A 72,089-nucleotide genomic window follows, 5' to 3' on the forward strand; every position below is an offset into this window, starting at 1 on the left:
ATTTCCTATACTTGTCCTAAGCTAACATTGTTCTTGTAAGTGTTTAAAATTACAAACATGTAAAGGTATGTGTTCAGTCAGGCTGATAATTAACAGAGGTCCTCATAAAATGGGTTGATTTTTGTAACTTCAACCAAGGCACGAACTACACGAGTCTACAGAATTACTTCAACTATTGATGTGACTTCTAAAATGGCATTTTTCTGATATTTTTAATATGACTAGTGATTGTACTCTTTTGAAAGATGACTTTCATTTCTAAGATCGCTAGTGGATTTGAAACCTTGAGAGTCAGCAACGAGCACAATTTTTATTTCTAATTCCTAAAGCATAGAGGAAAACAGGCGCAGAGTGAGAATGCGTGTAATTGCCCTATTGTTGCTGTAACAAGTTATCATGAACTTAGTACCTCAGAAAAATGTCTTCTCTTACAGTTCCAGAGGTCGAAAGTCTAAAATCAAGGTGTTGGCTAGTCTTCCCTCCTTCTGGAGTCTTTAGGGGAGAATACATTTCCTTGATAATCTCAGCTTCTGAGTGAGACCACTTGCATTCCTTGGCTCCTTCCTCCAATCTTCAAAGTTAGCAGCTAAGCATCTTTTCGCTCTCTGACCTCCTCCTTCCCTCTTATAAGAACCCTGTGATTACATCAGGCTCACCTAAATAATACAGGATAATCTTAACATCCTCAGCTTAATCGCGTTTGGGAAAGCCCTATTGCCTGTGTACATTAACATCTTCCCACGTTCCTGAACTGGGACGTGGGTCATCTTTAAGGGGCTTTTCATCAGCCCACCACCATAAGTAATCACTTAAACTTATACTCTTGCCTGTCCACAAGCCCACTAGCCTTTTTGTAACAGTAAGTCAAAATGGTAAAGTCAACATGACATATATGTTGTCTTAGTGTCTTAATGTTAATAAGATTAATAATGTAAAAGATGGTGTAGTATGCCTGTTTACATATTTATATATGTCTTACTATCTGAACATCATAGCATAAAAATCAATAAGCAAAGAAACCTTAAATATGACAGAAAGGGAGGACTGATAAAGGAAAATCGTGATCTTGCACTATATATTTTCTTTCTGCATGAGGGAATGAAAAACTATTCCTGTCTGATGAAGACTCCATTTTGGTTTTTTTCCTTTTTATTCCCTTTTACCATACCTATATAGGTTGTCTTAAATGAAGCCATAAGGGTTCTTCACCAACATCTTGCTGGTTCTTACGTTAACTGTCCCTCTGTTTACTGAGGCGTCCAAGAGGACAACTTCCCCTTGCTCTGTGACCCGTCCATTCTCATGACTTTTTGATCGTGCTTTCCCCAAAACAAGGCCCCAAATTTAGACTCATAATAAAACTCTAAGGATGTCTTTGAAATTTAAAGTATCTTTGGGTTTTCCTGGCTAGCCATTGGGTAAACACAAAGATTTGCTTTTTTTACTTTCTAAAAAGAAAACACAATAAAATAATTAGATTTGGGGGCGCCTGGTGGTTCTCTCAGTTGAGCAACAGACTCTTGGTTTTGGCTAAGGGCATGATCTCGGGGTCGTGGGATAGGCCCCTGCATCAGGCTCTCTACTTCAACACGGAGTCTGCTTCTCTCCCTCTCTCTCTGCTGCTCCTCCTACCCCACGCTCTTTCTCTTTCAAATAAATAAATAAATACATTTAAAAAAATCTTTAAAAAATAATTAGATTTGTCTAGCATTCCTCAGATTCTAAGGAACTCAAAATTATTGTGAGAGCTTATTTTTATTCACCAAACTCTTTGAGTTTGTTATTTTTTCTCATGGAATTCTACGGAGTTCCCCTCTATTAAGGTTCTGTACTGAGAATGTCACTAGCTGTACTTAAGACATATTCATGGAAATGTGTTTGTTTCTGATAGGTCTACAATTATGTATAAGAATGATACCCTCCTGATTAATATTCAGTAACCAGTTTGGGGCACAATAGCACTAGTCTAATGTAAAAAATGTTTTGAAACTGTATAATATATGATTTTGTTGATGATAAATTATTATTTCACAGGAAACAATTAACAAGGCTTTTTTTTTTTTTTTTTCTTAACACTTTTGGGGAGATCAAAGAAAATGTCCTTATGCTTGTTGAACTCACTACACTATTTTCCATTAAACTTTAGGTATGTTTGGTTACAATGGCGCTTAGATGTCCGAGAAATTTACTTATAATATCCACTGAAGAGGGGAGTGATGCCCTTTGTGGCTTTATGTGTTTCTGCTAAGGTAATATTGCCACTCAAAGTGGGCCATGGGGAGAGTCTACCATTTTGGTAGAGTTGGTTGGGTTTGTACCCATACTGGGGTTTCACCAAAGGACCTGCCTGTGCAAGAGCAAATGTCCCGGTAGAAGGAGAGATATGGGCTCTGTCACCTTGTATGTGGATTCTCCCTTGTTCTGAGGTTCCTGATTAAAACACTGCATTAGAATTTGCTCCTAAAAATGGCAATCATACCAAAGGAAATTGTCCAGAAATTGTCTGCTGGTCAAGTTCAATGGTGAAAGCCTTATCCCTTGCTCACTTGCAATGATGTTGGACAATCAATTCACTTTGGGTTATTTACTGACCAAACAAGGCAGCTTTTGTGTACTGGCTAACCTTCCCCCCACCCCCGCCCTACATCCCATCCCTCCTCCCCCTGTGGCATTTGGATTAATGTTTCAGGATAAGTCAAGAGGTTCCTATATAAAATTCAAGAACAAGAGATTCCTTGTCCAAGGTGCGATGAACCGACCAATGGACTCTTTCCTCATGACTTGTCTGTATAAAGTCCTGATTAAAGGGCACTTTAATGTTAGTTGTGTTGTGCCTAATTGTAGCTGTTGTCAAGTATGTTGTTAACAAGGTCTTAAACGCTGTTGCGTGGCCATGCTCCTACTGTTGCATACGTCGGTTCATAAAGTAGTGAGCTCACTAACACCATGGAAATGACACTCAAACCATGATGGTGGTATGGACCTTAAAAAGTGAAATCTTGTCTATCTTATCTTTGGAGGAGGGACAACCAAGAGGAGGGGACTTTCCATTTAGAGCAGGATTTGCCTAGGCTTAAAACCCAATGCTTTGTGCCACCATTTAACTTTGGCTCCACATATTTAAATCTGATGAATTTTGAGGGACCCTTCTGTCTCAAACCCGTTGTGAACATAAATAGAGGCTTCTTGAAACATGACAACAGGACTTGCTTCCTGAAACATGGCAACAGACCTGTGCCTAACTCCATCATCTCTGGAGCACCAAAGTGTGTGTTGCTAAATCATACTCACCGCCAGGGGCAACCTGCTTCAGGAACTTACTGAGAACTACTCCTTGTATTTCACCCCTGCTATGTGCTCCCTTGACTGGCAAGATTGAACACTTAGTTTTGTAATTTACTTTTCTTTCTTTTTTTTTGTTAAGATTTTATTTATTTATTTGACAGAGAGAGAGATGTGAGAGCATGAACACAAGCAGGGGGAGTGGGAGAGGGAGAAGCAGGCTCCCCACTGAGCAGGGAGCCCGATGCAGGACTTGATTCCAGGACCCCGGGATCATGACCTGAGCTGAAGGCAGATGCTTAATGACTGAGCCACCCAGGCGACCCTATAATCTTCCTTTCTTTACCTCTAGTGTTTCTGTTTTGTTTTTGATACAAGAGCACCTATTGTTTCTGAATCTAAGACCTCAGTCTAGATGCGGATTCCCCTTCCTTATGAAAAATGAAATTAAAAAAAAAAATGGGGGAAGTTAACTTCTGGGTAGTTAAGGTTAAAATTCTCCCACACCTACATGTCTGGGTACCAGTAAGTGGAAAAGTCTCATCTTGGTTTATCCCGCTCTAACTCAACGGAAGTCAGATTCCCTTAGCTGTGTTACGAAATAATAAACAGACCTATGGGTTTTATTAAATGCCAACTCATTTTTTATGTCACATTTATGATTTTTGCCATGTTGATAGAGGATTTTTTTTCTTTAAATTGACTGATTTTTTTCTTAGCTTTCCTGACTTAAGAAAACAAGCTTTGCATTACTAGTGTAAATAGAGAGTAGTATCACAGCGTAAACCTTATTTAAATGTAAAAATAAAACCTGTGTATGTCTTGAATAAAGATTTGCCTTTGTAATACCAGTGGCAAGCAGATCACACTTGGTGGGAAACTGTTGTGATCTAATGGTCAAGGCCCCTGGAGGTCTTTAACCAGGTCAACCATCACAACACCATGGGTTCAAAAGTGAATTAAAAGCCGAGAGTCTCCAGCTGCCTGGCCCACTTCCTCGGTTGTCCTCAAGCCTCTTTTTCCACTAGCATTTCCCTTTTATACCTCCTCAGATTAAGACCTCTGGCTCGACCCTCTCTCCTTGCTCTGTGTCCCCTTTGGACCTGACCTTAGAATTTGGTTTCCCAGCTTTGATCTTTGATACCCGTTGTACTCACTAGAATAGGATTCTGCGGTTGCAAGCAACAGAAACCCAATTCTGGCTAAGTTAAACTAGAGAGACATTCAATGGAAGGAGTGGGGGAGCTTGCAGAACTGAATGAGAAATTGAAAAACTGAATTCTCTGAGGGGTAAGAACCAGGGATTCTCTAAATATCAAGGGCACAGCAATTAGTGGACGGTCTCTTTAGGAGACGCTGTCTTCATGCTTTGTCTCTTCCTCCCTTGTTTGTTTGTGGTCAGCATCAAGATGGGATCCATGCTTGGCTTATGGAGCATCGTGCCCGGCCCTTCTGGGGGGAAATAGGACAGAATTCCAGCCTCAGGGTTGAGTCACTTTGGGTGATTCTCTTCACTTCCGTTAGCCTCAGTTGCTTTATCTGTTAAATGACAGCTCACGGGGTTTGGAGGAAATAGTTATGAAAAGCAAAAGCCACTTCGATCCCTACGAGTGGAAATAAGCAAAGCCCTCGGAGCCACATGAGTCTGGGTTTAAATCTTGATTCAAATGTATACAACTATGTGTCTGTGAAATTTATTACATTTCTGTTTCCTCACCTGTAAAGTGGGGATAGTAACAGTATCTGCCTTATTGTAATTAACCTCATATCTGGCACACAGTAGATGAACAAATAATGTAAGCCACACCGAGAAGGAAGTAATAGATGTGATAATAACTTTGGAAGTTATGATCAATCATTCCTTCTTGAGTGTGGGCAGTGAAACCACACCTCCACCCTTCATTAAATAAGACAGTTATGAGAAATCTTTATCTTACAGTAAACTTTAGTATGAGACAGGAAGCCCTTCGTATGAATGGTGGTGCTGGATCTTGCCTCTGTGTAATCAACCAGGCTTTGCCTGCTCCAGGCTCCCGTCTCTTCTGGAGCCTGGAGTGTTCTTGGCACATCTTTTATAAAAGTCAGCCTTGCTTTCTTCCTGTTGCAAATTGCATGCACATTTCTGCTCCCTGGGACCGGCCTCCATTTCTCAACCAGCCTTCTCCAGCTTCCCCCTCTCCTCCTCCTAATGAGAATGAGTTGACTTATAATTAAGGTCATATTTTATCTGCTGGGAAAGGCAGTGGCTGGCATTGCTGGAGTGCTACAGCTCCACACAGCCTTCCCTTCAGTGGATTACCCTTGCGCTGAATGACCATCAGTTGTTGTTTTGGGCTAAAGATAGAAGAATGGTTTTGATGGCTTGAAATTAACAACTGGATTTATAGCTTGTAAATAGTTCTTGTGGTGAGATTTTCTTCTCTGTTCTAATCCCCTCTTCCCGTTCAGACCTCATTTATGAATCCCTTGCCAGGAGTATCCTTCTCAGAATGGAAAAGCAAGAGTTTTTCTAGCGAACAAGCTGCTTCTGCTGAGAAGTTCCTAAATGGCCTGTGTGGGTCTTTGATGTTCACCAATTTCACTCTTGGGGATGGAACAGCTCCATTGACCCATGGCAGCCCATGGGGGAAGCTGCCTGCGTCCCCCCCTAATATGTTAGCCACTCATCTCTCCCTTTTTCTTTTCCTGGCTCAGAGAGAAAAAAAAAAAAAAAAAAAAAAGCTTCTGACCACGCAAGTCAATCTAGGCAATTAGAGAGTTACAGAGAAGACTGGCTGACATCGCCTGTTTTCAAGTTACACTTGCTGCTCTGGCTCAGACTCCTCTGCAATGAGAAAGAAGCAGAAGTTGCTGGAGAGATCCCCTCTGGGGAAGGAAGTTTCCCATTAGAAGCAAAAGAGAGAACAATCCTTGTCCAAGCAGCCTTCCGGTTCATCGGTTCTGAGACTGGCGGATGGGCCGGGGCTCAGGAGCAAACTGGACCAGCTGGAAGGGAGGGACCCTGACTTCGCTTTGTCCGACTCACACAGCCGCTGTGCAGTTGGCGGAATGACTCACCCCCAAACTGGCGCCCCAGGGGTCGGGCATGGGAGACACTCAGGCTCGACTTGTCATTGGCAGGAACACAGAAGTCCTCCACTTTCTGCCCTTTCTGTCTCCCCCAATGTCAAACCGAAATGTTTTAGATTAACATCAGGGTTGTAAATGTGAACGGCATGTCAGCAAGCCCCCCGGACAACATTATTTAGTGTGCTAACGTCGAAAGTTTGTAGCGGCTGTGCATTGTACCGGCACCTTCTTCTGAGTGATACTGACATCACCGCGCTCCACTAGGTTAATTTTCCCATCGTGGACTGATTCATTGGGCAGAAACCACAAGTTCACATGCCAACGCAACGGACTGAACTTTGCGACCCCTCCGCCAACAAACTGAAAGTATATCATTGTGTTTCCATGCAAACAAGTCCTGGAAAGCCGTTTAGCTTTTGTTCAGTTCTATTTTTATTTTTCCTTTTCACGTCAACACGACATTTCACGACGCTAGACTACAATTTGCTCCTGCTGTAGCATTCTCACGTTGGGACGTGCGGGTTACAGCTGGTCCTTCTCGAGCTCCTCCATGTGTGTTGGCCTGCGTTGAGCACTTTCCAGATGAGATCTCGTTTAATTTTAGAGCAATTTGCTGGAGCAGGTGGCATGGTCCCCTCGGAGCCAAAGGAGAAATGGAAGTTGAGAGAGACTGCTCAACTCAGAGAAGAGCCCAAAAAATATCGTCTCTAAAAGGCAAATTCCAAGAGGTCATGTAAAGGCAGAGCAAATGTTCTTTCTGCTCTTCTTACCTATGCAAAGAGCCCCCTTCATTTCCTTTCTGAAAAAGTCTCTGAGCAGGTCATTCAGGAGAAAGGGCCCTGAGGCTCGAGATACCTTGAAGGAACAGAAGCCACGCTGACTCCTTGGGTCGGTCCTGCCCACGGCTGAGGCTCAGGCTGCAGCATCGCGGGCCTGCCACTTGCCCTTTGTCATCTTCCTTGAGTTCAAAAGGAAGAGACGGCCAAGGCTGCCCAGCACCGGGGAGCCATGAATGGGCTTAGACAAATGTGAACCCACCCACCAGGCCTTCCACTGATGTATTGAAGCCCAGCCCAAACCAAATGCTGCTCTTTGAAGCCTGCAAACTTTTCCTCATTACTCATCCCTTCTGATTTCCAGCCAACTTTCCACCATGGAAGGGCCTAAGGACCAGAAGAAAAGTGCCTTCTTATCCTCAGGGAGGAAGTATCCTGGAGAGTTGTAAAAAGGCCACTCAGGAGATCCCCCTGCTGGCTTTTCAGATCCACCAGCTTGAATCCTTAGGGAAACATCCAAAAATTCTAGGCTCTCCTCCAAATGGAAACTGAATCCCCAATCTTTGCAACCGTGTCCACATGCATTTCAGACCGCTTGCTGTGATTTGGTTGTACTGTGGTGTGAAGTGTTGGACTGATGGCCCATCATAATACTTTGGTAAAATATGAGATTTCATGCTTTCAGATTACTGTTTCCACATAGCTTCTACCTCCCAGATGCCCGCGTCTTTCGGCAAGTCTTTGTAAAAACTGTTCCGCAGAATCAGCAACATTAGAGCAGTGGTTCAACTGCCTGCATCAATTAAGTACCTCTATGTCCAAAACCCAATTCGAAAATGACTTTATTTATTTGTTTGCTTGTTTATTTTTTATTATGTTATGTTAGTCACCATACAGTTCATCATCAGTTTGAAAATGACTTTAAAAACAAAGAAGAGCTAACTATTGGCTTGGGAATTTGAAAGGTCCAGAAGTTGCTGGCAGCAGGTGAGGCTTGATCCAGGTGCTCCACAGAGTATCATCAGCACTCCTTTAGCTATATTACTTGTCTCTGTCTTTCAAGATGTCAGCTTCATCTTTAAGTCCCACACAGTGCTCTATAGGAGTCGCAGGCTCCTTCCCTGTTTCAGCTTCTGAAGTAGGAGGGGAGTTTCATACTAAGCTATCTGGGAGAAGAAGAGTTTCTCTTGGTAGTTCCTGTGGAAGAGAGAGAGCCTCACATTCTGAAAGTCCATAGCCGATATCTCCTCTCACCTCATCTGTGTTGATTGTGTTTTGTAATCATCATCAAATAGATTCCTATGGTCAGGAAGAGGACATATATTTGCTGACTTAGGGCACTGAGGAACATTCTTGGTATGAGACCAATCCCAGTCAGGTCTTATGGCCGAGGAGATGTGGGGTATAGATCGTCAAGGGAAATTTGGGGTACCATGTCCAGGGAGAAAAGAAAGAGATGAGTCTGCGAAGGCAAATGACAAGTGTACAGAAAGTGATTCCTCATGCTGCCATTGTCTGGACTGGAAAGCAGAGAAGGGAAGAAAATTGCCCAAGGTGGTCAAAGCCATTCAGTGGCCTCCCATTGCTCAGGGGACACACAGACCAAAAGCTACAAAGAGGACCCAGTGTGATCTGCCCCTCCAGCCATCCTCTGAAGCCCCCCCTCACCTGCTCAGTGCTCCAGACTCCTGGACCTTCTCAGTTTCTTGGCTTTGCTCACCTCCTGCCTGCTGTCAGCCTTTCCTGTGTCTGTTTCTTCTGTCTTCCCCTCTCTCCCTCATTAACTCCTGCTCATGTCTCCCCCCAAGACCATGTCCTTGAGGTCTCCCAAGTGTTCTTAGCTTCCCCAACCCTGTCCCATTTCGTATGCTTCCCCCTAGATGACCCCATTCATTCGTTCCTTCTAGCAAATGTTAAGCGAGCGCTTCCTGTGTGTCAGGCCCCATTCATGTACAAGAAAGGCATGGTGGAGCTGAGCGGCTAGGCCCCAGACTGTGTGGCTCCAGCAGGAAGGAGGGCTTATGGGGGTAGCTCCCATCACAGACACCAGAGTGCGCCAACCAGAATAATTTGTGGAAGATTACAGTTGAGGTTCAACCCTCCACTAGGGATTCTGGGAACCGTTACCAGACCTAGAAGCCACTGTGTTCTGGGCTGGTATAAAAAAGTGCATGAGCCCGAGGTCAGAACTTGTGTCCAGCTGGGGAATTACGCCCGGGTTTCCTCTTGTCCCATCCTCGGCACCCAGAACTAGTCTTATTCCCTAAGCCCTCGGCCCTTCCTGGCTCCTGAATTCCTTCCTCTTCACCTAGACCATGGCGCCAGCGGAAGCCTCCTCAGCTCTCCTGGGAAACTGGAAATGTTTCATGAGCTCCTGGAGGGCAGGGGCTCCTGTCTGTCTCTGAGCTCCCAGCACTCTGTGAGGGAGTCTGAGTTCAGAGCTACACCCCCCCCCCCCCAAAACACTGGTTCAGTGAATAAATGGTTTCTGTGCTTCTGCCTTCTCTCCCAGCCGGGCCCCTCTCCACACTGACTTGGGGCACCCTTGTCCTCCCTGACAGGGCCACCTGGAGAAGGAGGTGCTGAGATCTCTTTTATAGCAGAGGAAAGTCAGGCTCCAGGAGCTGAGGCCTGAGGTCACAGATGCAAGGGACACACCATGGAAAAGCCGGGACACGAGTGGGGTGGTCTGGTGCCACGGTCTGCCTCTTGTTCCTACACACTCTGACCTAGAGCAGAGGGCCTTAATCTGGGCCCGGAGCTCCATGGTCGAGCATCAGGAAGCCAGGGAGCACTCCGGATTCCATGCAAAATGTGGGTATGTGTGCACACGTCTGCAGAAGAGAGATCCCAGCTTTCATCAGATTTTCAAAGCTATCCGGAACCAAAAACCATTAAGAGTAACTGGCCTGGGGATATTTTCTTTCTTTCTTTTTCTTTTGACTGACACAAATGCTGACACACCACTGCCCCACACCAAATCGTCTTAATAGTGGGTTTCCCGCGGAGCAGGGGCCCCTCTCTTCCTGGGGCACCACCCGGCCGACCGCCCTTGGCATCCACGGCCAGTCCAAACAGCATCGGCTGCCTCTGTCACATTCCTGAAGAATCTGAATATTAGAAGGAATTGAGGATACAATGAAGTAAATTTCCAGACAAGATAAATACAGACAGTAATATAATCCTTACGTAAAGAATAAGGCTACTGTTGGAATCTCCATGCTAAAAAAATTTACTGAATTACAGGGGCACGCCCAGTTGGAATTCTGGTTTTCACAGTCTCTTTGCTTGTCAAACTTAATATCAAGGAAAATAAGCTAATTTGATTTGGCAAAGGCTCACGCAATATGGAATTGATATCTGTGGCAGCGACCTTTGATGTTTTGTATAAACAGTGTTTTCCCTGCTGTGGAAGCGGGAGTTGAATAATAAACAGCGTCTTCCCTTCTCCACTCCCCTCCTCCCCCCCGCCCCCACTGTCACCAGTACCAAAAAAAAAAAAAAAAAAGTAAGAAAATAAATCTTTTCTGCTGCGCACAAAACTCATGGAGGCAGCTTGTATTGGCTCATTTCTCGACCTTGGCAGTGGTATTTTGGGCCAGAAATTCTTCAAGGGATGAGGGAGCTGTCTTGTGCATTGAAGGAAGTTTAGTGGGATCCCTGTCCCCTCCCTGGTAGATGCCGGTGGCACCCCTACCCTGCTCCAGGTGTGACAACCAGAGATGTCTCCTGACGTTGCCTATTTTTCCCTAGCGGCAGGATCCTCCTAAGTGAGAACCGTTGCTATAACGGTAGGAAAGATGGTGCGAGGAAATTTTTTTTCCTCGGTTTTAGGCATTCGTTGTCTTATGAAGGCCTTCTGCCTTGAGGCTTGGTTTCATGGACCTAAAGTTCTGCAGGTGTCCCGGGGGGAGAGTCTTCGGTGTGTCACTCCTTGCAACCCACTTTGTTCCTGGGGGCTTCAGGCCTGCCTGCCACACTTCTGCCCGGAAAGGGGCCGCTCTCAGTCGTTTCTGACTGTTTAGGCACCTGGTACTTCTGACCTTAGGGTCGTCCCACCACCTCAACTGATTTCCAAAGCTCAGGAATTGTGTGGTCCCTGGATGCCCCTGGATGCTCCCTTCCCTACATCCCATGGCCCTTGGAGAAGTCTCATGGTTAAGAGTGTTTCCCTGGAGTCAGGCAGGTTCAAGTCGATGATGTTCTGGTATGGGCTCACACCAGCTTGTGAAAGTGGATTGTTACATCTTCAGGAATGCTGTGACCCATTTGCAGTCACCTTTGTAGATCACTGTGACCCAGGATGAGAGTATATACACCACGGAAATGGGCAAAGGCCACACATCAGAGCTCTCCCACCCCCTCCCCTGCACCTCCAGCCATTAAAGAGTTTACTAGGACACCACTATCGAGTCCCGGCTTGGAAGTAGGAGAGCAGTTAGCGCTCACTACTCGCCCAGTATCTATTTCCCTTGTTTCTTGCTTGAGGAATTCCAGCTTTGTTTAGCCTGGCAATAAGTCCATTTATATAACTGCATTTCCTGCCTCACTTGCAGTTAGGGGTGCTCAAGTGACATGGCGTTGGCCAAGGGCATGTGGATAAAGTTTACCTGTTAGGCTTCCTGGAAAACTCCTCCAAAGGGGTCGGACTCACTGCCTGCGACTTTTCTTTTTCGTCCTTTCCCCCCTCCTTGTTTAGATCATAGATGCAGGATGGGTGTGGAGCTGAGGTCTTGCAATTGCTAAGTGACAGGTAAGGAAGGAGAAAGGTCATGCATGGAGCTGAAAGACAGAAGGTGCGTGGCCCTTGATAGCACAGCCTGGGACTCCCTGCCCCAGGCTGCGGGTTGGTGGCCTTCAGTAATATGCCCTTGAATGTAAGCTCTAACTAGGATCCTGGGCAAGGCAACTTAACCTTTATTAGCTCTAGTTTCCTTATCTATAACAGAAATAAGGAAAACCTAACCCAGGGGATTGGTCCGAGGGTTGAATAAGATAATGCATGTAAAGGCCCGCCATCGCCCTGGCGCGTGGAAAGCATGGAGTGAGTGCAAGCTGCAGGGTCCTTATCTCCAGGGCTGCCTGCGTCGCCCTGGCAGTAAGCATGTGTTTGGGTCTTTATCTCTTCAAGCACAAGGGCCATGTCTCATTCACTCTCCATCCTCGCTTTGCACGTCGTGGGTCCTTAATCATGAATCGAGTTCCGCTGATGCAAAAGGGTAGGGGAGAGATAGGAGTTCTTCTCAAACAAAGGATAATTAATTTATCTTATATTGCTTGAGTATAACCCATATCTCAAGCCTGCCCTTTGGCACCAATGGAACTCAATTCATGCTTATTGAACACAGTGTTATATTATGAACGTGATGAACAGCGCAAAAATGAATGGAACATTTCTGTCTCCACCCGACTCTAAGGAACTCGTATTCACGTCAGGAATGGGAGGAGAGGACCCTGCCTGGCTGTGATGTAGGGAAGACAAGGGTTCTTCCCTTGTGAGGGTTCTTCCACAAGGATGAGTAAGAGTGCTGCGGGTGGACAATGGAAGGGATGGGAGGTAAAGAGAAGGCTTCAGGGGAGGCATTTGATGCTTTGGGAAATGGTGGGTTGAGGTGTCCATTAAGGAGACACCAGGAGTCTCAAAGATCATCACAGATGAGGGCCATGCAGGGAGAATCCCAGTTCCGTCCCAGGAATGGGGCCAGGTAGAAGGTTGGAGAGTCATGCTGAAGGCATCTCCTAGAGGTTCTGACTGCCAGGCTGAGGCATTTATCTCTCACTCCATGGGGAGTCACTGAAGGTTTAAGAGATCTGTGTGATGTCAGAATTGGGATTTAGACAGCTTAATCCAGCAGTCATGTGGAGATCAATTAGGAAAGGGAATGAGGAGGTAGGAAACTAGTGAGTGGCTATTAAACAGACGAATCAGACATAGACTGTCCTAAAGCCTTGTGCGTGTCCCTGGGAAGGAGGGAGAAAACTTACCAGACAAGCACTGCGTGCCAGGACACTGAGCCAAGGGCTTTCCCTGATTATCTCATTTAACCCTGGGAAGAACCCTGAGAGTGGGAAACATCCTTATAACTCAGAAAGCAGCCAGGTTACTCCACCTCTTCTGTTCTGAGTAACTTTGAGGCCTAGGGAACAAACAAACAGGAGCTTCAGTTTCCCCATTTGTAAAAAGGGCTCCCAAAGTATTACTTATCTCGCATAGGAATTGGAAAACATAAATAAAATAATGCATTTATTTAATGTAGAATCCCTCTGCTTGGTCCTTGGAGGTCAAGGTCAGCTCTTAAGATAACGATGTTCTCAGGGGAAATCCAAAGCCATTTCTTTTCTTTTCTTTTCTTTCTTTCTTTCTTTCTTTTTTTTTTTTTAAATATTTTATCCATTTATTTGACACAGAGAGAGAGAGAGAGAGAGAACGCAAGTAGGCAGAGAGGCAGGCAGAAAGGGGGTGGAGGGAAACAGGCTCCCCGCTGAGCAGAGAGCCCGATGCGGGGCTCTATCCCAGGACCCCGGGATCATGACCCAAGCCGAAGGCAGAGGCCCAACCCACTGAGCCATCCCGGCGCCCCTCCAAAGCCATTTCTAAAAGTTTTATGAGTCTGTAGGGCACTTAGAATCTCACGATCGCCTCCTGTAAGCTAGTGTTACTTTTTCCTGAGTATAACTTTTAAAATGACCTCCCCTGCCTCTGAAGCTCGGAAAGTATTGCCCATGCTCTACCACCTCCAGCAGCTTCTGTGTTCGAGAACCGTCCCCCAGGTCGGAGCAAGGACACACTCAGCCAGGCAAAGGGACCGAGTGCACCCTTCTTTACTCTGCTCTTCTTCTCCCCACTCTTAACCTGACGTGGAGCGTGACTGTGGGAGTGAGAAAAGCAGCAGCCCGTTCATTTCATCGGTTGCATCCTGGAGAAAGACACATATTTCTAATTCTATAGTTCTCTTTTCATCTCCATTAGCCATTGTAACTACTTAATTTGCTTAAGTTCCTGTGAGCTTCCTATTGATAATTGATAGATTGCCCCTTCCTTTCCCATTTCCTCTATTAGTTATCCCAGGAAGTTCATTTGTGCTTTGCATGTAACCCAATAGGCCCGAGAGTGCCTGGCTTGTTTGTAGGCCTGCGTAAGTTAATACTATCCAGAAGCGCAGGGGGGAGGCCAGCGGGCCTTCGGACCAGAAAGCTATCTGGTTGCACCCCAGCGGGACCCTCTGCATTGAGACACCCTATAGCAGAAGCACAGGGACTTCCCGTTGCTCTGATGGGCTGTGAGTGGCCCCCGAGGGAGATCGCAGATGCCAAGCCTGGCCCCTCCCTTTAGGCCACACCCCTAACCCCTTACCAGGAGGCGCTATTTCAAGGTAGGGATGGGCATGTCTTACTGAGCATGTCCTGCGTCCTACGTAAAAGCTCTCATTTCTCAGACTTCTCCAGTTAGTCCTGGGTCTGTCTTTCTTTCTTTCTTTCTTTCTTTCTTTCTTTCTTTCTTTCTTTCTTTCTTTCTTTCTTTCTTTCTTTCACTTCTCCTTTCTGGGCTTTTTCAGACAAGAAGCGTTCACTGTAAAGAAGTATCTCTCTCGATGGGATTTTGATTTGAGGTTCGATCAGTACCAGGAAGCTGCAGGTGATTATTACAGACCCTTTTTATTTGTCTTGCTGTTTAAGACAACTGATGTACTGAAAATCTGGAGATTGAGTTTGGAGGGAAAAATCTGGGAGAATTTTGATGATTTAGCATCAGATTTTAAATTTTTGGCATCTGTTGAGAAATCGGGAAAGAACTGGTTCATGTTCCTACAGGGAAAACAGGGAATCAGCTGAGAAGGGAAGGCTCACATCTCCTGGGGTTCGCTCTCCCACTGGCCTCAGCCTCCAGAAATGGGCAGACAATGGCCTCGTACCTGAAAGAAGTCACACGTGCATTTGACCTTCTGGTTCCCTGTAGGTGAGTGGGATTTAGACCCCTGATCTATACAACACAAATCACTCTTCCAGGGAGTTTTGGGTTTGGTGGGACAATTGTCAGATTTCTACTTGAGTTGATTTCATTCCATGGTGATATAGTGATAGTCCCTAATCCCTAGCCCAACAGAAAGGAAATTCCTGGCCTTCTCATCTCTTCACTTGATGGACTTACGAGGAGCCACTTTCCATCAAGCCCTTTCCTAAAGTATGGGAATCTGAGAATGAGTTACTTTTCACCTGCCTCCCTGCCATGGGAGGTGAGTGAGGTGAAGACAGGACAGGATGAGAGCTTGGCTGTAAGGGACCGTTGCTAAACCTTAGCATCTAGCGTCGTACCTGGCTCATCAAAGAGTAAATGAGTGAGTGGCACGGTCTCTGTCCTGAAGCAGCTCACCAGCTGGAAACACATCATTGCAATGCCCTGCAGTAAGGACTAGGGAAAGGGGGAGAACAAGAGACTGTAGCAATGACAGGAAGGAGTTCTAGGTGGGGGGAAAGGTCAGCAGAGGCTTTGAGGAGGAAGCAGGGGTATATGAGCCAGGACTTGAAGGCTGAGTGTGGCTGGTCAGCCACAAACAAGGAGACAGGTGTTGAGAAGTGGAGGGAACAGTATGTGCGGATAGGAGAGCAAGATATTCAGGCAGCTGAGACATGGCGGGGAGGCCCTTCACTGGACTGCAGGTTCCATCTTCTTTTCCCTGTATCCCTGGAATCTAGAATGGAGTACACATTGAGTCAATGTCTGCTAAATCAGCATATGAAGGAATAATGCTCTAGCCATGGCTTAGACAAGGAGTCGAGTCAAGCCCAAATGTCTTTGCCCACCAAGACGAATGATGGGGAGAAAGGGACAGATCCAAGGGTGGTTTGAAATTTGTAGCGATAGCAAAGATGGGTGGGTTGGGTGAGCATGTGTAGACAGGCTCTTGCTTTAGCCTATCCTGAGGGATAATAGACTGATATAGACTGACATAGACTCTGTCACGAGGATCCCAGAGGATCCCAAACCCACCCTCTGGGATCTCCCAAGTGAATACCAGAACCAGCCCACCTCCTCGGGCATTCTTCACTGGGCCATGGATTCTGGGCCATTTGTATTCAGAAGTGACCTCAGACTTTCCCTGATTCGAGCCTACCTGCCCAACTTCAGATGCTGGCGGCCAAGGGGGTCAATTCGTATCCACCATGTTATTCTTTCCCACCTCTGGGGGATGATTTTATGAAATCTGCTCTGTGCTGGAGGCCGAGGGGTGGGAAAAAGAGGGACAAGAAACACCTTTTTCCCTATTGGAATCCCTCAATACATCTCTTTTACTCAGTGAGTTCTCTGGGACAGGCATTGTCCCCAAGTGTTTTCCATGCCTTAGCACATTTATCGCAACTCTGGAAGGCGAGTGCGAGGCTGATGGGCCTGCTGTACTGTACCCTATGAACCAGCCCTACGAGTGCCCATGGGCCTAGGTCGCTTCTGAGGCCATGACGGGGGCAGAGAGAAGAGGCACTTGCAGAGAAGTGACCTTCCCTATCTCCCTTTATCATAAACCTGCCCCTCCCTGAGAAACTCTGTCTTGGGTGGGTGCCTCAGCTGCAGACCCTGAGGGGGGTGGGGGTTTTCTGCGGTGGGCGATTGATGGAGGGAGTGTTCCCTCCTGAAACCTGGAAGGGGCAAGGGCAGCGGGATAGGGCAGGGGAAGATGGGTAAAGGGGTGGTTCCTGCAGCATTCTGGCTGTGTTCAGATCCCAGGAGGAGCTCTGGAGTGAGAGTGATACCAGAGAGGTTATCCTGCCCAAAGGCGAGGGGTCAGGACTGTAAGGCTCCCTCATGGCTGCCAGGGCATACAGGACTGCGGAGCTAGCTGGGGGTGGTGAGTCTCCGAGGCAGCTCTGATTAGCCCTGGGTGTAGCAGTAGGCAAGGGCTTCAGAGTGAGGGGACCAGCCTCTGCCGCACGCGTTTATAGTCAACAGGAGGCAGATAGTGGGAAACTTACATGCCTGTGGCCTGCAGATAGAACCATCTCTGAATTCCAACTCCCCCCGCCCCACACACCAAGGTGACCTCAGGCAAGCCACTTCCCCTCGCAGAGCCTTCATTTCCACTGCTCTGAAATGGGCATAATACTAGGGTTTTTTCTTCTTTTCTTTTCTTCTTCTTCTTCTTTTTTTTTAAATATCACATTTTATCTTCCAGAATTGCTATCAGGATTTAACAAGACAATACAAGTGAAGGGGCTTAGCACAAAGCCTGGCCCTGAGTGGGGCCTCACATCGGCCATTATTAATTATAGTTCTCACTGCTGCTTCTTCTGTTCCCACGGGCCCAGAGCTGGGAAGGCTTCTGTGCAAATGAGGCTCCGATCTTTTGCTGAAGGTTTGCTTAGTCCTTGAAAGCATAAAAGGACGTTTCCTCACAGGGTAACCCTAAGACATATATACGTGTATGTATAGTGTGTATTCTTTTTTTATTTAAAGATTTTACTTATTTATTTCACAGAGAGAGATCACAAATAGGCAGAGGCAGGCAGAGAGAGAGGAGGAAGCAGGCTCCCTGCTGAGCAGAGCACCCGATGTGGGGCTCGATCCCAGGACCCTGAGACCATGACCTGAGCCAAAGGCAGAGACATAACCCCCTGAGCCACCCAGGCGCCCCAGCGTGTATATTTTTAAGAGGAGCCTAGTAACAAACCTAACTGGCATTTGGCAGGTCGGGGCTCATCCTTAGGGTCTGGAGGCTCTTGAGAGCTATTTGGAAGGGAATGAGTTCGAAGAGTCTTCGCCAAGGAAGTGTGTCAACAGTCAACACCTTCTTTTCCATGTGAACATCGTGCAAATACACAGCCATAAATAGCCTGCAAATTACGCCACGGCCAGTTGCCAGAGCAATGTTAGGATAAGCCTCCTTCCTAAAATTTTTAGCGAGCTTTTGAAATGAGATGTGAAAGTCATTATTATTAAATTAAAATTTATTAACTTAAAAAAAAAAGGAAAGGAAAGGCTCATTCTAGAAAGATCAATTCCCTTTCATCTTTGTGGGTTATTCTTCCAAATGGCACATCTGTCTCCATTCTACAAATCAACCCAGGATCCAGAAGTGGGTCAAAATCAGAATTTTCTAAGTAACCCTTGTGGAGCCCTGCTGCATGAGAGAGAGTTTATTAAGTCCACTGTCTGGCTTAACTTCTTGGATCCATGTTTTCATAGGGATTATTTACCCCAGAAACCAACACAGTTCCCTTGGTGTGCATTGCTCCCCACCAGTGATTACTGGCCTTCAGACTCAACATCAGGAGAAGCTGGTGGGTTACCTTACTGCTGCCCAAAGAAGCAATACTGAAGGCTAAAAAGGTGTGTTACCTTTGCTGTTTTCTGTTGCATTCTTTCCAATTGCAGAAGAGAGAGAGAGAGAAAAAAAGAGGGAGAAGGAGAGAGTTTCTAAAAAATGTGAATGAAAAAATAGAAATTGCAAATGAATGCCAATTAACCTATGGTGGCAGAAAGCAGATCAGGGATTGTGTGTAGCTGGGGGAAAGGGAAGGGATGGATTATAAAGGAACATGAGGAAATTTGTGGGGAGGTGGATATGATCATTATCATGATATTGGTGGTTTCACAGGTGTGTACACCTGTCAAAACTTGTCAAATTGTAGTCTTTAAATATGTGTCATTTATTAGCTGTCGGTTTTGCTTCAATAAAGTTGTAAAACAAAATAAATTACTTTGTTTTTTAATAATACCTTTTTAAAAGGAAATGGCTTCAATGTTCCCAGCTTGAAATGTAAGGGTATGAAATAGGTCTTTAGTTGAGAAAAAAAGGCAGCTAGGCATTATGGTTAAAACCTATGTGTCTCTGACAGTAACCAAGATGCCCTTGACCAGGTGTGTGGATGAATGAGCTAAGGTGTACCCAGGCCCTGAGTCCCATTCAGGCCTAAAAAGAAGTGAGCTGTCAGGCCATGAAAAGGCATGGAGGAGACTTCAATGCAGATTACTAAGTGAAGGAAATCGATCTGAAAAGGCTGCATCCTGTATGATTCTGCTATGCTATAGAACATTCTGGAAAAGGCAACACTACAAAGGCCGCAGGAAGATCAGGGGGTGGGATGAACAGGTGCAGCACAGAGGAATAGGAGGGCAGTGAAAACACTCTGTGTGATTCTGTAAGGCTGGAGACATGTCATTATGCATTTGTCAGAACCCATAAAATGTACAACACCAAGAGTGAGCCCAAGGTAGAGTGTGGACTTCGGGTGATAATGAGGTGTTACTGCAGGTTCATTGATTGTGACAAACGTACCATGCTGGGGGAGGGGACTGTGTTCCTGCGAAGGCTGCAGGTGTGTGGGAACGCCCTGCACTTTCCTCTCAGTTTTGCTGGGAACCTAAAACTGCTCTAAAAAATAAAGTCTTACAACAAAGCAACCAGACAAAAAAAGTCCTTATGTGTCTCAATCTTTCTGGAGCCAGGGGTTCTTGTCTGTCTATGCAGCCCTCGGCCATGGGTATGTGGGAAAGCTAGGAATTGTCCAACTCAGCCTGAAGTTGAGGGGAAACATATTGGAGCGCTCCCCAAACCTCTTCAGCTCTCACTAGGTGGCTGGTCAGAGGAAGTGGGTGCAAACATTGAGTAGCTCAGTGTGGACAGATGTCCCGGCCAAACACAGGGTCTGAGGTGTCCTCAAGAATCCTGTCTTCTCTCTGCTATCATTGGTGGCACCATTCCTGCAACCTGGCCCATGTCCCCCTCTCTAACTTGTTGCTACAAACACAGGAGACACACACATACACACATGCTGATATATACACACAACTGTGAGTTTTTATGAGAAGTGAAATCTGGCTATTCTCCATCCAACCATCCATTCATTTATCCAAGAACTCTTTGCTGAGCACCTATTTCAGGTAAAGGGCAAGGAACTGGGTAGATGATCCAAACAGACTCAGTGCCTGCCCCCAGGAACCTTACATTTTAAGTGGGAGAGACACAGTATTCAAATAACCAAAAGTGTAAGGTGAAACTACAGCTGGGGTAAGTGCTATAAAGCCGAAATAAAGGGCTGTAAGAACAAATAAGAGGGAGATTTGGTTTATTCATAGAGACAGGAAAGGAAGACTTCCCTGGAGAAATGACAAGTTAGGTAATTTGAAAGCAGTATAGGAAGTAACCAGATAAAGAAGGCCAGCAGAAGTATTTCAGAAATAAAGAATGGTATGTGCAAAGGCCCTGTGGTTGGAGGAAGCATAGTAGGATCAAAGACGTGATCAAGGACATTTGTGGCTGGAACTCAAAGGACAAGAGGAAGAGAAGCCAGTGAGGTGACTAGAGGCTAGAGGGCACGTGATTTTATAGGCCATGGCAAGAAAATGTCCACTATCGATTTCCCCAGAAAAACACACCCAAGCCCCCCAACAAAACAAAAACACCTTAATCAAACAAAGCTGAGTGTATTAGAACTACTACAATAAAGGAGAACACAACCTTGATAGAGTTTTAGTAACGTCCCAGAAAGAGGAAGTCAGGGGAATCTATTTACAAACTTTTAGGGCCCGGGCTTGATGATTTTAAAGCTGGTTTTACCAGGCAGAGAATTAGTTGGGATTAGGCAAAGTTTATGACATAGGCTTGACGGGGGCTTGGATGTGTGAACACAGTGAAGACAGGGTCTGAAAGGGAGGCTTCCTGTTACCGTTAATCTTCACACCCAAGCCATCCCAATTGGCTCAGAGACTCGCTGTCTAGTAGGTGGTGTTTTTTTTAGAACACACGGCTGAGTTATCTTTGCTTATTCTCAGTTTTGCTTAAAAATGGACAGAAAAGTAACCCTGGATTTGGGATGAACACAGGAACAGGGAATGACGTTGCTCTCAGTTCTGAGCTTTGGCTTTACCCTAGGTGTAATAGGAAACTGTGAATGGTTTTGACAGTCCCTCTGACCCAGGCCACTGGCTCTTTGTGGCACTCAGGTCCCTTCTGTGCACTGGGACCGCAGGAGAAGATGCCACAGGAGGCTGTGGCCCATGTTGAGGTGCTCATCTGCGCATGCCCCTGCGGTTGCCAGGAGGCGCTGCTGAGCAAAGCCACCCTGCGTTCTCTCCTGGCTCTGCCGCTGACCGTTTTTGAACCTCTGCCCATTCTCCAACCCCTAAGCAGCTTCCTGATCTCCAAAACGAGGATAAGAACAGTATGGACTTTATAAGGATAGTTCTGGGGAGTAAACGAGACGTGCATGTACATTCTTAGCCCCGCCTGGCTTGTGACAAGTGCTCAAGTGTTAACTAGCTGTCACTTTCACATTTGACTACAGAGCTGAGGGCTCCTGGAGCCCCTATGCTAATTCCATGACTGTCTGAGGACCTAATCTGCTGATGGGTCTCGTCATCTGGCTGAGTATGATTCTGCTCTTCACTCTTGGTTCCTTTTTTTTTTTTTTTTTTTTTAGGATTTTATTTATTTTGAGAGAGAGAGCATGAGCGGAAGGGAGAGGGAGAAGAAGCAGACTCCGCTATTACACCTATTACACCTAAGCTATCCCAGCTGGCTCACAGACTCACTGTCTAGTAGGAGGTTCTCCTCCTGTTACTGAGCAGGGAGCCGGATGTGGGACTTGATCCAGGATCCTAGAATAATAACCTGAGCTGAAAGCAGATGCTTAACTGATTGAGCCACCCAGGTGCCTGTCTTCAGTCTCTGTTCTTGTGTTTGACCCAGAGCATTGCTTTCCGATTCCCACATCTAAGATCTTGACTACCTTTTCATTCTTTCCAGTGGTGGGTCTTAACTGTCCGCTTGTGCCAATCTTTCCTCTAGGTCAAGGCTGCAAGCAACCTGAGGGCAGGGAAGCTGTTCCCGGTGCTTCCTTTCTTCACCCAGTAAGAAGAGCGCAAGGGCTCAGTTCGTTCTAGTGACTTGTACTGAGACCTACTCTGGCCAGGGCTGGGTGCTGTGGACGCAGGAATAGGGCAGATACAGATCTCTTGTGGCGGGCCCTGGGATTGGAGGGAAAGAGCCCAGGTAAAGTCCTTTGGGGGCACTTATTGTGAATGGGTGTATAAGGGTACAGACTAGAGAGGGATTGATTCTAGCCTTGGCCATTAAAGAAAACTCCAAGAAGCTGATGTTTGTACAGGGTTGATCAAAACATGCTTATGCATTATTCTTTTAATAAGCAAAACATGCAAATAGACAAAAAGTGAAACAGTTCCAAAATAGTTTAGAATGAAAATCAGTCTTCCCCCTTACCCTCCAGTATCCCACTCGGAGGCCCCTACCTTTTTCAGGCCCCTACCTGCACATATAAGCTCAGATCTTGCATTTGTAAACTTATCCCACAACATCTTATACACTGTTTTATTTAGTTATGTAGCTTGAGGATCATGCTATACCAGGTATGTGTTGATCTCCTTTATTGTTATTATAATAATTACTTACACATAATCAGCCCCCTATTAATGGACAGAAGACTGTTTCTTTTCCTTTCTTTCTCTCTCCCTCTTCCTTCCTTCCTTCTTTCCTTTGCCCCCCCTCATCCTTTCATCCTCCTGCTTGATCACTTCCTTTCTCTTTCCTTTCTTTTCTCCCTTCTTTCCCCTCTCTTCCCCTCCCCTCCCTTCCCCTTCCCTTTCCTTTCCGTTGAACTGGAATCAGCCTGAGACAATATGTCTGTTTTTAGCCACTATGCTGAGCTCTCAGACACTTTGGATGTCCAATTAGCCAGTGCACCCTGAGCACTAGGAAAGCTGAGTTTTACTGTATTACTAACAAGGCCACAATATTCTTTCATCCTATTAAACCAGCAATGCCTCATCCTCTAATTTGAAATCCCTTAATGTCTGGGCAGCACAGCCCCATGAGTCAGAGGGCTGGCTCCCCTGCTGTGTTCATGGACAGGAACAGGCCCTTGGGACCCATGCAGTAACGTGCCCTCTAACTCTATGCCTGGCCAGGCCCTTTTCCAGGCACCAGGACGTATGAAGGGAGGCAACTTGGATAGAGTTTAGAAAGAAGCATCCCCTGTGACCATAGGGAGGTAATCAAAGGAGACATTGGGATTAGGAACCTGCTAATTCACCCTCCCACCCAATGACGCCAGGGGGAAAATAGGCCCAGGAGGGTTAAATAAGATAGTTGTCTAAGGTGACCCAGTGAGCTGGTGGAGAGCTGGGCTGAAATCAGTGTTCTTGACCTAAGCCATTGGGTGAAAAGAAGAGCCAAGAAGAAAACAGTGGAAGCCTCCATTGACCACTCAGACTTTATAAGCTCACCTCCAGCCAAACACCAAGATGGCCTCCAAAGCATTCCCTTCAGGAGCTAACAGTCATCATACCAAACCCTCCGTGCTCCATTTGCATCTGTTGGCCTGCACGACCTGACTTAGCAGCCACATTTTTAAGACCAGGCAGATGGGGTTCAAAGCAAAGAACATTTGCAAGCTAGGGAGTGATTGAGGTTAGACTCTAATCTTGACCAGATGACCTCCTATAGGTCAGCGATGCTTCACTCTCTCGTGTTCTGGACGGATGGTAGCATATACATACAACACTAGGTGCCATTACCAGTGTCTTCTTCATTTGGGGACTTCCCAGTTCTCACTGGACATCAGCTCTGAAACAGAGGCCTTTCTGTTGCCAGGTTCCAGGTGGGAGAAACTTCCTGCATTCTAACACCTGTAATCTGAAGCTGTAATCTCTTTGAGTCAAGGGGTTAAGAGGGAAGGTTCTGGAAGGAGGCTGCCTAGGTCCCACCTCCAGCTCCATTGCTTATTTACCAGCTCTGTGAGCTTAGGTCAGCCTCGGTTTCCTTCTCTATAAAATGGTGGCAATAGTAATAAAAAGTGGAAGCTGTTAGCTCTCTACCTATGTAGCTCTGTGTAGTTCAGGAGTCGGCAGGCCTTTTCGGTAAAGGACCCAATAGTCAATTTTCTTAGCTGTGTAGCTTCTATTGTTGTCACCATGCAGTTCTACAGTTGTAGGGAGAGGCAGCCATAAACGATGTGTTAACAAATGGATGTGGCTGAGCTCCAGTATGATTTCCATTCATTCATTCATTCCTTATTCATTCACTCATTGTTATAATAGTTTCAAGTGTTCAATAAAGTGGTTCAACACTTCGATACGAGACTCGGTGCTCATCACAACAAGTCCCCTCCTTAAGCCCCATCCCCTGTGTCAACCCATCTTTCCACCTACCTCCCCTCTGGTAACCATCTGTATGTTCTCTATGGTTAAAAGTCAGTTTCTTGGTTTCTCTCTCTCTTTCTTTTTTTCCCTTTGTTGGTTTGTTTTGTTTCTTAAATTCCATATATGAGTGAAATTGTATGGTATTTGTCTTTCTCTGATTGGCTTACTTTGCTTTAACATAGTATGCTGTAGCTCCATGCATGTTGTTGCAAATGGCAAGATTTCATTCTTTTTTATGGCTGAGTGATACTCCAGTGTGTGTATGCATGCGTGCGGGTGTGTGTTTACATCTTCTCTATCCATTCATCTGTTGATGGATATTTTCCCAGTATGATTGTATTTGCAGAAATAGGTGGCATGCCATAGTTTGCCTCCCCTGCTATACTTAGCCCTCTATCTGCCAGACTTTTTTATTTTTTAAAGGTTTTGTTTATTTATTTGACAGAGAGAGAGAGAGAGACAGTGAGAGAGGCAACACAAGTAGGGGGAGTGGGAGAGGGAGAAGCAGGCTTCCCACTGAGCGGGGAGCCCGATGTGAGGCTCGGTCCCAGGACCCTGGGATCATGACATGAGCCGAAGGCAGACACTTAACGACTGAGCCACCCAGACGCCCGCCCCTACATATCTGCAAGACTTAGCTTCAATATATTCCTCATATTTTGCCTGAAACACATCTCAACACTGAGGTCCTTATACTAATGGTTCTTACACTGTGGTGGGGGACAAGAGATGAAGAAAGGGAGTCCACTAAGAACCTGTAAACGCTTTCCTAAAGAAAACACAAATGTAGGTGCAATTTTGAACCCAGTTGTAGGGGATTGTGTAGACCCTGAATCCCTTCATCCTTAAGAACTCCAGGAATGCATCTTACTCTTCCAGAAACTGCAGAGCTGGTTATCATGAGAACATCAGTCTGAGAACATCAGTGCCTGAAGAAAATTTGGTGGTGTGCCAACGTGTTAGTTATTGTAGAGTTTCATCTCAGTACAAAGCTCTGTAGCTAATGAGTGTATGTCCCATCTCCCCTGGTGGCTAACTGAACCCATGTGACCTTGGCCTGACCATTGGGATAAGACTAGAAGTGATAGGTACCATGTCCAGGCCAAGTCTCTTAAAACTAGGTATGTGCTGTTCTGGCTTCTTTCTCCTTCTCAATGACTAAAGGGTGGCAGGAATGGGACAGTCACCTTGAACTCAAAGATAGAAACCATACACTGGGACCACCTGGGTGGCACAGTTGGTTAAGCATCTCATTCTTGATTTCAGCCCAGGTCATGATCTCAGGGTTGGGAACCGGCGTCAAGTTCTGCGCTCAGACCAGAGTCTGTTTAAGACTCCCTTTCCCTCTTCCCCCATTCCACTCCCCACCCCCCAACTAAAAATTAATAAATAAATCTTTTTTAAAAAAGGAAAGGAAAAAAGAACCCACACATTGAGAAGATGAAAAAGCCATCCTACGGTCTGAACCACCTACCTCTGGGCTGTTACGTAAGAGAGAAATAAGCTTCAGTCTTATTTAAGTTACTGTATTTCTGGATCTCTTCCCTATAGCAGCGGAACCTGTAGAGAGTATGAGCTATATAATTTTCAGGGCCCAGCGCAAGATGAAAATGTGGGATCCTGGTTCAGAAATTGGTAGGAATTTCAAGACAAGGACAGCAGAGTCTGAAGCTCAGTGCAGGCCCCTTTTAAGCCTGGTGATCTGTGCCACAGCTCAGGGCACACGCCCATGAAGCTGACCCCGCCTGGGCCCCAGTATGGGTGGGAACTCAACTGGATCACTTTGGGTGGTTGGAAGGAGCCATGATTCTGATCACTTTGTGACACATCACATGCACCATGGTCAGGAAGGAATCATGGTAAGCTCCCCGAGACCCTCCTCCACGACCTAGCAATTACCCTCTCTTCCAAGCCATGCTAGCTTCTATTTTCATTGCATTTTGAAAACTGGGAAACCGAGATCCTACTGATGGGTGATGCCCCTGGGATTCAAGTCCCAGCAGTTTCCCTTAGGAGTTCAGAGGCCTAATTGCCACCTTACACATGACCCTCGATGAGCTCCACACTTGTCAGCCCTGCCTGCCCATCTCCCATTTTCCGACACCTGGGATGTGTGGGACTTCAAGGGCAGGTTCTGGAGGGAGCCCTCTTAGGTCCCACCTCGGGCTCCATTACCTACTTACTAGCTGTGTGAGCTTGGACAAACCCCAATGTCCTCCTCTGTAAAATGACAAGAATAATAAAGGTCCTGCCTCTTTGATTTGCTGTGATAATAACATAAGATAATGCTGGCAAAGGACTTAATATGTAGTGTGTCCTTTCTCTCCCATTACGGATATAAAACACACGAAAAGCTAGGTTTCTCAAAGTCCTACCAACATATCTGCCTCTGCCCTGCTCTCCCAAACCCTTTCTGTTCTGGTCCTGGTCCTGGAATCTTTGTTTTTAACCCCCTTCTCTTCTCTTGCCGCAGTGTTGAAGTAAGCAGGTGTTTGTTTTTGTTTTGTTTTGAAATCAGGGCAAAATGGTTATGTTTAACTGAGTCTAATTTATTAAAATAATTGTCTTAATGAATACTAATTATTAAATGTTCATTTAGCTATGCGCTTCTCTTTGCTGGTACATGTACTTGATATTAGTCATTATGAAACAAGACATGCAGCAAACTGTGTAATTGCAGACAAAGCATTTAAGACACAAACCAATAAAAATCAAAGGTAGGAGAAAAATGCTTTGAAGGGAGCTGGGGACTAGTCAGGACTTCCTGTGTCCTGCCAAGAACCTGGGGCAGAAGGTGGGGGTAGGGTGGGGTGTTGGGTGATCGCCCTGAGAGCGCCTGCCAGGCCTCTCTAGCCAGATAGAGAGGAAATGAAACGCTGTTTATATAGATGGAAAGGAGTCCCCAGGTCACATCTTTGACCAGGTCTAGGGAGACACTCAGGACGATGGAACCCTTCTGCTCAGGGAGAACGCCTGGCAAGTGCAGGTGGAGGGAGGGGCGTCGTGGGAAGTCGGGTGTGGGCGGGGTTCTTGCCTTCTCCACCCTACCACTATGCCGGCTGACTGTCACTAGTTGAATTGCATCCCCTCGTCAAACCTATATGTTTAAGCCCTCACCCCCAAAACCTCAAAATGTGACCTTATTTAGAGATGGGAGTTTTTTGGAGGAAATAAAACTAAAATGAAAACTTTGGTGGGAGGGGACCCTAACACCATACAACTATTGTCCTTACGAAAAGGACCACAGACTAGGTGACTTAGACAGCAGAAATGGACTGCCTCACAGTCTGGAGGCCAGAAGTCCAAGGTCCAGATGTTGGCAGGATTGGTTCCTTTGGAGGCTGTGCGGGAGGGTCTGGTCCATGGGTCTCTCCTGGCTGCAGGTGGTGTTCTGGCAACCTCTGGCACTCCTTGGCTCCTAGAAGCACCACCTTGATCTCTACCTCCGCCTTCACATGACGTCCTCCCTGTGGGCATGTCTGTGCTCACATTTCCCCTTTGTATAAAGATGCCGATCATGTGTGGATTAGAAACCGCCTTAAAGTCTTCATTTTAACTTGATTACTTCTGTAAAGACCTTTGCGTCACATAAGGTCACATTCTGAGGTCCTGGGGGGTTAGGATTTCAACATATGAATTTTTTTGACAGGGACACAGTTCAACACATAACAGTGACCTTGGGCAGGTGTCTTCCGGCCTCCGAGCTCTCTTTACCCAACTGCAAAGTAAGAGGTGATGAAATAACCCCCAAAGGCTTTTCAGCCCTAAAGTCCTCAGTAGGCCAGGCAAATCTCAGCCCCTAGATCCAGGCTGATCCCCAAAGTTGCAGAAACGGATGCAGATTCCCAATTTATAGTCAGGCACGTGAGGCTGGAAACTGATTTTGAAAGAGAATTACAGGCAGGTCATACTTCGCCAGGGGGATCTCTATCGTTGGTTTGGGGAGGCCCCAAAAGACAACTCCCCCAATCTCCATGGCCGAGCACTCTGCTGAGTTGGGCACAGAGGACCCCAACGCAGACTCGGTTCCTGGGGCCCAATCAGCAGGCTGACCTGAGGCTGTGCTAGAGCCCCTGGGATGTGGAATTAGGTCACCCTCCCTTTCCACTTAGGTCATCAAAAAGCTATGGGATAGGCAATAGCTTTAATCACCTGTGCTCAGCTACACCCAGTCCATGCCAGAGGCCACTGGGGGAAAGGTCTCCTATCTCACAGTCCTCTGACGCATCCAGGGCCTGGGCCGATTCCCGTATTGCCCGGGTCACAAGCCGATTTTATCTCCGGCTCTCCAAATGCTGGCCATTACAGTGGGAGAGAGGGTTCCAGAACCACTACTGCTGACTAGGACAAATTTGCACACCAAAGTCCCACCTGCACTTGAAAAATGAATCCTTTCCAATGGTTAAAGATGCTGTTTTGTGTAAACCTGGTCTGTAGGGTGTGCAAATAACCTGAGGGTATATATTCAAGTCTTAGATATTCTGGATGTTTCCTTTTGAAGATGGGTAGTGTGGAGTTGGGGATGAAGGGCAGAGAGAGGAGGGGATAGAGGCTGTGACTGTGTCAGGTCACCTGACTCAGCCAGGACAGCTTGTTGGTCAAAACCCTCCCTGACAGTTTCTGCCCAAACCCACAGGCACTGCCTCTCTATCCTGCCTCGCCTCTGCCCACATACCAGCGGCGCTTGCTGTAGGGTGACCAGCTGTCCCAGTTGCAGCCCTGAACATCCCTAATCCTGGAGAATGCTCTCAGTCTTAGCAAAGCGGGGCAGTCAGTCACCCTGCCCCCTACGAGTGCCCTCCCCAGCCTCTCCCCGCACCCAGTGAAAACACCTGCAGCTTTTGAAACAGCCTGATTCCCTACCTGAATACCTCCTTGGCCTTTAAGATGATGCTTCACTCCTTCTGCAAAACTGTCATCCAGCACCTTCTCTTCCCAGGTCACCAGGGCTTCACTCTGAGGAGTCTACGCTGCCTGGGCTCATTCCACTTTGTCCTGTTCATCCTGCCTCCCTGTAAGTGTCTCTTCCTTGCCTTGTCTGTCTTACTCACCAGATTGAAAGTCCCTCCAGGGCAGGGGTTTGGAGAAGACTGGATGCCAAAGATTGCCAACTGTAGGAAGGAATAAAGGTGGAGCTGGCCATCAGAATTAAAGGGTACAAAGTTCCGTAGTCAGTAACATTGAAGTAACTTTGTACGGTGACAGATGGTGACCACACTTACCTTGGTGAGCACTGCGTAATATACAGAATTGTCGAATCACTATGTTGTACACCTGAGACTCATATAATATTCTGTGTCAAATGTAGTTCAATTAAAAGAAAAAAAAAAGGAAAGGAAAGGCTGCTCCCCCTTGAAGTTGTCTGCTTTGTCACCTTCCCATGTGTGGACAGGGCAGGTGCTGACGCAACCAGCTGTAGTATTGTCCTGAAATAAACAAAGTATTAAACAATAAATAAGCAACAGTCAGTCTCCTCTACTTCTTATTCTCATGTCTATTTCTTAGACACAACTACCTTTAACCAATTTCTTGTGCATCCTTCTAGAGATAGGTCATAGAAAGGCAAATAGAACTTCAAACACACATCTGCTGGACGCACACAAACAAGAACATAATGTATACATTCTTTTCCGCCCGACTTTTTTTTTCTTTGTTGAACATATACCCTGGCTGTTGTTGAGTATCAGTACATACAGCTCTGCACATTGATTTCTAATGACTCTCATTTGCTAAGAAGCACCTACCAGGAAAGTCCAGAGCCAGTCACCTTCCCCTTGTCAGTCCTGATCATAGTTTTAATGAATTAAAATTTTTGCTTTGACTTTTAATTAGGTACTTAAAGCCTGGATTCCACACTAGACTAGTAGACTGTATTTCAGAAGCATCTAGAAGTTTTTTTAAAATGCAAATTGCTGGACAATCTGAAGAGTTTCTGATTAAGTAGCTCAGGGGTGGAGGTGGGGCTTGTGAATTTGCATTTCTAACAAGTTCTCAGGTAATGTGGACGCTGCTGGTCCAGGAGCCCCACTTTGAGAACCATGAGTTCTGAAAGGGAAGCCCTGGGGATGTTTTATTCACTAAATTATTCCCAGTGCTTGGCTCAAAATAACAAGCGGTAAATAAATATTTGTTGAATTAAAAATAAGTGAAAGAATGCTAGCACCCCAACTGGGACACTGTGTATGCATCGGTTTGGGGCGGAGCCTAAGCTGTCTGGCTGAAGAAAATTTGAAAAAGCTGCCGAGCACATTAGAGTTGGAATCTCCTGCTCAGCTGGTCAGACAGGTTGGCTCACCCAGCCCTCTCCCCAACCCCCAGGATCTAACCTTTGATGCTACCAACTCTCCACACTGATCCCAATCCTGATGACTGGGCTTAGAGATGGCAGGAGTTTCCAACAAGATCCTTTCTTCCCTTGTCTTGGTGAGCAAACCGGGGAGGCTGAGAGACAAAGTGGCTTGCCTGGTTTCACATGGCGTTTCTGGTGATGACAGAGCGCAGGCTTGCCCAGTCAGCCAGAGGAATTGGCAGGACTGAGGCATTCCACACCACAGATAAAGCCAGAAGGACAGGTTTTCTTTAAGGAAATCTTTTAGTTTTTCATGAAATTTCATACAGATTCATTAATTGTGAAGGAAGGAAGGAAGGAGAGAGAGAAAGAAAGAAAAAGGAAAGTAGGAAGGAAGGAAGGAAGAAAATTGATTTATTGTGTAGCTACATGTCAGAGACTGTTCTAGGTATTGGGGATTCAGTGATGAACACAATGAAGGTCCTGCCTTCGTAGAACTTCCATTTCAGGAAGGGGTGCAGACGACAAATAGAAATAAGTAAATAATTTTAGACAGCTATGACTGAATGCAAAGAAGAAAGAAAAACAGAGAGTCCAAAGTCAGAGGGGACACATACGGACTATTACCAATTGGTGCTGGGCAGAGCTGAAGGGTTTTCACTCTGGCGAGTAGCTCTGCTGGCTTCTTGGAAAGTTCCTAAGTGGAGATGCTTCAAAACATAGAGTCTGACTATCAGGACAGAAATCAACAAGGCAAGGCGATGAGGGAGGAGCTTCTGCGACAGAAATCAACAAGGCAAGGCGATGAGGGAGGAGCTTCTGCGACAGAAATCAACAAGGCAAGGCGATGAGGGAGGAGCTTCTGCGACAGAAATCAACAAGGCAAGGCAATGAGGGAGGAGCTTCTGCTTCACCAGGTATCTTTTCCTCTGTGTTAATACAAAGAGCAGCGCCTCCGGAGCCAGAGAATGCTGGGTTTAAGTCCTTTCTCTGTCACTTTTCAGCTGCATGACCTGGAGATAGTCTTTTCACTTTTGAAAGCTCAGTTTTTCCATCTGTAAAATGGGAAACAGTGGCAAAAACTACTGCTTGGAGCCAGAGGAGGAGATCCAAATAGTGACAGTCTGGTTAAATGATTAGACTTGCCTGAGCCTCAGAAAATTTATTATTCATTTGTTCATTCATTCAAAACAATTTAAAAATCAATCTATTTTTTTGAGCCTCAGCAAATTCTTTCATTTGTTTATTTAAAGAAGAAAAAAAAATCTTTAAAACAGGCATGATAATTGAAATTTCACTGGAGTGTTGTAAAGGTTATGGAAATCTATATGTGGGAATTTCATTTAAAAGCTATGCATTCAGGGGCGCCTGGGTGGCTCAGTCAGTCGGTTAAGTGGTGGCCTTCTGCTCAGATCATGATCTCAGGGTCCTGGGATCCAGTCCTGGGATCCAGCCCTGTGTTGGCCTCCCTGCTCAGCAGGGAGTCTGCTTCTCCCTCTACCCCTCCTCTGCTCCTCTTCCCCCTCCTTTTCTCCTCCTCCCCCTCTTCCTCCCTATGCTCAAGCTATCTCTCAAATAAATAAAACCTTTAAATAAAATAAAAAATAAAAGCTATGTATTCATAAAGTAGCTGTTCCTGTATTATATATTCTTTTTATATTTAATTTTTTTTTACATTTTTAATTGTGGTAAAACACACATAACGTAAAATTTGCCATCTCAACCGTTTTTAGGGGTACGATTTAATATCAAGTACATCCACACTGTTGTGCAACCAGTCACCAGAACTCTTCCATCTTGCAGAACTAGAACCATACCCATTAAACCCAGCCCCACCTCTCCCAGCCCCTGGTAACCACCATTCAACTTTCTGTTTTTGAAGTTCACTAGTTTATCTACCTCCTACGAATGGAATCCTACAGTATTTGTCTTTACAAGAAAGCCTTATTTCACTCACCATAATGTCCTCAAGGTCCCTCTGTGTTGTAGCATGGGTCAGATTTCTTTTCTTTTTAGATTGAATAAGATTCCATATTTTGTTTGTCCATTCATCCATTGATGGACACTTCGGTTGCTTCCATCTTTTGGCTGTTGTGAATAATGCTACTATAAATACGTATACAAATATCTCTTTGAGTACCTACTTTCAATTCTTTGGAGCATATACCCATATAGGGAATTGCTGGATCCTATGTTAATTCTATTTTTAATTTTTTGAGGAACTGTCTTATTGTTTCCCATAGCAGCTATGCTATTCAACATTCCCTTCAACAGAGCACAAGGCTTCTAATTCCTCCACTTCTTGCCAACAACACTGGTCCTTTTCTTTTTTTTTTAAATAGCAGCCATCCTAAAGGGTGTGAAGTGGTATCTCATTAAGGTTTTTATTTCTATTTCCCTAATGACTAGTGATGTTGAGTATCTTTTCCTGTGTTTACTGGTCATTTATCATCTTTAGAGAAATGTCTATTCAAATTTCTTGCTCATTGTTTACTTGAGTATCTTGTTCTTTGTTGTTGAATTGTAGGAGTTCTTTATATATTCTGGATATTAACCCCTCATCAGATATGTGATTTGCAAATACTTTATCTCATTTTACTTTGCTGATTGTGTCCTTTGAGGCACAAAAGTTTTTAATTTAATCTGATGCAGTCCAATTTATCTATTTTTACTTTTGTCACCTGTGCTTTGGGTGTCATGTCCAAAAAAATTATCCCCAAATATAATGGCATGAAGCCTTCCCTCTATGTTTTCTTCTAGGAGTGTTATAGTTTTAGGTCTTATGTGTAGGTCTTTCCCCCACTTATTTGAGAGTGAGCAAGAGAAAGAGATAGAGAGCACGAACAGGATGAGGGGCAGAGGGAGAAGCATACTCCTCGCTGAACAGGGAGCCTGATGTGGGACTCGATCCCAGTACTCCAGGATCATGACCCGAGCTGAAGGCAGACACCCAACCAACTGAGCCACCCAGGGGCCTCCAACTTCATTATTTTGCATGTGGGTATCCAGTTTTCCCAGCACCCTTCATTGAAAAGACTGGCCTTTCCCCATTGAATGGTCTTGGCATCCTTGTCAAAATCATTTAGCCATATAAGCAAGGTTTGTTTCTGGACTGGCTATTCTATATGTATGTTTTTTGTTTTTTTTAATAAAGATTTTTATTTATTTATCAGGGAGAGAGTGAGCACAGGCAGACAGAATGGCAGGCAGAGGCAGAGGAAGAAGCAGGCTCCCTGCTGAGCAAGAAGCCCGATGTAGGACTCGATCCCAGGACGCTGGGATCATGACCTGAGCCGAAGGCAGCTGCTTAACCAACTGAGCCACCCAGGCGTCCCTCTATATGTATGTTTTATGCCTGTACCACACTGTTTTGATGACTGTAGTTTTGTAATACATTTTGTAGTCAGAAAGTGTAACTTTCAAGTCTGTTCCTCCTTTTTTCAAGATTGTTTGGGCTATTTAGGTTTCCTTGACATTACATATGAATTTTAGGATGGGTTTTTCTATTTCTGCAAAGAAAGTCATTGGGATTTTGATAAGAATTTCATAGAATCTGTGCGTCACTCTGGATAGTATTGACATATTAATGACATTAAGTCTTCCAACTTGTGAACATGGAACGCCTTTCGATTTATTTTTGTTATCTTTAATTTCTTTCAGCAATGTTTTCAGCATACAGGTCTTTCACTTCTTTGTTAAGTTTATTCCTAAGTATTTTATTCATTTTGATGCTATGTTTTCTTAATTTCCTTTTTTGGATTGTTCATTATTAGTCAATGTGAACATAACTGATTCCTCTGTTTGATTTTGTATTCTGCAACTTTGCTGAATTCACATATTAGCTTTAACAGGTTTTGTGGTGTGTGTGTGTGTGTGTGTGTGTGTAGTTTTTAGGGTTTTCTATGTATTGTATCATGTCATCTGTAAAAAGAGAGAAATGATTTTTCTTTTCCTTTTCCAATTTGAGTATCTTTTTTCTTTTTTCCTTTTTTTTTTTTTTTTTTTTTCACCTGGCTGTTATGGCTAGGTCTTCCTGTACTATGTTGAATAGAAATGGCGAAAGTCGGCAACCATGTCTAGAACCTGATCTTAGAGGAAACACTTCTGGTCTTTCACTATTATGTGTCATGTTGCCTGGGGGGTTTTCATCTATGGTCTTTATTATGTTGTGATAACTTTATTCATAGCTTGCTGAATTTCTTTTTCTTTCTTTCTTTCTTTTCTCTTTTTTTTTTTTTTTAACAAAAGAGTATAGAATTCTATTAAATGATTTTTTTTGGTGTCAGTTGAGATGATCCTGTGGGGGTTTTTCCTCATCATTTTGTTAATATGATGTATTATATTAATTCATTTGTATGTGTGCATGTGTGTGTATGTGTGTGTTGAACCATCCTTGCATTCCTGGAATAAATCCCACTTGGTCAGGGTGTGTAATCCTTTTGATGTGTTATTGAATTGTTTGCTAGTATTTTGGTGAGGATTCTTGCATCAGTGTAGCTTTCTTTTCTTGTAGTGTCTTTGTCTTTGGTATCGGGACAATACTGGCTTTATTGAATGACTTTGAAAGTGTTCCCTCCCCTTCAATTTTTTGGAGAGTTTGAGGAGGATTTATATTAATTCTTCTTTAAAGGTTTGGTAGAATTCACCAGTAAAGCCATCTGGGCTTTTCTGTATTGGGAGGTTTTTGATGACAGATTTAATGTATGGACATCCTTTCACTTTTGCCTTATTCTCTTTGTTAGAAGCAAGTCACTAGGCTCAGACCACCTTTTAAGGGAAGGAATGGCCAGGAGAGGACAATTATCTGGGCCATCTCAGCCCTCCTCTGTAAAATGAAGCTATTCCCAAACAAATGGTTAAAGCAGATGCTCAGAGCACCTCAGCACTGTGTTTGGTGGCACAGAATTGCTTGGTGATTTGCACTCCCATTTGACTGACTGCAAGATGCAACCTACATTTCTGATAAGTGGGACTTTTGCATCATTGTATAGGATTCATACTTTGGCAAACATTTCCATTTCCCTCAAATCAATGAAATTTCAAAGGAATTTCAGGATACCCTGTGTTTATATTCTCAGCCTCAAGCAATTAACAAGATAAACATCTTGGTCATGGTTTCGTGATCGTAATTTTATACCAGTTGTCATCCTTGATCCCTTAAATCACAGATACAATGGGCTTTTTTTTTTCTTTCTCATGGTGTTTGTCCAAATACTGTATTATCTGTCTCAAGTGTTTCTCTTTTGCAGCTTGGTAAGCTAAGGTTAGAGATTATATCTTTTTTTTTTTCCTCTTCTGTTTTCCTAGCAGTGCTGGGTACAAAACAGGCTCCCAGTTTGAGATTTGTTACATGAGAAAAATGTACGAAAGTATGAGGGAATTCATAGTGCCATTCTGCAGATAGCCTTGAAGGTTCTGATGCAGTCTGCATGCCCATTGCTTGACGTCATGGGTTGAAGGAGAGAATGGCAGTTTAGCATCTCCTGTCAACCTGTTGTAGCCACTGGAGAAAATGGAAAGATCATCTGTAATCTGTTTAAAGGAGCCATACACTGGAGATGTTATCTCTGTAGTGTCCTTATCAAAGGGACTCCTTAAGTCACTTTAGTATAATAAAAAGTAAGTCATTTGCAATTAGACTCTCCCAGGAGCCTATTCTGAGACAGGGATCTGAGTTCAAGTAGCTTATTGGGAAAAGGACCCAAGGAAACATGATTGGAGGATCAGAGGAGGGAGCCAGGAAGGGACAGATTCCAGTAGAGGTCACATTGATGGGCAGAGGACTGGACTGGGCACCTGAGCACAGCCTCACAGTGGAGCTCTGTGAAATTGTGTCAAATGTGATTCAGAGCTGCCCCCTTCTCATGAGCAGCATGGGAGATGGGATACTTATTTATACCAATTCCCCCTCTCATTGTTTGGGGTTGCACTTCTGCCTGCGTGTAAGCAGATCAACACGATTCTACAGCCAGAGAATCCTCAGGGAAGGGTCACCAGTGCTTGCAGGAGAAGCCAAGAGAATGCTGAGTGCTGAGGGGATTGACATTGGCAGTGCCTGGTGCAAGGATTCAAAATTAGATTTACACACTTGGATGTGAGACCTGATTTTGTCCTTTACTAACAAAGCAAGTAACTCCAAATTTCCCAGTCCTCCGTGTGCCCCTCTGGGAAGTCCTCTCTCTTTTTCTCCCCAAAACACTAGGATTTCGTTCCTCCTTGAAGACGTATGACTTGGGATTGTCCACAACATTCCTTCTCAGGGTGAAGTTTCTAGAGTTTCTGTGTAGGCAGGCTTCCTTCCATTTTTCTGTTCCTGTTTCACACCAGTCATCGAAGCAGAGCTTCTGGGATCAGGTTGCTCTTTGCAGCTGATCTGTGCATGTCTAACCACAAGTATGATTCACATTATGCCCTAACGTGGTGTTTATATCATTTGATGCTTTGATTACTTTGTTCAAAGTGATCTCATTTGTTTATGAGCATTCCTTAAATCCCCAGTTCCCTTAAAGTCCCTGCTCTCCTGTCCCTTGGGAAACTCATCCTGCAGACAGAGTTGTGTCTGCTCCTTCAATAACCCAGGCAGGCCAAGACAGTCTCCCGCGCTTGGTGTCATTCCTAGCATAACCAGGATAAGAGAAAGAAACAAGGCCAAGGCAAGGAAGCTTTGGCCCAGTGTTGGTAGTGGTTGCTGACACAGATTTACCTGTTAAACGATGTTGCTCCCTTACAACATTTGTCTTCCCTCCCTGCTGTTACTTCTCCAAGCAAGTCTTCATCTCTACGCTTCTAGGACCAGATCACTGCCTTCTAAGTCTTCTATGGCATGTGAATAAGTGGATGGGAGAAAAGCGCATCCATAGTGACTTAAGTATGAGGAAGGCGGGAATCAGCAAAGTAAAAAGGTGTCTTTGCTGCTGGACTCCTCAGAGTCTTGAATGTGCTAGCGTATCCTATGATTCTTGGTGAGGAAAGGTGAACAGCATTTCCAAAGCAAATGTGACCACAGAACACTGCAGTCAGCTAGAGAAATGCTCTGCAGAACTAAGCGCCGGAAATGCTTTCCTGGATCATGCCTTTGCCAGGGAGCTAAAAAAACAAAAAACAAAAAACAAAAAAACCCTGATAATTCAGAAGGCTTCAGCAGTTTGCAAGGACTCAGTGGCTGCACCAGGCTTCTGACATGGCTATTGCAAACCCCTCGACTCTCGGTTACTAAGCATCTGCTGGATGCTGGGTGCTTTACCATTGGTAAACAGCTTTGCGGCGGAAGATGGAAGTGAAGGCGTGAAGGCATGTAGAGAGTCAGGAAAGGGTGGGGAGACTCTGGGGGGCATCTTCACGGAAGCTGGGCAGGACTCACACCCCAAACTGATCCTCAGCACTAGGACTGACTACATAATTGGAAAACCCTGTGCAAAATAAAAAATGAGGGTGTCCTTGCTCAAAAATGACTAAGAATTTCAAGATGCTAATAGAGCATTAGATCTGGGGTCCTTCTAAGTTTGCACAGGTCACAGCCTTGTGAAGTCAGCCTGCACAGAAGGTACCTGTGCCAGAAGCAGCAGCCCTGGCCCCTCATGGAACCAGTCAGCTTGTGCCTCCCGTCCCCTTCTCCTCTTCCCCGCCACCACAAGGCACATCTCAGAGAGACAGGCTTTCTCCCACTCTGCCTCAGCAGGGAGCTCTTTCTACCTGCTCTTAATGAATCCGTGGCTGATTAAGCAAGGTGCCTGGAGATGACTCAGATGCAGCCTGAAACAGGAGCGAGACCCTGGAGGTTCAAATCCTGGCTTTGTGCCCCGTGCCTCTCCACCACACGGAGCAATTTCACGTTCCCTTTCTGTGTCTTAGAACCCTGCTTTAGAGAGAGGGGTCGAAAATGGTGCCTGCCCTGGGGGAAACGATAGTGTCGAGCCAAGGAAGGTCATTCTAGACTTTCCAAACCCTTGGCAAAGGTGGCCGCTTCTGCCCAATTGTAAGGTTTGCATTTCCTCTTGGAGGCTCCCGGTCACTGCTCTCATTATTTACTTACCCGTTCATTCAGGAGTATTTGCAGGGTGGGTAGGAGCGGACCAGGCAAAGAGGAAGGAGAAAGGCACTCCAGGAGGGTAATACCTTGTGCAATCCCGTAGGGCTGGAGGAGGGTGGCCCACAGAGGTGAGGACCTGCTATCCCCCCCAAGACAGCAACACTACCCGCCTCCCCGCCCCCGCAACGCACCCTACCTTGCTGCCTCCTGCGCATGCGCGGAGAAACCAGACTCTCCAAGAGGATGGAAGCTCGTGGTAAACAAGGGTTGTTAGGTTGTCGGTGGATTTTAATCTTCCTCCTATCCCCACCTCACAGAAGCCCGAAAAACTGACGGTTGGCCACCCCCCAACTCCAGGAGACCGTCCACCGGGTGCTGTCAAGCATCTCCAGCAATTAGGCTCAGCGTGACAGTTGTTTCTGAGAGGAACAGCCCAGTGAATGGAGTTAATCTCCCTGATTTAAATCCATTAGTGCCTGTGATATACTGGTTCAGTCATTAAAAGCCACTTCACCTCACCCGGTCATGCCCATAGGGTCACAGGCTGACTCACAGTTAATAGTTGGGGAAGGCTTTAATGGAGGGGAGGCTTTGAAGAAGAGCAGGGTGTGTTCCAAAGCTTGAAGGTTTAATGCATTTTTAATTAAATGTGCTTTAATAGGATTCAGCACCCACTATCATGTCACTACAGACAGATTCATTATATTTGTTCAGTTAATTACGCGTGTGTTATTACCCAAGTGTAAACTTTGGTGACCTGGAAAGAAGCTTGACTTCGAGGGACACCCAAGAAGGGACACCCAAGCAAGTCTGCTGGTGACTTTCAGGATTAGATGAAATCGTTCCCCACCCTCCAGTCCCCCTCTTTGCTCCTGTGCACCCACACCCAGACCCACCCATGCGGGCACTGGTGTACTCCCTCCGGCAGACAGCCAGGAGCATGTGTGGACATTCTCTCTGTTTCTCCTCTTTCAAAGAGAAATGGATGTATGAGATATTAAAGCCAGGAAAAAAGCTTCACACGGGGTGCTGAATATTTTTGAGCCCGAGGGTTCCTCTTCCACAAAGTGACAGTGACAGCAGTACTAATGATAAGGATAGCTCCCAACTCCACTGTAGGTTACGAGGACGTGATGCCCTTTGAAAAATGCCAGGAGCCCCGCACATGTAACCAACCCCACGAAAAGGTGCCCTGTCAGGGCTCTATTCTATCAGCTCAGGGCCCTGGATCCTTGCTGTCCCCCGAGTGTGGGCATGCTGACGGGACCTGGTTGGCTCACATAGCGGGCATACTCAGGTGAGCACCCAGCTCTGGCTTCCTGAGAACCTACTGTTACTAGGCACAGCTCATGGTCTCTCATCCACGAATGCTTCTCTACCAGGTAAGTATCTACTTGTAGTTAGGAAACCGAGGCTTACCTAATGGATTTATTGAATACCATTTATTTGATTCTTATCGTGGGCCAGGCATGGCCCCTCCCAGGGGTTGGGGACAGATACGAAAAGGAAACAGATGCCGCTCTTGCCCTGGTGCACCTTTCTGCTCAGAAAGTTTTGGAGAGCTCGCAAGAAAGTGCTGCCATTCCTGGGCCTTTGGTTTGCTCTCGGGTCCAATAATAGTGTAGCCAATCAGGAACCTCCCAGTGCAGTGGATTGGGTGTCCCTGAACATAATGTTGGTTCCAAGTTTGGGGCATGGTGGAGGTGATGGGGGGCACTTGGGAATGGGGTTCCATGTATGGATGCATAGTGAGGAGACCCTCAGGGATGTCCAGGATAAACCTCTCAGCCCCTCATGCACTTACCTCTCCTGGGAGAATCTTATTCAAGTGCAGATGCTGATTCTGTAGGGTTGGAGATGGGGGGTGTGATTTCATTTTGTGTATCACCTTGGCTAGGCCACAGTACTCAGTTCTGTGGTAAAACACCAGGGCCCATATCCTCGAGGACGTATTGGCTGTGGGATTCACGTTGAAAAAAGTTGTGGACTTTGAAAAAAGCAGATTATTCTCCATGATGTGGGTGGGTCTCATACAGTTCACAGAAGCCTTGAGAAAAAAGACTGATGTCCCCTGGGGAAGAAGGATTTCTGCCCCCTGAGATAGATGCTGCAATGTCAAATCTTTCCTGGGTCTGCGGTCTAACAACCTGCCCTGCGGACTTGGGACTTGCCAGCCCTTACTATTACAGGACCTGATTTCTTAAAATATTTCTTTCTCTCTCTCCCTGTCGTATCTGTATCTATTCCTATCTGTAACATATTTGAATTTCAAGAATATATTTTTATCTTACTTTGTAATTTTAAAAATAGACAGGACACAGGTAAGCTAATTTTATTTTAAAAAATTATTTATTTATTTGCCAGAGAAAGAGGGGTAACACAAGCAAAGAGAGCAGTAGGCAGAAGGAGAAGCAGACTCTCCACTGAGCAGGGAGCCCAATGTGGGACTCGATCCCAGGACCCCAGGATCATGACCTGAGCTAAAGACAGACGCTTAACTGACTGAGCCACCCAGGCATCCCAGGTAATTTTAATAAGATAGTTTATTTAACAGAAATTATCCTACATGGTATTATTTAACATGTCATTGGTAAAAACTTCTATGAAGGAGGTAGAGAGGTATACATGTAGCTATATGTGAACATACATGAACAACATGTGCACAGATATTTTGTGTGTATAAGGTACAGATCTCTTGAATATGCATTTAACTGTCTGTTTCTCTGGAGAACCCTGATTGACACAGGGAATGGGAGAGTCTGCATTTTTTATAAGCTCCCAAGAGTTGCCAGTCCTACTGGTCTGGGGACCAGACTCTGCCTCAGGTCATAGACAAAGACGATGTCTACATATGGAAACCCCATCCTATGAAAACTCTGGGCAAATCTCAGCATTGCCCCCAAAGACCTTCAGAGGCCAGTTTTGGCTGGAGCTATTCTACTCCATTCTCTTCAGCAGCTCATTTCTGCCTGACCATCTAAATGCAACCATTTGTCCAAGCTGGTGAGCTCCTGGAGTCTCCAAGAACATGCCCTGGCTGCTTTCACCACCCGAGGTTGGTCTGCACTTGCATAAACACGGCTTTTCCCACATACTGTCGTCTCAATGAGAGACAGCAGTCCCCAGTGCCAAACAGCTGGATAGAAGCTGAAACGGGAAGAAATCAGACTTGGAGCCCAAGTTTCCCAGCAGCCCAGATGTCTAGCATCCCACAGACACCATCCCAGGCCCCAGCTGCCTCTTGCTTCCCTGACACCTCTTGAATGCCAGTGCAGGCTGGCGTCAGTGGGAGAGCTAGACAAAAATAATGAGATAATTCGCAGCCCTTGCAAATTGCAATAGGGGGAAACCATTGGTTTGCAATGTGCTTTGTGGCCATGGCCGTGGCCGGCAGCAGGAGGCAGGGCAGCCAACCCAAATGAAAAAGGAGACTGGTGGGGCAGAGGAGAGGATCTCATCAGCAAACTGTTTTCCTCTTCCTCTCCAGCTGTCTGGCTGTGTGAAGGCTGCAGCCGCCAGGATCAGGGGGAAAGGAGTGCCCCCCCCTCCCCCAGCCCACCCAGCCCTGGCACAGGCTGGAGGGACCTGTGATGACAAGTGCCTGGGGGAGGGCTGCAGCCCAGCAATGCCCAGTAGAAACGGAACACAAGGCACACACGTTATTTTAAATGAGTAGCCGCATTTAAAAAGTCAAAAGAAATAGGCAAATTAATTCGACTAACATATTTTATTTAACAGAAAATACCCTAAATATTTTTATCTCAACATGTCATGGATATACACATGTATGAATGAGATATTTTACTTTGCCTTTTTTCTTTGCACGAACTCTTCAAGATCTGGTACACCTCTAGCAGATCTGGATTCAGACAAGCCCCTTTTCGCAGGCTTCTCAGCCACCTGTGCCCAGGGGTTCCCACACGGCCCCACACTGTTCTGGATCTTTAACAACCAGCACCATGGGCTCATAGACCCTCAAGCTGGTATTTGCTGCTTGCCCTGCACTCACTCCTAAAAACAAAATGAAGGGGGAAAAAAGGCGCAAAAAAATAATCTGGCTAATTAAAGATGCCAGGCTAATTGTGTCTGCTTAACGCTCACAGTGAAATGAATGATAACAGTGGTTCTGCTCAAGCAAGCACCACATAAGCAAACTTTCTTTAAATAAACAGAAATTGAGTATAATTCAGGAACTTATTTACTCTATGGGTCACAGAAGAGGTTAAACAAAAATTTGTTTTAAAAAATCTCCCAAAGGACACCATCTGTGCTCCCACCACATGTTGTTGGGAGAAGAGGAGGCTCTTGGGGCTGGGAGGTGGGGCAGCTGGTGGGGTGAGAAACTGGGTTCCAGTGGACACCAGAGCGTCCCTCTGCAGTGGACGTTCTTGGCTCTCGCGGTCAAGGGCAAGCTCCATGTGCAGATGAGCAGGGAGGGTGAGATGCAGACCCAGAGGGACTTCAGGAGGCTGGGTTTCCAGCGTGACTCCCAGCAGACACTGTGCAAAACCTCCGTTGTGGCTTGGGAAGAGGCTCTATCCCACACGTGTGAGTTGTTCACTTGTTGAGTTAGCTATTCATTCATTCATTCCCTTACTCATGTATTTCATCAGTTAGCTACTCACTCACTCACTCGTTCTTTCATGCACGGTTTCAGGCTGGGTTCCCTGGAAAGCAGACAGGCTTATCGGGGAGTACTGTGCAGTCGGCACCTAGGGAAGGGAGAGGCCGAAGGAGGCCGGCAGCTGTGCACGGTCATAGTGGAGCCCCAGCCCACTCTGGGCAAGTTCCCACGATGGATGAACCTCAGAGCTCTCCTGAGCTGGGTTCAGGGGCTAAGCCTTTATATGTAGCCCTGTGCTAATCAGTCATCATATGTGAGCTGCCCTGAGCAGGGAGCGTGAGGGAGGGCAAGGCGGCTTTCTTCCACTGAGAGCAGAGGGCTGTCTGCTGGCAGGACGGCCGTGTCTGAGGTAATGGGCTGGGTATTCCTGAAGGGGGATTTGGAGGGCACGTCTTATAACCACCCCACACATCCTATAATATAGTACATATAGTCTGGTCTGTGGGCTTCACTCATTCATTCCCCCAGTCATTCATTCGTTCATTTTCGGAATTTATGCACGTCTCTTCTCTGCTTAGAACTCTCCAGTGACTCCTCTCGGCCCTTCAAGCCCCTCAAGCCCCTCAAGCCCCTTGTTACCTGGACCCTGGGCCCTCTGAGCCTTTGTTGGGGACATCCCTCACCGTTGCTCACTGTGCTATGATTTCTTCCCATCCTTTGAACATGGAGGTCTTTCCTGTCCTAAATCCTGCTCCCTGGGGTCTTGGCATGTCTGGTCCCCTTTCATCCCTGGGATCTCAGCTCCAGGCTTCCCTCCTCAGAAGAACCTTTGCAAATGGCCACGTGTGTAAGTCTTCACCCTCCAGCCCGCTGCTCCTCTCTAAATTTCTCCTTTGGTTAGTCTCTGTACGCGCATAACCAGTCATTCTCTCCAGTTACCTTGTTCGCTTACTTATTTGCTCCTTCTCCTCTTCTCCACTGGAATGTAAGCTTCGTGAGGCCGGGTCTGGTCTGAGTGTTTCTTCTTCCTAATCACCCAAAGATTTGCAGAAGGAACAAGTGAATGACTCAGCAATTTGCTTACTAATTATATTATTACTCATTCATTATTCATGTATGGACTCTCAGTCCAGTCATTCATTTATTTGTTTACTCAATAAGCATTTTATATATCTATAAATGTGTATTATATATATACTTTTATATCTTTAAATATTTAATATATTTATACATAAATAAATTACATATGTTAAATATAACATGGATGTTATACACATATAAGTATGTATTATATATTATAATAGACACATATAAATGCATAAAATACACATTTATATGCAAATATATAAATATATATCACATTTACTATGAACTCAATAAAGATATTCTTAGCAACATTATTGAAAACAGCAAAAAACACAAAAATTGTATAAAAAAACAGACTAACTTTGAGCTTGTCCAACTTTAGGGGTTGGCTAAGAAAATTACAGCACATCGTGATAGAATATGAAAACCTTTTACAAATAACACTTTTTTATGACTTCGTGAGAGTGTACCAACAGGGAGCAAGGCCAAGCTCCATGAGAAGTAGAGAAAAAGCAAGTTTGAAACAAAGGTATGTACAGTATAACTGCAATCATGTCAGATGGGTCTGCTTTGGGGTAAAGACTAGAAGCACCCATGCTATAGTAAATAGAATTAGTCTCGGGTACTGAGATGGCAGGGAGGTTCATTTTTTTTTTTTTTTCAAATATTTCCTTGGTATTCTGTCACATTTCTTAGCATGAAAAAGATGTTTCAGCGTTGTATGGCTGTCAAGGCACACTATGATGCATACATAACCTTGTAAGTAACCTGGTACTTCTTACCAGGTCATACCTGGTATGGTATGACCTGTAAGAAGTACTATTTATATAGTTTCTTCTGTGTCCCATGTTCAATATGCATTTTTTCCACTTAATCCTCAAAATAGTCTCAGAAGACAGGCTGGCATTGCACATGTGCGTGTGTGTGTGCGTGTGTGTGTGCTCATGCGTGTGGTAGAAGGACCGGCCCAGGACTTGTGAATATGTTACCGGACACAGCAAAATGGACTCTGCTGACAGGATTAGTCTAAGGATCTTGCAGTGCATTGATTATCCTGATTATCTGGGTAGGTCCCTTGGAATCGCAAAGGTCCTCATAGGAGGGAGGCAGGAGGTCAGCCCCAAAGAAATGATGACCAAAGCAGAGGTTAGAGGGCTGCAGGCCACCAAGCAGAGAGGGCAGGTAGCCTCGGGAAACCATAAAGGAGAGAGATTCTCCTCCAGAGCCTCCAGAAGAAGGCCAACCCACTTCAGACTTCTGATCTCCAGGACTGTAAGGGAATAAGCGGGTGTTGTTTTAAGCCTTTAGGTGTGGGGTCAGATTTTACTCCAGTAGAAAACAGTGGATAAATTGAAGCTCAGAAAGATATAATAACTTGTCCAAGGTCAATGGCACAGTTAACATTCACCCAGAAGTCATAAAATTTAACTCCTGCTCCCACTGGCACCTCTCTTTGGAGCATAATGAGGCAGGAGCTCTTAGCTATGAACTATCCATAGTGTTCTATGGATTTGTAGGTACTTGGTTGCTGCCTTCAGTGTTAGGGGTTTAATTCTAAGGGTTAAGCATCCACATATAAATTTCCCCTCCTTCTTCCTTTCTTCCCCCTTTTTTTCTTCCTCCCCTTTCTCCTTCCCCTGCTTGCTTTCTTTCCTCCTTTATATTAACTGGGCACCTGCTATGTGTCAACCTCTGTCCCAGATTCTGAGAATACACTGGAAATGAGGTAGACCAGATGCCTATCCTTAGGAACTTCTTGCTACAATTTTGCCCAGGTCCTGCAAATATCTAGAACTCGGTGGATAATCTGTGCTAAAGAAGTCAAGCTTCAGGGCGCCTGGGTGGCTCAGTGGTTAGGCCGCTGCCTTCGGCTCAGGTCATGATCTCGGGGTCCTGGGATCGAGTCCCGCATCGGGCTCTCTGCTCAGCGGGGAGCCTGCTTCTTCCTCTCTCTCTCTCTGCCTGCCTCTCTGCCTACTTGTGATTTCTCTCTGTCAAATAAATAAATAAAATCTTTAAAAAAAAAAAAAAAAAAAAAGAAGTCAAGCTTCAGCACTAGTCCCATACGGAAGTGAGGAGCATTAAGGGTTCAAATGACCAAATCTTCCTCTTCAGTCAGGTCCTATTTCTCCAGGGGGATCCTGGAGACTAATGACACCGTACTTCAAGAAGATGGGAGAGAAAACACCCAGATTTTTCCTTCTGGGTCCTGCTCCTAAAAGCCTCTGCAGGGATTTTCTGTCTCCTTGGGGTTTGGGGAAGGATGGCAGGCTCTTGTGCTCAGAGTTGGAAAGGCTCAAACCAGGAAGGAACAGGAACAGGCTCTCCAGGTCAGGAAGTGGAGAAAGACAAATCCAGAGTAGTGTGGGGGAATGAACCCTGAATTGGGCGTCTGGTGGTTGAGTGCCATCTCTATCTCTCACTCGCTCCCCATGTGGCTTTGGGTTGGTTAGAGCACCATTCTGGACCTCAGTCTGCTTATCTGTTCCATAGGGATAATAGTATAACTTCAATCCCCTCTGTCCCAGGGTTAGGGATACAAAAGAGAAAATACTTGTAAAGGACCCCAATACAAGCTAGCTGATGGACGCTTATGCAATATGGGGTGAGAGTGAGCAAACACATGGGAGCATTTGCAGCTTGTTGCAGCTGTAGAGGTGATGTGGGTACAGATCTCTTTCTCCAGGAATAGCTCCAAATATGGGTATGTGGAGTTCTGGTTCTTTATCAGATTGTGTCTGCCTGTGTGCTGTGTGTGCACACGTGTACACACGGGAAGGTACGGTGGAAGACAATTACGCAGCACAAGGCAGCCTGAGACTCGAGTCCTAATTCTTCTCCCTGACCTCAGTGTTCCTTTTGATAAAACCGTCAGTGGCCACAAACCAAGGGCTGTGCCCCATCTAGACCCCCCAGATGTGGTGTTTTCATCAGAGTGTTGAACGTTTCTTTCAATAATTGCTTACATTTAAAAAGTAGAGATTTTGCCTACAAAGTAAAAAATCTAAGTTTTTCGGTTCTTTTGGAAGTCTTAAGGTCTGGGGGTCCTGGGCCTGTGCTCCAGGCAGCCACACCTGTTTGGCTTGGTGCTGAGAGCCAGCTTGCCCCCCGTAGACCCTGTGTGCTCTTGCTGTGAACCACAGTCCCCACTGCTCCCAAATGTTGTACGCCCGACCCACGGCACTGCTTCACGAGGCAAGCCATCTACCAGGCTCTACAGTGTCTGCCATCCCCAAGCTAGCAACATTTTGTTTCTCAGCAGCCAGACTCCAGGCACAGGGTCACCAGTCCTAAAGGGTAGACAGAGACCTACTGGGAGAGAGAAATTCTAAGGGACTATAAATGGCAAGTAAGGAATGCCAGAAAAATTCCACTTTCTTCTATGACTAGGGAACAGATGTTGTCCCAGGAGCTAGATCCCTGGCAAGTCCTTTCCTTGGTGCCAGCCTCAGTTTCCCCATCTTAAAAAAGGTGCTGGGATGAGATGATCTCCAAGGCTTTTCCATTCTTCTGCTTTTTGATTCTCTCTCTCTTCCCTCCGCCCCACATGTCTACACCCAAGTGCACACAGTAGATTACATATTTTTTGTGACTGCAAACCCTGATATCATCCTTTCCAGAGTGTGGCCCAGCCACCAGGCTTCAGATGAGCTACAGGCTGGCATTGTGTAAGGGTAGGGAGTGGCTTTAGTCAGCTCATCTTCTCTCTTATCAGTGCTCTCCCCCAGGAGCAGACAACAACAGGAAACTGTTCTGCAAGTAACAGGAGCTCCGCTGGAGAAGGGCTCAGATCCCACCCCTTGAGGGCAGGAAGGAGGAGGGCAGCAGCCCAGACTCTGTACTCATCTCTGGCGAGGCTCACGGAACTGTAGGAGTGAGCTCTCAGGGACCATCAAAATGGTTAAAGCAAGGTCAGGCTCTGATCCAGGATCCCATAGAAGGGGGAGCTCACTCACTGCCTCTAAACCACGAGGGCCCATCTCCCACACTCTAGGAGCTCCAGAGTTATCTACAAAGAATGGAAGTGGGCATTCCAAATAATTTTGTATTCTGCTTTGTTATTTATTTATTTATTTTTCAGACCTCTTAGAAATGGAGTGACTGGGGTGGGAGGAGTCTGGACCTATTACAAAAAATACAGCACTGCCAAATCAGAGTTAAAATACTGGGACATTAATTTACATTGAACAATTCAGGCTATCGGCCAAGAATGTTACAATGTAATACCATTGTGCTATTCAGAAGGCAATGAGTGAATTTATTAAAAAAATATTAAGTCTGGTTCAGAAACTGGACACATATTTAAAGCTGGGAAGTGAGTCTGTTCCTCTTATAGTCCATTGTGACAGACAAATTGCCCTGTTTACAGATTAAGTCTAAATTGAGTCCCCCAGTGAATGAACAGTTGGGTGTAAGGGCCACCAACCTAACCCTGGCCTGGGAGAGGCCTAATTTCACTGCACTGATCTTGAGAAAACTCTATGAAATGGCTTCTAGGTGGTAATGACCTTGAAGTTGCTTCATTCAGAACCAGACTACAGTGGCTAGCACCAGGCTAGGCCCCATCTACTTACACTGGTATCAGGCTGCCCTTCTTGCTTTTTTATTAAAATCCAAGTCCTCCTGGGAAGGGCTGCAAATAAGCAGCCACTAGTCACTCACCTTTTAGTGCAAATTATTTCATTGACCATGTTACTAGGTGGCTGTCAGTCGAGAGCCCAGGGCACCAGCCACTTGATGGGGAGGCTTGGCTGGGTTGGGTGAAGCAAGCCACAGACTCAGGGGCTGGAAGATCTGGAATCTTCCTCCCCTTACTAACTTAGCCCTGGGATATAGTGGGCAGACCACCACATTTCCCCTTCACGGGTCAAAGTGGAGATAATGTAGTCCTCAAACCATGACAACCCAATTCTAGGTGTTGGGTGCATAAAAGAAATCAGTCTCCTCCCTCACAGTAGGTTGGGGATGCAGATAATTGAGAAGTAAATTATTTCCACCAGAAGGGAAGAACACAAAACCAAGTATGGGAAGGATGCTTAAGCTTAAGGAGACAAGAAAGGGCCTTCCTGCCAATGTATCTGGAGTAAGTGTTCTTGGTGGAAGAAACCACATGGACGGAGGCTCAGAGTGGGATGCGGTGGTGGGAGAAGCAGCAAGGCTGCCTGGGTGCCTGGGGGAGCTCCGGGGAGGGGTCAGATGGGGCTACGGAGGTGGGCGGAGCCAGCATCATCCAGGGCCCCTGTTTCATGCTCAGGAATGTGCATTTTATTCTAAATGACTAGGAAGCTGCTGGAGTGTTTTTAATACATGGGAAGGCATTTTCATTATTAGGTGAAAGTGTTCTGTAAACTTGAAAGCACAAAGGCAAAGTACTATTATTATCATATGTGTGAATAACAACTTTCCATTGTACTGAAAGCTCTTAAATTGGCAGCTTGATCCTTCTGTTCCCTCAGCGAAAGCCGGCAGTCCTGGGATCCCGAGGCACGAGATGTGAGGGGGCTCCACGGCCACTTCTCAATGGGGGCCGCCTCTCAGGCCACGGGGCTGTTCAAAGTCAATGGCGTGTCCAGAGCTTGGGCACCAAGCCCCAGGCCAGCGACCTGGACATGCCAAGTTACATCCGTACAAGGGAATACTATTCAGCAATAAAAAAGAATGGGCTTTGAATGCATGAATGACATGATGAGTCCCACAAAGATTATTCTTAGTGACAGAAGCCAGACACAAGCGACCGTTCCATTTATATGGGATGTCTGGAAGAAAAACACATCTGTGCAGACAGGTCAGAAATTAGGGGTTGCCTGTGGTGGCGGTGAGGGGTGAACAGTAAATGCACCTAAGGGGCATTATCAGGGTGCTGAAAATGTCCTAAAACTGATGGGCAACTCTGTAGATTTACTAGAACATCACTGAATCATACCCTTGAAACAAATTATATGATACATAAAATGTGCCTCGATAAAGCTATTTAAAAAGTAAAAATAATGAACTCACCCATACACTCACTCACCTCACTGCTTGGAGTGCATTTAAAATAAGTTACGGACAATATAACACAAAAAAATGAAGTTTTTCTCCCAAGGCGTTTTTTAATACCTCCATCTACCCATTTGTGCTTTCAAAAGAATAAATTCATCCAGTCTGACACCAAAGGGTTGGGGTTCCCCCTGGAAGGCCTTCCAACCAGCCAGCTGGAAAATAAAACAGTTCATAGCCGAGATCTCCCAGGGGGCACCTCTTCCTCCCAGACACACACCAGCAATAAGAAAGGGAAAGCAATAAGAAGGAAAAAAAAAAAAAGAAATTTGGTAGACCTTGGACTTGAAGTTGCTAACCTCTGCTTTGTCTCAGCTCCCATCTGTGAAAGGGGGATAATCTGAGCTTCTTGCAGGCACAGCATCGGGCCATAGCTGCTCAGGGCAGAGGTCGTCATCCCCCGGGGCCTTCTGCAGAAAGGTGGTGTACCCTGAGCCCTGTTAAGGGACAGCAGTGCTCCTCCAGCTGAAGGAGGTCATGCTAACATGCACAGTCTGATTCCAGAGGTCCTAAGAGGTGCAGATGCCTGAGGACACGACCGTCCCTAAAGTTGCAAGGAGAACTTGCAGCCTTCATTTGGCAGGGACTTTAAACATCCCACCACTCCTGACTTCCCCACCACATCTGGCTGCCTTCCAGAATGACTTGGGAAGCACCAACGGCTAGCTTTGCCAGCAGGCCTCCTGAATCAGCATCTGGGGGAGAGCCGTGGAACCTGAGAATTCAAAACTTCCGTGGGGTCGGGACTGCCTGGTTAAGACACGTCACAGGAGCTCGGGACACACCTGATTAGGAAACAGGAAACCTGGCTTCTAGTGTCCTCTCTGCCACCTTGCGACCTTGGTGGGGGAAGGTCTCCTCGCTGGGCCTCGATTTCCCCTTCTGGACCAACTGGAGTGGTGGGAGAGGTATGTGCCTACCTCTTATCCCACCTCCTGGTCTGTGACTCTGTGAGCCCCAGAGCTCTTGGCCTGTTCCCAATTTCCAATTGGCCGTGGCATTTCTGTGACTCAGGGTGCAGGCCCAGCAGCTGGGGGGGGGGTTCCGGTGCGGGGAGCAGAGGGCGGGGTGCTGGGCTTTCCATCCCGCTGCCACTGGAGCCAGGCACCCAGCTCGAGCTATTGTACTCATGGGAGGTCTTAGCTGGTGAGGCCGCCAGGCTGACTGCTCAGGCGCCAGAGCTGTTTCATTATTCCATCAAAGTTCATTATGCTGGGGAGGAGACCAGTAATAAAACATGATTACAAGTGTCTCCAATGAGCACTTAAAGACATAATTCGTGGTATACATTCTGCTGCATCCCTGTTTGTGGTCACATAACGCACGGAGATTTGCACCTCTGATAGACTCCAGTCTTCGCGTTAATTGAAGTGAAAAAAAATGCCCGAAGCACTTGCTTCAATTTGTCTTGGGACTGCGTTTGGTTGTTTCATACAGAGGCACGATTTGCTGTTTTTGAAAACACCCAGTTAATTACGTGTGTAAAAGGCAGGTACAGTGACACCAGCGACACTGAGGGACCAAATTAAAGCCAAGCCTATCAGATGTTACTGGCAAAGGACTTGGGGAGAAATGGCTTTTCCTTCCCTCTTGCTTTCCCTTTACTGCCCAATATCACCCCCATCGCCCCCTCCGTCCCTCATTCCCTTCGACAACTCTTTCCTTCTAGCAGCTGGTAATGAATGCCGGAAGGTAATAGATGATACTTTGCACACCAAAGCTAACAAAATGGGACTCTGTGGCCTGTCCCATGTCATCTGGGTCAGTGTTGTCATCAGAATGAAGTCTTGATTGACACTGACTTGCGGGTTTGAGCCCGGCTTTTTTAGGATGTGGGTTGGAGACCAAGAAGGCAGGACAGTGTGGGGAAGAGCTTTTGTATAGGGGGTAGGATTCCCTGGGCTGTGGCCGTATAAGTCCCTGTAGGTCACATCTCTCCCTGCATCTGTCTTGGCCTCTAAAGGTCTGGGGCAGCACCGGGCAAGGCGAAGGCTAGGGGTGTGAGGCCATTTGTTGGCTCTCCTTTTACCCCAGCTCTCTGGGTGCCCTGGGGCCAGGCCCTTTCCCTCTGCGAGTCATGGTTTCTAGTCCTTTTTAAATGGGAAGTTTGGTCTAGGCAATGTCCCCCATTGTTGCCTAACCTTAAGAATCATGTGAGAAACTTGTTAAAAACAGTTGTCCTCAGCCCTGGAAGCAAGGATGTGAGATCAGAATTTTTCCAGGAGAGACCAGGGAATCAGTTTTCACTAAATCTTCCCAGTCATCCATGGCAGTTCTGATGAAATTTTTGGATGTGTTAGATATTCACATCATTGATAAATGACACGGTATAAATGGGCAACAGTAAAGTGTTTCTGTCCACTCTGCTCCCAAGCCATTAGGTTCCTGCTGCCAATCATCACCAGATTAATGTTTCTGTGTGTACGCACATGTGTGTACTCTTCCAGAGAAATCTGTGATCTACAAGACAGAATCTATGTGTGCGTATGCACATATGTGTGTGTGTGTGTGTGTGTATAGTTCTTTACCCCGTCCTTCTTTTTTCTTGTATAAAGAATAGAATACTGTACACACTGTTTTGTATCTTTATTTCTTTTTTTCATTCAATGCATCTTGGAGATTTTTTTTTTAAGATTTTTATTTATTTATTTATCTGACAGAGATCATAAGGAGGCAGAGAGATAGGCAGAGAGAGAGGAAGAAAAGCAGGCTCCCTGCTGAGCAGAGAGCCCGATGTGGGGCTCGATCCTAGGACCCCGAGATCATGACCTGAGCCGAAGACAGAGGTTTTAACCCACTGAGCCACCCAGGCGCCCCCATCTTGGAGATCTTTTTATAACAGTTCATGAAGCCAGTGATGTGCTGGAACCGATAAAGACCTATCGCTTCTCAAGTCCAAGTTCAGTGACCTCATGTTGGGAACGTGAGGTTGGCCATGGTAGAAGTGTTTTCACCATGGACACATGCTACCCTCTGGCTGCCCCGTCTCGCCGGCCAGAGTGTGGGTTCTTACACGTTTAGTGGCATGCTACTGCGGAAGAGCATCCTCCTGTCTTTAATGGCTGCCTTGTAATCATTGTATAGACGGACTCTATCTAATCAATCCCCTATAGATAGACATTGGGTTGTTTCTGATCTTCTGCTAATGCCAACGATGCTGAAGTTAGTCGGTTTGTACATACATCACTTCGCATGTGTACGTGACTCAGAAATGGTTCTAGAAGTGGCCTGGCTGGGTCCAAAGTCTGTGCATCTGTGGTTTGGATCAGTATTGACACATCGTCTCCTCACAGCCTCCACATCATTAGCTTTTAACCTCCGTGTCTCAGGCTAATGAGCGTTTTCTCAGGATGAACGAGGTTGAGCTTCCATTTACTTACTAAAGGGTCATTCACGGCTCCTTTTCTGTGACCCACTGATCATTTTGGTCAAGAGAGTTTGAAAAACCAAGTCTCGTTTCATCTTTTATCACACGGGGACCCCGAGGTGCTGAGAGGAGTAGACGTTGACTTTGCCCCTGCCTCCAACAGGAATTGGGAATGAAGGGATTCCGATCAGCAGGTATGGTCCCTTAAGATCACTGGGGGTGCTCCCATCGAGCAAGGTAACATGCCTACAGGTGCAGAATCACAGATGGTGTCAGGTGTTGGGGAACACACCAGAGGTCATGCTGTGGTGGCCCAGGGCTGGACCTGCCAGTGGACTCTTGGCTTGCTTTGTGGTTTTTTTTTTTCTTTTTTCTTTTTAAATTTTAATTGAAAATAATTATCAAATCTCTAAACAAGAATATTTGACATACACGTTCTTATTTTTGGTTTCCCTTGGAGGAGGCGAATGTTCTGGGGGTGACAGCCATCTGGATGTGGGTGGCAGCCATTTCTGTGATGGGCACAGAGTTCATCACAGCTTCACCACTCCTTAGGGTCCCTGGTGTTGCCACCACAGGTCACCCATGGGGTATCGTCACTCTTGGGTTCTCTTTTTCTTATAATGAAGAGAGAAGGGAAATATTTCTAGTCTCTGTATCCCTGTCAAAACAGGATGGTAATAACTGGACATGGAGGGCAGTGTATTTAAAGATAAATCACTGTAGTGTCTTTCTTTTTTAAGATTTTATTTATTTATTTATTTGTCAGAGAGAGAGAGAGAGAGCGCACAAGCAGGCAGAGTGGCAGGCAGAGGCAGAGAGAGGGGCAGGCTCCCTGCTAAGCAAGGAATCTGATGTGGGACTTGATCCCAGGACCCTGGGATCATGACCTGAGCCGAAAGCAGCGGCTCAACCGACTGAGCCACCCAGGTGCCCCTAGTAGTGTCTTTCAAAGCAAAGAGTATCTGTCTGAGTTTGACCTGTGGAAACGCAGGCGTGCATGAACGACGCCTCCATAGGACCTACAGCTTAAGAGAATGTGAAACTATGGGAAGAAGCCATCAGCATCCCTTATTAATATCTGCCTGACCATGGACATTTTTGGTGTGGGAGGATTCCTATCCTGATCTCAAAAATCGGCAAGGGTGTTTTCACAGAGATGGCTCTAGAACGTCCCAGTCAGAGAGGTTTAGAGACGACCCGCTGATTGGAAGTGGGGCCTGGAGAGTGGTTTTGTACTCATTAACCAAGCATGCTGGTTTTACCTAGATTTTCCTTTTATCAAGAATGACTTTGGGGGTACCTGGGTGGCTCAGTTGGTTAAGCATCTACCTTCAGCCCAGGTCAAGGTCCTGGGGTCCTGGGTTCGAGCTCCAGGTCTGCCTCCCTGCTCAGCAGGGAGCCTGCTTCTCCTTTTACCTCTGCATCTCCCCTTGCTTGTGCTCTCTCTCCCTCTCTCAAATAAATAATAACTAAAAATATTTAAAAAACAATGGCTTGGCGAAGATGTTAGAGATGGGAGAAGGGGATAAATGTGAGACATCCCACCTGGTCATTTGGTGTTTCCATCTCTAATACCTGTGAACCTAGGTTGTCGGCCAAGGTCCTGCAGGAGACTATTCATAGACACGAGCCTTCAGAAGCTGTCCTCCTGGATCTCCAGAGTGTGGTCCAGATGGGCCCTAGTTCTGGCTGGCTTTGCTCTGATCTCCTTGGTGACAGGAACGACCTCAAACTAGCTTATCCTCGAATGGAGAAAAGCCTTAACTCCATGGGGCCCAACTAGGCCTCCAAGAGCCCAGCATGGACATGACCAGAAGAGCAGACATCCTGGGCCCTCCCAGAGTCTCAGTGGGCAAGCAGGTGATGCTGGCTCCAGGTAGAGTATGTTAAGGCATTTGCACCATACAAACAAGTGGTAGCACCCAAAACACTGGGATCAAACCTGTGAGGAGCCTTCTGCTGGACTGTAAGGAGATGGTGAAGAAAGCTGGGACTATTGGGGTATTGAGGGAATGGTGGGTGCCTTTCCTCACACTGAGCTGGCCACAGTAGCTCCAGACTTCCTTATTTCCTCCTCCAGTGTGATTCCAGAAAGCCAGTAACTATAATGGAGACCATTTATTAAACACTCACTGTATCCCAGAGACCATGCTAAGCCTCATGTCAGCCTGCTGCTGACCGACGGCTCTACATTTAACCCCATGGGACAGATGGGGACAAAGAAGCTTTGGAAGATGAGGTCCCTGCCCAAGGCCTCGGTGCTGAGGAGAGTGTGCCAGGGCAGGAACATGACCTGGTCCTGAATCACATGCTCTGAATCACCTCATTTCATGGCAGAAGTAGCCCATGGTGGTCTCTGAGCCGAGTTCTTTGCAGATAGGCTTTTCTTGGCATTTTAATATGAATTGTTTGCCAATGCTTAAAAATCAGAAGACTTCACCTAAAAATGGGGGTAGCAGACCTGACATCACAAAGCCAATAGTCACCTATGGCAATAACAACCAAGTAGGAGAGACCCCTGCGTCCATATTTACCACAGTCCCTCCTACTCCCTGCTGTCTTATCCTCCCTGGCTTCCGAATGTACTCTTCTTCCCAACATTGCACAAATTTGAAACATACCAAAAAAAAAAATTCAAAGAACTGCACAGCGAACACCCCGTACCTAGATTCCATCATTAACATGTTACTTTACTTTGCTGCTTGATCACTTACCTGCCCATCCATCCATCGCTCGGTCCACGCATGGATCTGTCTTCTTTTTGATACATTTCAAAGTCACAGCTTCAGTGCATGTCACCTCTAAACACTTCGACATGCATATCATTAACTAGAGCTCAATATGTGTTTACAGTTCCTTTTGTTGAGATAAGATTGATGTAGAGTGAGAGGCATAAATCTTAAGTGTATTAGTCCACGAGGGTTGATGAATGCTTACAGCCATGAACCCAAAACCCTATGAAAGAGAGAACATTTATCTCCCAAGGAAGACTTCCTCATTGACCAGCTCTTGCTGGTCAATCCCAGCCCCCACTTCACTTTTGAGTATTACCAGCCTGCATGCATTTAGGTCTAGAGATCCTGGTACAAAGCAAAGAAGGAGAGGGCAAGAAGAGGAAACAGTCTCTTGATTGAATGGGAACAAAGGAACCCAGGCCCAATCTTTCTTGCCTCATGGACCAACCTTACCCCACCGGAGCCAGCCTCTGCCCTCTGACTGTGTTCTTCACTGCACTCCCATGCCCAAGGATACCATTCTACCCCCTCATGCAGCACACCTTTGGGAAGGCTCTGTCCTCCTCCTGGAATACCCCGTTACCTGGTCAACTTCCATCCCCTTTTGAAAGTTAATTCAAATGATATATTGGCACAGGAAGTAAATAGTAAATTTGGCCTGCAAATGACACATCATCAGTATTTATTGATTGATGAGCTAATGGGTGATCAGATGAAGCCATTTCATGTCCTGGCCCTTAACATGGGGCTTGCATATACTAAGTAGCTGATAAATGTGTGATAGGTGTATCTCTACCTATGATGCCTATTCAGCAAATGGTGACATATTCATTATGGTGAAAATAAAGCAACTTTTGTAAACCTATCCTTTTTCCCCCTTTGCTGTCAAATTCTCGATTCATAGAACCACATAAAGATGTAGAAGTGAACTTGGAGTTAGATTTAGGTTTGCATTCCAAGTCTGACTCTCCCTTGCTCTCTGTGAGCTTGGGCAAGGCACTTCCCCTCTCTGAGCACCCTGTCTCCTCATCTGCAAGATGAGGACAAAAAGACCTCAAGGAATCATCGTGAGCACCAGCAAAAGGGTATGGATGAAGACTGGAAACCTAAAATCACTTGTCCAGGAGGTAACGTTTCCCCCTCAAAGACAGATCATTCAGGGAGGTACTACATTGTCACAGCAATGACATTTGGGTTTAGTTACATGAACTGCAAATTTGAATAAGGGGATGCAGATCTCAGACCTGCCTCAGCTCTGAACCCTGGGGTTTAACCCTCTCAGCCATGGCAGTCTTGCTAGCAAATGAAGGACAATAGTCCTTTCTTAATGGAGTTAACGTAGAAATTAAATAAGATAATTTGTTTAAAAGCTGTGGGAGCTGAAATGGAGTGTGGGACCAGAAATGGAGTGTGGGACCATAAGGGGTTATTACATGAGCTCACCTTCACTGCTCTGCCTTAGTTCAAGCCCCTATTGGCTCCTGTGTTCCTGCAACAGCACCTTCCTTCCCCTTTTCTGCCTCCACTGTTGTCCCTGTTCAATCCAATGTCCCCATGTCAGTCAGTAGGATCTGATGTGTCACCTCCTACCTAAAACCCATGGACTTTTAGGAGAGTGGCTAACTCAGGACTGTATTTTGGAAGACTATCTTGTCTGACCTGCTGGCCGCCCTGGTGGACTCTTACTGAATCTCCCTCGCACACCAGCTTCCCACTTGCCATGGCCAAAGGCTTTCCCTCAACTGCCCCTGGGCCTTTGCACCTTTATTTCACTGTGCCTCCAACACTTTTGCTCCCACCCTCAGATCAGGGACTATATCTTGTGACCACTGTCTTCCCCAGAGCCTAGCACTGAGCCTGACATATCACAAACATTCCATAAACAGCCTTTTAGTGAATGAATCTAATTCCTACTTAGCATTCCCTGTGTGTCCAGCACAGCCCCAAGGGCATGAATCTACATTATCTCAATACAAAGATATTCCCACTGTCCTTTGGGAGAAGAGATGGGCCTCACCTTAGATCTACTGTGCCTCCATCCATCCAGGGATATGCACCTGTCAGCAATCTTCCAGGAATCTGGTGAAGCTTTTGATCAAGGGGTGAGCCTCCGAACCCAGTTATTTGGTTCAGGGAAGATGGTTCCCCATCTTACTGCTCCTCTCTCTTGCCGGGAAACTTACAAGGCTGTTTATACCTGGATGATGAAAACATTTCTGAATTATGTTAATCACGTGGGTGTTTTAGCTGGTGTTTTAACACATTTCTTTCTATTCCTTCCATGTGGAGTGATGATATCCCATAGCATCCCACTCTGACTTAGGTCTAAGGGAGGGTTGGTCTCTGTGAACTTAAACCAGTGTCAGACTTGCATATGAAGTTTACCATTTCCTGCCTGTGTGATCTTGCCCATGGTATTTCATCTCTCTGTGCTTTAGTTTCCTCATCTATAGAACAGGATAGACCTTCCGCTGGGATGCAGTGGGTGTTGGATACAACAGAGGGCTCAAGTGTCTGGCATGATGCCGGGAATAGGCACCAGGGAGGCATCTCATGGCCTGTGGCGGGAATGGGCAGAAGGTTTTGCCTACAGGCCAACTCTGATGGGTTGATGTGGCTGCTAGGAACATTCTGTCCAATTTTTCGGGACCATGTTTAAAACAGGTTCATGGGAAAGAGGGCTGTGATGACTCTATGGCAAGGTGGGTAGGGAGGGTGAGCAGCAAATGATAAGTTTATATTGTGCTTGAATTTCTAAAATGACTTTAAAGAAAGCATTCCTCTCTCCATTTGAATTCCTTTCAGAGTCTGAGAGGAGAGAAGACCACCTCTCGGAAGAATGCGTGTTCCTTAGTCCAAGTCGGAGGAGCCAAACAGAGAAGGTGGTGCGTCAGAGAGACTGGATTCCAGGGAGACCCAAGGCTGTGCATCTGAGACAAGTGTGCAAGCAGACGGAGAGCCCAGATGAGGAGTTCACTGGTTGACCGACGTGTGTGGGATCGAGGTGATTCCCCATGAATCTCCTGGATGTAAGCTCCTTTGTCATTGATATTCTGTGCCCCTCCACCAGGGGCACAGCTGGGTCTGGGAGGGTCCTTTGCTTGGTGGGCACTCCTGGAGGTGGGATGAGGAGCACTTTAGGAAAGAGGGTGAAGAAGTCCAGCTCAACGCAACTCCTCCCCCACCTTTCATCCCATCTTGAGTTCCACAAAGGCTTGGGTGCTTCCTCTCCTATTGCCCTCTGAGATGATGAGCCACCGGTTCAGAGGGATGGAAGCTAAATGTTTCCGACTCATTTACAGTTGGGTCAGCAAAACCAGGCACTGGTGGGGAGAAGACCTCCCAGGAAGTTATATAAGCTTCCTCGTGGAACTGAGAATCCTTGTTCCGGCCAGGCTTAACCCAATCAGCTGGGGCTGCCCTTTGATTCTAAAGATAGAGCGGAGATGGGGGTTGGGGGAATCCCCGTCTCCACTCCAGTCCTCTCTGGTCTTAATTACACAAATCCCACCCTCCGGAAACAGAAATCCTAATTAATAGTAACTGAAGGAGGACCGAGATCTAGAGACCCATGTGCCTTATCTTGGTAATTTCAGAAGAGCCGTGGGGAAAAAAAAAATGGATTCTGAACAACTATTTGTCTAATAAACAGCCCCCAGCCCCACCCCCTCCATTTCCTGCAAAGAAAGCTCTGTTGCAGTTAATCCGTCTTGGCTCCACTGGAGGACATTATCATTTTTATCGGCCTCATAAATCGCCTTTCCAGATTACCCAAAAATATACATCGCCCCACTGTAATTATTCCAGACCCCCGCCTTCTCCTTTTTCATTTTGATCCCAGGTAAACCCCGTCATTACCCGCATCAGTGTGGCTTCCCAAAACGTCAAGATTAAAACGGACCACGGAGACTTATGCAAGACTGAGTCAGCCAAGCAATTTGAACCAATAAATATCAAAGTCGTGTCTAAGCAGAGAACAATTCATTTGATACCACATCTGTCAACAGGCCTGTGGAGGATTTTCCTTCCTGGGGCTCCTCCCTGGCGGCCAAGCTTGCTCTTCTTCCAGGTACAATGGAGGAGCTGGATTTGGCCTCCCAGGAGGAAGGGGCCCCGCGCCCAGGAAAGCGCTGGGTGCCGGGACTGGGTGCGGGGGTGGGGGGTTCAGGGGCCAAGCTGCCTGCTCTCCACCCGCTATCAAGAGGGCTTGCTCTAATGTCTCAGCTGGGCAAGTACACTCTGCAATTAGCAATTCTTTTTTATTGGTTGATGTGGGCCTCTGGCCAAGAGGAGCTGGGATTGAATCAATATTCCTTTTATTATGTCATCATAGCCAAATGAATTATGAAAACAAAAGTTCAATCTGAAGCTGCCAATGCTAATTACTGGGTAGGATGTGGAGGCACAATAAACAAAGGGCTCTCTGTCCGGGTGGGAGTTGGAGGAGGTGCCCTGTCGCTGGGTCTGGGGGCTGCCAGGCCCACCTCTGCCTCTCCCTACAAGCCCCGGACTCCCAGAGGTAACTTGGAAGGGATCTAGCCCACTCTTGGATGCCAAGTTTAAACCAGCTTGATACAATTCAACTGAAGCAGCATTTACTGAGCATCTACTGGGTACCAACCGGTATATTTTCTGCACATGCCCACGGTCTCTACATGCTGCCGTCTCTAGAGTCTCCCAGGAAAGAGGGTGGTGTATCTTTAGACGTCGACATGAGCTTCAAAGCATGGCTCAGATGCTATTTATGGTGGAAACTGGGCTTCTCTGATCACTGGGCTTCCTTGTTTGTAAACTGGGAATAATAAGATGCATGTTAGAGATTCGAGGAGGACCGACTGGGAAAATATTTGCCAAATATTGGGCACGAAGAAACAAATGTGAGTAATTCTCTTCCTGTTCCCTTCTCCTCCTCTCCCCCCTTCATTTTATTACTATTACTATTTTGTTACTATTACACTCCCCTTTACCACCGCTGTCCTTCCATGAGCATCCCTAATGCCCAGAGCAGGACTCACTGACACATTGTTAGTTCACTGTCTGCTCAGTGAATGGGAGGCAAGAAGGAAGGGAACTGGCCTTGGCAATGTGGAGATTATAAAGGAAAATTCACATCAGGGTCTTGAACCCCAGAGCCGACAGCCTCCTAGGGACACAGACACAAAGCCAGTTAACTGTAAAATAAGTGGAGGGAAGAGCACAGCATGTTTTCATGGAGAATGGGCACCTCTACCCACCTCCCCGCTTCTGTCTTGGAGAACGAAGTTGGAAGAATCAGACTCCTCCCTTTGTGAGAAAGTCATCGTCTTCTCCTTGAGTGGAGCAGAGCAGTGATAGCTGCAAAGCCAGATGTGCTCCCTCTAGCATGTCACAGGTAGTAGGGAGTGGGGTGGCCAGGCAGGGGTGGAGGGTGGAGGGGAACAAACCGTCACCCCTCTCTGTGCAAAGAACATCTCTCAGACTTTTCCAGTGATCTTCTCCATACATCCCATATTACTAAGAGTGATGAAACGGCTCGCTGAGATCACATGATGTAACATACGCCCTGAGGGGCTGAGTTCTCACTTTGTCACATGATTTTAGGAAAGTCACTTACCTTCTAGAAGCTTTGGGGATGGTAAGATGGTAAGAAGATGGGGATGGAAATAGTGCGGGCTCACACACACGTGCGCTGTGAATCTCAGGACAGCTGGGTTTTGTCTCCAGTGCTCCCTCTGTGCCTCCCCAGAGCTTCTAGGCCATCAGGGTGGGGGAAGCCTGTTCCCATGAGATTCATCTTTGTCCTACGTCTTGACTCCCGTGCCTGGTGTTGTGCTCAGTCTGCAATGAATGGCAGGTCCGTCTTTGTTAAACGTAGCAGAATAGCTGTAATAACAAAGTCTTATACCATGAGCAACAGCCTCTACACCATTTTCCTTTCCCTGGGTCATAGCAAACCTCTGTGGTTTCCACAGCAAGTCAGGGCTGCTAACCTGGGTCAGGGGCTTTGCCTGCCCTTCTGTCCTTCAGGAAGAAAGAAGAAAGCCAACCCTTCAGATCCCCACAGCAGCATGACGCCAGACATCTCCAGACTCCCCAGTCTCCCGTTTGTGTCAGGAGACAAGAGTTCCTCAGCTGATTTGGGGGGAGGGGGTCTCATTACCAAAGGCAGAGTCATCAGGGTCCTAACTGTTAGCTGGCAGGAGGAAAGCGGCTTTGATTTCCCATTTACATCCTGGTACTGTGTGGCCCTGGCATCGATTGAATTAGTGAAGTTTCTCTGAACCCCAGGTTGGAAGCGTTCCAACAGGAAAGGTCTGCTGGAGGTGGCGGGATCGGAGTGTGGGAGAAGCAGGCTCCCATGGAACACGGAAGGAGGAGAAATGGAGGAATTGCATTTCCCGTTTTTCCACTAAGGAAACAGCCTCTGCATTTATGGGACCAAGATCAGCTTCACGGGTATGTAAACATCCCAGGTACACAGCTTAGGTTGAATGCCCCAAGGCCACTGCTTTGCAATGCTTAATTGTTTTATTTTTGAGTCTGTGCTTTATAGGGAAAGTCTGACAGGACAATGGAATGGGTCCTGGAGCCTCAGCATCTCTACTCACACCTGGTCTCACCTCCCACTACCCACACCCCACGGGGGGGGGGGCGGGGGATGGTTCTCAGCTGCCCACTTCCCCATCCATCCAGTGATGGCTGTCATCCTTGCACCCGGCAGGGGCCTGGGCAAGGTAGAGAGAGCTGGGGTTGGATGCACGTGACCCATCAGATGAGTTGCAGGGAAGGGCTGCTGGCATTTCCTAGGGTTTGCACTCATTCTACAATTACGTCCATGCCCAAGTCACTGTGACATTGAATGGAAAATTAAAAACCACCTTGATGTTTTGAAAGAGAGTATATGGGGAAAAGGAAGAGGTTTTCCTCTGCTTTTTGAGCAAAGATCCTGCTTTTCTATTTTGCACTGGGCACTGAAAATTATGGGCTTGGCTCTGAGAGGACTTCAGTGGGACTGGAGACAAAGGGAATCCCTGGGTGTTTCAATTCATCCCCATTATATGGGCCAATAATGGCTGGTGGTCAGGTCTAGGGACAAACCAGTGGGTACCAGCATGGGCCTCACCCTCAGCCTCTGCTCCCACCTGCTGTGTGATCTTAGACAAGTTACTTGGCTTCTCTGAGAGTTTGTTCTCTTATCTGTAAAGTGAAGGTAATAATAGGGTTGTCAGGAACATTCACTGAGAACGTACAGATAAGAACTCTTGGCAGGGTGCCTGGCACAGAGTGAGTGCTTAAGTAGATCTGAATTATTATTGTTTCATCATTGTCATTTGCCACCTGTGTGACCTTGGACACATTATCACCATGTGAACACACCTCACACTGTGCCTGTTACACTCCAGGGTCTCAAAAATCAATAGTACACTTATATATACAGTCAACTTAATTTTCTACAAGGGCGCCAAAACTATACAATGGGGGAGATGCCATTCACGGATGGTATTGGGAAAACTGGGAATCCAGATGCAGAAGAATGAAGTTGGGCCCCTACCACACACCATGCAAAATTTAATTCAAAATGGAGGTCTAAACTTAAAAGCTAAAACTCAGGAGAAAACACAGCAAGACATTCTCATGAGCTTGGATTTGACAGTGATTTCTTGGATATGTTACCAGAAGCACAGGCAACAAAGGACAAAATAGATTTGGTCTCATCAAAATTAAGAAATTTTGTGCACCTGGGGTACGTGGGTGGCTTGGTTAAGCGTTTGCCTTCAAATCAGATCATGATCCCAAGGCCCTGGGATGGAGCCCCACATCGGGCTCCCTGCTCAGTGGGGAGCCTGCTTCCCCCTCTCCCACTCCCCCTGCTTGTGTTTGTTCTCTCTCTGTGTCTCTCTCTGTCAAATAAATAAATAAAATCTTTGAAAAATAAAAAAATAAAATAAAAAATTAAAACTGTGTGCATCAAAAGACACTGTTAAGAATATGAAAAGATAGCTCCTAGGATGGGAGAAAATCCAATCTGATAGAAGACTAATATCCAGAATGTAACATACAACTCAACAACAAAACAGCAAACAACCCAACTCAAAAGTGGGCAAAAGCCTAGAGCAGGCCTTTCACCAAAGAAGGTACACAGATGGCCAACATGCACATGAAAAGACGCTTGGCTTATCGTCAGGGAAATGCAAATCCAGACAGCAATAAGTTACCACTTCACGCCCATTATGATGGCTCTAATTTTAAATATTTAAAAGAAAAGTAGTCAGAAAAGAGGAAGTGTTGGCAAGGATGTAGAAAAATGGGAAGCCTTGTTCAGGGTCAGTGAGAATGTAAAATGGTGAGGCGCCTCTGGGAAATAATTTAATTCAAAAAGTTAAACGGTGGGTTCAGCAATTTCATTACCGGGGATGGACTCCCACGAGTTAAAACCAGTGGCTCACATACATCCTTGCATACCACAGTCCATCTCTGCACTATCCACCGCAGCTGAAGGACAGCCATGGCTCCGGTGTTTACGAAGAGATGGATAGACAGACAAGATGTGGTCTATACACACAAGGGGACAATCACTGGTTAAAAAGGAAGGATTTTCCGACACGCTACAGCATGGGTGAAACTTGGGAACAAGATGTTGGGTAGAAAAAGCCAGATGTCAAAGGACAGATACTGTTGTGACCCCACTTACCTGAGGTCTATTAAGGAATCCAACATGCAGAGACAGAAAACAGAGATGGTATCAGGGACTGGGGGAGATGGGAATGGGGAGTTATTATTTAAGAGATAGAGAGTTTCCCTGTCAGTTGATGAAATTCTGGAAATGGATAGTGGAGAAGGTTGCACATTGTGAAGTAAGTACACTTAAAAATGGCTAAAACGGGAAGTGCTAATTATGTTTATTTTACCACGATAAAAAAGTTAGTGTTTAAGTCCTGATTTCCCTGAGCCTCAGTCTCCCCACCTGTAAAATAGCAGTAAGAAGGTGTGCCTTGTCCGTTCTGGGGTTCAATGAATTAAGGCAGGAGGAAGAACCCTGGATACATCCATGGACAATTACAGGTCAGGCAGTGCTGTTTCTGCTCCCAGCCCTAGCACACCATTGCAGGCAATTCTGAGGCCTCGGCCTCACCAAAGCAGAGCTGGCTGTTGATTGCGAGACCTGAGGCTAACACAGGCAAGTCCTTTTGGAACTGGGACTTTTCATTTTTGGGATATTGTTTATCTTGGAACATTCATCACAGTGAGTTCCTCCTCTGTCAAAAAAGGGCAATGAGTGTGGGAAATCATTAGCATTTCAAGGCGCTGAGAAGTCCTGCAATTTAAAAGGCACACTTAATCATAGCTGAACGTGAGATTTTTCAAAACTTCTTGGAGTGTGAGTCCTTTTTTCCCATGAGACATTCACAGACTACTTTAAGAGAAACGTTTGTCAAGATGCATTCAAAGGTGAAAGACCAAGTAGGCCTGTGAGTAAAGACACATGGCCAAGCCATGGTAACAGACACACCCATAATTCTGTGATTTCTCGCCCTTCATTCACTGCATTCATTGGAGATCAGTTACATTGCCCCGAAGCGGCTCAGGATTCTCTGTGTTCACTTACTCATGCATTCAGCCAACCTTGACTGCATACCTACCCTGTGCAGGGGCCGGGAGCCCCCACGGCCCAGCCGTCAGGGCAGTCACAGCTGAGGTGGGCCAACAGAAAGTAGGCCCACTCTATTCTGCATGCCAGGGTTGGAGGGGCTATTTGGAAACCTGCTTCCCCTTGAACTGTGGCAGCACCAAGAATAGGGTTTCTGAAGTCACCAGAGATGCCCCAACCCTGCCACCATCGGGGGGGAGCAAAAATGCCCCTAGAGAGACAGCTCCATGTTTCTTCATTTCTCCAGGGATCCAAGAAAGCAGAACTTCTGAATGGATTTTCTAGGTGTTTGAAGCAGAGACTTCAAATTAGCAGCCCTCACGTCAGTCTGTTTAAGTTAACGCAGCATCTTTAAGAAATGAGCTGCCCGTGAAAGAAAGGCTTCACATTAAAATTTGAATTTCCATCATCATTTTTATTATTTTTTAATGACTGGACCACCTGACATCTTCAAGCCCACATTCTAGTCGCTGCAGCTGCCTGGAGCTTACTGTCTCCTTTAATTTCCCTAGTTCCCACTTGCCTCCTTCATGGATTTTTGCTTTATTCTGTGCTTTTTCTTTTCTTCTTCCTTTTTTTTTTTTTTTAAAGATTTATTTATTTATTTATTTATTTATTGATTTATTTATTTGAGAGAGAGACAATGAGAGAGAGCATGAGCGAGGAGAAAGTCGGAGAGAGAAGCAGACTCCCTGTGAAGCTGGGAGCCCGATGTGGGACTTGATCCTGGGACTCCAGGATCATGACCTGAGCGGAAGGCAGTCATCCAACCAACTGAGCCACCCAGGAGTCCCTTCTGTGCTTTTTCTTTCCCTTTCTTTCTTTTCTTTTTCTTTCTTTCTTTCTTTCTTTCTTTCTTTCTTTCTTTCTTTCTTTCTTTCTTTCTTTTTTTCTTTCTTTTTAAGATTTATTTATTTGAGAGAGAGAGAGAATGAGAGTCGGGGACAGGGAATAGCAAGCAGACTCCCTGCTGAGCATGGAGCCCAAGGCCGGGCTCTATCTCGTGACCCTGAGATCATAACCCAAGCTGAAACCAGGACTTGGATGCTCAACAGAGTGAGCCATTGAGGCGTCCCTATTGTGTGCATTTTCTGTCTGGAATAAACATTTGAGTTTATAATCTCTGTTAAAGATGTTGCACTCTCCCCCTCCCCAAATTATTCCCCAAATGTAACATATATAAATATAAATATATATATATATATATACACATATGTTTTATATATACATATATGTATGCTATATGTGTGTGTGTGTGTGAGTGTGTGTGTGTGTGTGTGTGTGTGTGTGTATAACATACATAAGCATTTCTCTCTTGGGTCCCCTCTAAGAAGACACATCGTAATATATGCTTATGATGAAAATGTGGATTGTCATCCCAGCTGCCCTGTCTGGGACTTCTTGACCACTGCTATCGGTTTTCCCTATATAGCTCTCCCGACTCGGATTTCCCTGTGCCTGTAGCATAGCCAGTTATTTTGAAAACAACCAGTTACTGTTACCCAGTGCTTTTAGAAAACCAGCAGTAACATTTACCCGAAGTTTTCTGTGGGTGACACACCTCTCTTGCTTTCCAAACAATCAGCTGTAACAGGGACCAGCTATTTTCCCAAATAGCTGGTTGTTTCAAAAATTTTTCAAAATAGCCAGTGGTTTCACTGAATTTGCCCTTCATTTTTCACTTGCCAGGGTTCGTAGATCTCCCGTCAGTGGGGAATGAAGTCGGGGTTACTTCTCCAGCGACTGGCAAGATCAGGAAGGGACAGGGTGGAGGGACTGGCTTATGCTACGGCACGCATACTAACGTGCCAGGTCCCTGCGGGCATCCTCGCTGCCCCCTGCCCTCCCGACACCTGCGCCTCTCAGGCTCTCTGAGCCTCAGTTTCTCAGCTCCACTGTGCAGATAGAAAGGGCTGTAAAATGGCATGTTGGTCTCTGAGAGAGCATCTTGTCCAAAGGGCAGGGTGTTGGATTGTCCAACTGGAAACTGACATGCAGAGAGGTAATGAGACTTAACTAGCCCAAAGGCACACTGGGGAGGAACAGAACTAACGTGTTCTCCTAATCTCCCAGTGTTTCTTCCTTGATGCTGGTGTTTTCCAGACATCAGGAATTCAAGGAACTCTTTCATAACTTCTGCTGAGTGATATATCCCTCATGTCCATAAAATGAGGCCCTTGATCGTTTTTAGAAATCAATTCACTATTTTTACATGAAACTTCATATCATTACCATAGACGGAAGGCCATGATCATTTTACATGGACAGAAGGTAAGTGTACAAATAAAGACATTAAAACACAAAATTGTTGTGAAATGCTGGCTTCATGCTGTCGTTTGCCAGTCTTCTGTTAACAGGAGGATTAGCAGTTGCTAAGAAAGGAGATAGCCAGGTGAGTGCCTCACAGAACCCCTTTCCTTGATCTAAGGAGGAGAACTGGGAGAAAATAGAAAAGGGAAATAGCTTTCCCCTGGATAGGTCCATGTCCTTTATTGTCACATGTGTGCTCCCAGAGCCCACGATTTCAATTTCTGTGCCTCCACGTGCCCCCAAGTTTGGCTCCATGGACAGTGTGAGAACACATCCCCAATGAATGGCAGAGTGGCAAGCTTTCTGTTGACATTATTATTATTGTTATTCCTATTACTATTATTACTATGACCGTTGTCATTACACAAAGCAACCATCTTCAGGGCTGTGTCTGTCCACTTCTCCCTCGAGGTCTGAAGAAGATCTGAACCACAGCCAAGGACTTGTCCCGCATTGTGAAGGCTCAGACCAGAAAGGAAGCTAAAAGCCAACACCAAAAAGCCAAAACAAAACAAAACAACAACAAATGGAAATCACCCCCACATCATCCAGCTTGAGGCAAAGCCGGAACTGTTACCCCGAATCCAGAGGTGGAGCCGTGAAGACCACAATCACGTCTGAAGACACTTGTGGGCCAGGCTGATCTGCGTCTTTCTTGGTTCTCCAATCGCTCTCTCCTCCTTCGCTGTGAACTTTGTGTCCTACCCAGTAATTAGTACTGGCAGCCTTAGATTGGCTCTTTTGTTTTCATAATTCATTTACTTTTGATGATATCATAAGGAGTGTATAAATTTCAACCCCCTCCCCTTAATGTTCTGGCCCCATGCCCACCTCCACTAATACAAAGACACTAATTGCTCCTCACTCTTGTGCCAGGCACTTTGAAAACATCTTTGGCTAATGGATGGAATTAACCTTGTTTAACGTACAAATCAGCAGCCTAATTTGCCATGAATCCCGACTCTGTGGCTCCATATACTGTGGCTGGGAGGAAATGACTTCCCACTCTCCGCTAGCCATACTGGGAAAGAAAGCCGGTGATGCTGGCATTAGACACACCTTCCTTCCCTTGGGCTCCTCCTCCTCCCTCCTGTGGCATTTGAGCTGTGATCTTTTTATGGGGGATCCCCCTTGATGGACCGGCAGCCCCTAGGGGCACTGCCAATCAGGCCGTCCTAGAGCCCACCAAATAGAAAGACTCCCAGACCAAAGGAAAAGACTTGAACCACATGGTTTGTTAAGTCCATTGAGAACAGAAGGTGAGACGCAAGAGGAGAGAGAAGGTGCTGCGGTGGGTCACGGGAGCACGCACGTGAATCCTAGGCTGTGTGATGCTTCTCTGTCCTGGCTCTCTGCCCGGGCAGCCTACCTCGCTGACAGTGAGGTTATGAAAAGACCAGAAGTGCAGGTGGACACTTGCTCTCTTCCGATTTTCACTTCGTTCACCTCACAGCCTTATTTCTTCGTTTTGCTTGTTCTTGGTAAAGCATAATTGGATGTTCTTAGCACATGATGGAAACTCACGTAACAGATCTCCATGCTGAGCCGGAAGTGGCCATGGGGAGATCTGGAGAGAATGTTCCAGAGGAAAGAGAGAAATGCTCTCGATCCACCCAGCTGCCTGAGTCACAACCCGTCAAGTCTCAGACCTCCCCCTGTGCCAACCACCTTGGCCTTGGCCACCAAACGGCTGTGGCTGAGAGCAAGGTTGGGGGGGGGGGGCGTCTTATGGACCTGGGTTAGAATCCTGGTTCTACTGCTTACCGGCAGTGTGACCCTTGACAGCTGACTTCCTTGTCTGAGCTTCTGTTTCCTCAGCCGGAAAAGGGAAGTGAGAACCATTATGTGGGAATTTGAGAAAATGCATGTGAAGAGGCCCTTACACGTGGTAGAAACCATCTTGTTAAAAGAGATATGCCTTGAGTGCTTATTATGTGTCAGGTGCGGTGTTAGCAGCTGAGGACTGTGCTGGAATAAGCCAGAATAAGTCTGGCACTGAATCTGCCTTCCAGGGAGCTTATATCTTCTTGGGGAGGCAGATGTTAAATAGACAAATATACTGTTATCACCCGTGCTGAATGAGTACTGCAGCGAGAACAGGGCCTTGTGCAATGTGGCCCAGCCAGGAGGGAGGGTGGGAAGGAATCCCTGGGCAAGGAGGAGCAAGGGGAAGCCAGAAGAAGGCTTTCGGGTGCTTTCTGCCAGGGAGGACAGCAGGTGCAAAGATTCCAGACTAGAGGGGCCGGGTGGCATGAAGGGGCATTGAGCAAGATGGAGGAGATGGCATGAGGTGAGGCTAAGTAAGAGGCAGCTGGGGCCCAACTCGGCCATGGCCTTGCCATCCCATTAAGGAGGCTAACCTTTGCAGTGAGTTCAGGAGGCATCACCCACTGGCTTAACCAGGGAACCAGAAAGGAAGCAATTGTGGTCTTTAATTGTTGTGGAGAGAAATCTCCTTGGAGCAATGGCAGCCTCCAAGTACACCTCCAGGCAGGATCTCCTAGAGACCACCTCGCAGAAAGACTCCTGAGTCCACGGTTTATTGAGGCCATGTAAATCCTTCAGTGAGAAGCCAGGGGAGGGAGAGGGTGTTGGCTAGCACAGCGAGTGCAGGTGAGGGGGTGGACAGCAATGTCCCATGTCTGCAGAGTTCCCATGTCCCTTGTATCTCTATGCTACATCAGTTCCTGCCGACCTTCCCTGCTGATGAGTCTCTGGGTGGAAGTAGCAGGCAGGTCCTTCCCTTAGGCAGAAGGATCATGGGTGGATTCATTCTCTTCCAGGTCTTCTGTGGTTGTATCTCTCCTTCAGTCCCACCTGTCACTTGGACAACTTCTGTGATGAGGTTGTGGAGCGTCCTTCCCCAGATGACACAACTATTTTTGGCACCTCTATCTGAATATTTGGTTTTGGTCGCTGGCTCACATGCATCGATTCTCTGAACAAGGCTTACTGATCCACTGTGTCCGGGCACTGAGCATGGGCCAGGGGTCAAAGCTAAGTCCTGACCCCCAGAGCTTGCATTCTAGAAGGTGAAGGCCCATAAAGATCCACCATGTCTCATGGTGATAACGTTAAAGCAAAGCAGGGGAGAGAAATGGGGCAATCTCTCAAGGAAGTAGGATTGCTGTGTGGTTTTTTTTGTTTGTTTGTTTTTGTTTTTGTTTTTAAACTACATTGGGTAAATCCTGCAAGGAGGAGTTGCTATGTAAGTTGGGGGACCTGAGTGAGGACCCAATGCCTATCTTGGGAAGGAGTGTTTCAGGCAGAGATAAAAACATGTGCAAAGGCCCTGAGCAAGCAGGGAATAGCTTGGCAGGATTTGAGTATCAGGAAGGGGCCAGTGTGGCTGGAGTGGAGGGAGGGAAGGGTCAGACCCTAGAGGCCCTGGAGATGGAAAAGTCACTGGGGGCGGGGGTCATCATCTAATGGACCATGTAGAGAGATCCTTCATTGCTGTGGGGAGCCTGAATGAGAGCAGGGAGAGCAATTAGGAGGCTGTACAGATAGCCCAAGTCCCAGGTAGTTCAGGTCTTTGAAAGATTAAGGGGAACCTGTGAAAGGGGCATGACCCTGTGCCATTGCAGAACCCCTATCTGTTCAATATAATCACATCCAGGCCATTTTGATACAAAGGAAGTAAAGCCCAGGGGAAAATGACTCACTAAACATTACTCAGCAAATTAAAGGCAGATTTCCTGACTACCCATCATATAACTGCTTCTGGAAACAGAATCTCTCAAACATATGGCATCTCCATCAG

General features: G+C 46.2%; 1 long non-coding RNA gene across 1 annotated transcript; it reads right to left on the reverse strand.

The window, feature by feature from the left end:
- Positions 1-9,914: 9,914 nt before the first annotated feature.
- On the reverse strand, positions 9,915-30,748 carry LOC309862326. The gene is made up of 6 exons (XR_014310420.1): positions 30,626-30,748; positions 29,499-29,689; positions 29,328-29,387; positions 13,981-14,044; positions 13,113-13,264; positions 9,915-10,237 (listed from the first exon to the last, which is right to left on the reverse strand). It is a non-coding gene; the product is annotated as an uncharacterized lncRNA (long non-coding RNA).
- Positions 30,749-72,089: the final 41,341 nt, after the last annotated feature.

This window comes from Mustela nivalis, assembly GCF_964662115.1.
Source record: "Mustela nivalis genome assembly, chromosome: 3".
NCBI classification, from domain to species: Eukaryota; Metazoa; Chordata; class Mammalia; order Carnivora; family Mustelidae; genus Mustela; species Mustela nivalis.